Source organism: Triticum urartu, chromosome 1A (assembly GCF_056163025.1).
Source record: "Triticum urartu cultivar PI428250 chromosome 1A, HENAU_Tu73, whole genome shotgun sequence".
Lineage (NCBI taxonomy): Eukaryota > Viridiplantae > Streptophyta > Magnoliopsida > Poales > Poaceae > Triticum > Triticum urartu.
Window position 1 is genome coordinate 278,159,867 of NC_141873.1, and position 72,089 is coordinate 278,231,955.

General features: G+C 46.6%; 1 pseudogene; it reads left to right on the top strand.

The window, feature by feature from the left end:
* Positions 1 to 25,174: 25,174 nt before the first annotated feature.
* LOC147990865 (uncharacterized) lies at positions 25,175 to 57,925 on the top strand (annotated as a pseudogene).
* Positions 57,926 to 72,089: the final 14,164 nt, after the last annotated feature.

Here is a 72,089-nt window from a genome sequence, read left to right on the forward strand (position 1 = left end):
TGCTTCTTCTTTTTGGAAAATCTTCTCTTCTCTTGTAGGGAGCCGTACACTCATTGGAATAGTGTCCGGGTCTTCCACAATTGTAGCAGTTTCACTCTCGACTAGAAGATTTTTTGTCATTGTAGGACCTTGACTTGGAGCTTCTATCTTTGCTTCTACTCTTGTAGAACTTGTTGAAGTTCTTCACCATTAAGCTCAATTCTTCATTGAAGTCTTGTTTCTCACTTGATGATGTAGGGGCTTCACATGAGGCTTTATAGGCACCACTTGATTTGTTGTGAAGTTCCTCTTTATCCTTAAGTGACATCTCATGAGCAACAATTCTTCCAATCACCTCCGTTGGCTTGAGATCTTTGTAATTGGGCATCATTTGGATCAATGTGCACACGGTATCATATTTTCCATCCAAGGCTCTTAGAATCTTATTGATGATGAATCTATCGGTCATCTCTTCACTTCCTAAGCCAGCAATCTCATTTGTGATGAGAGCAAGCCTAGAGTACATTTCGGCGACACCTTCACCATCCTTCATCTTGAACTTGTCAAGTTGGCTTTGAAGCACATCCAACTTGGATTCCTTGACAGAGTCGGTACCTTCGTGCATATCAATCAAAGTGTCCCAAATTTCCTTTGCATTCTCAAGGCGGCTGATTTTGTTGAATTCTTCGGGGAACAATCTGTTGAAGAGAATATCACAAGCTTGAGCATTGTATTGCAACATCTTCAACTCATCCGCGGTAGCTTCACGGTTTGGTTCTCTCCCATCAAAGAAGTCACCTTGCAAACCAACACACACAATAGCCCAAACGGCAGGGTTATGTCCAAGAATATGCATTTTCATTTTATGCTTCCAACTAGCAAAATTAGTACCATCAAAGTAAGGACCTCTACGGTGATAATTTCCCTCGCTAGACGCCATACTCTCCTAGGTTGTGAAACCAAGGCTATGACCACCAAAAGCTATGAATATCAAGCAAATGGAGACCAAGGCTCTGATACCACTTGTAGGATCGAAAGTATGTCTAGAGGGGGGGGTGATTAGACTACTTGACCAAATAAAAACTTAACCTTTTCCCAATTTTAGTTCTTGGCAGATTTTAGCTATTTTAGGACAAGTCAAGCAATCATCACACAATTCAAGTAAGCATGCAAAGAGTATATAGGCAGCGGAAAGTAAAGCATGCAACTTGCAAGAATGTAAAGGGAAGGGTTTGGAGAATTCAAACGCAATTGGAGACACGGATGTTTTTCCCGTGGTTCGGATAGGTGGTGCTATCCTACATCCACGTTGATGGAGACTTCAACCCACGAAGGGTAACGGTTGCGCGAGTCCACACAGGGCTCCACCCAAGGGCAACGGTTGCGCGAGTCCACACAGGGCTCCACCCATGAAGGGTCCACGAAGAAGCAACCACCCACAAAGGGTCCACGAAGAAGCAACCTTGTCTATCCCACCATGGCCATCGCACACACAGGACTTGCCTCACTAGCGGTAGATCTTCACGAAGTAGGCGATCTCCTTGCCCTTACAAACTCCTTGGTTCAACTCCACAATCTTGTCGGAGGCTCCCAAGTGACACCTAGCCAATCTAGGAGACACCACTCTCCAAGAAGTAACAAATGGTGTGTAGGTAATGAACTCCTTGCTCTTGTGCTTCAAATGATAGTCTCCCCAACACTCAACTCTCTCTCATAGGATTTGGATTTGGTGGAAAGAAGATTTGAGTGGAAAGCAACTTGGGAAGGCTAGAGATCAAGATTCATATGGTAGGAATGGAATGTCTTGGTCTCAACACATGAGTAGGTGGTTCTCTCTCAGAACATATGAGTTGGAATGGTGTGTGTGTTCTGATGGCTCTCTCATCGAATGAGAAGGAGGTGGAGGGGTATATATAGCCTTCACACAAAATCCAACCGTTACACAGTTTTCCAATCTCGGTGGGACCGAATCAATAAGCTCGGTCGGACCAAAAATGTAAACCTAGTGACCGTTAGTGATTTTCGATGGGACTGACATGCAACTCGGTAGGACCGATATGGTTAGGGTTTGGGCATAACGTAATCTCGGTGAGACCGATTACACAAACTCGGTGAGACCGAATTTGGTAATTAGCTAACCAAAGAGTTGGTCAGGCAAACTCGGTGGGACTGATTTGCTCTTTCGGTGAGACCGAGTGGAACTCGGTGAGACCGAAAAGTTACAAAGGGGAAACATTGAGTTTATATTGCAATCTCGGTGGGACCGATTCGCTCTTTCGGTGGGACCGAAAAGTTACGAAAGGAAAACAGAGAGTTTGCAACCCCATCTCGGTGAGACCGAGATCCCTATCGGTAGGACCGAATTGCTAGGGTTTGGCAGTGGCTAATGACAAGTGAAACTCGGTGGCGCCGGATAGGAAGAATCGGTAGGACCGAGTTTGGCTTAGGGTTTAGGTCATATGTGGATATGGGAAAGTAGTTGAGGGTTTTGGAGCATATCACTAAGCACATGAAGCAAGAGGCTCATTAAGCAACACCTCATCCCTCCTTAATAGTATTGGCTTTTCCTAAAGACTCAATGTGATCTTGGATCACTAAAATATAAAATGAAGAGTCTTGAGCTTTTGAGCTTGAGCCAATCCTTTGTCCTTAGCATTTTAAGGGTTCCACTTTCACATCCATGCCATGCCAATCATTGAGCTTTCCTGAAATAATCATCTTGGAATAGCATTAGCTCAATGAGCTATATGTTGTTATGAATTACCAAAACCACCTAGGGATAGTTGCACTTCCAATATCGCCCACAACTAACTTGTGTTCTACTTGTGCAAATGACATCTATGCATAAAACCTGGCTCTGATACCACTGTTGGGGAACGTAGTAATTTCAAAAAAATTCCTACCCACACGCAAGATCATGGTGATGCACAACAACGAGAGGGGAGAGTGTTGTCCACGTACCCTCGTAGACCGAAAGCGGAAGCGTTAGCACAACACGGTTGATGTAGTCATACGTCTTCATGATCCGACCGATCAAGTACCGGACACACGACACCTCCGAGTTCAGCACACGTTCAGCCCGATGACGTCCCTCGAACTCTGATCTAGTCGAGTGTTGAGGGAGAGTTTCGTCAGCACGACGGCGTGGTGACGATGTTGATGTTCTACCGACACAGGGCTTCACCTAAGCACCACTACAGTATTATTGAGGTGGACTATGGTGGAGGGGGGCACCGCACACGGCTAAAAGATCAACTTGATAAATTGTTGTGTCTATGGGGTGCCCCCTTGCCCCCGTATATAAAGGAGCAAGGGGGATGTGGCCGGCCCGGGAGAGGGCGCGCCAGGAGGAGTCCTACTCCCACCGGGAGTAGGACTCCCCCCTTTTTCCTAGTTGGAATGGGATTCGGGATGTGAAAGAGGAGGGAGAGAAGGAAGGGGGGGCGCCGCCCCCTCTCCTTGTCCTACTCGGACTAAGGGAGGAGGGGCGCGCGACCCAGCCCTGGCCGCCTCTCCTCTTCTCCGTAAAGGTCCACTAAGGCCCATTTACCTCCCGGGGGGTTCCAGTAACCTCCCGGTACTCCAGTAAAATCCCGATTTCACCCGGAACACTTATGATATCCAAACATAGGCTTCCAATATATCAATCTTCATGTATCAACCATTTTGAGACTCCTCGTCATGTCCATGATCACATCCGGGACTCTGAACAACCATCGGTACATCAAAACATATAAACTCATAATATAACTGTCATCGTAACATTAAGCGTGCGGACCCTACGGGTTCGAGAACTATGTAGACATGACCGAGACACGTCTCTGGTCAATAGCCAATAGCGGAACCTGGATGCTCATATTGGCTCCTACATATTCTACGAAGATCTTTATCAGTCAAACCGCATAACAACATACGTTGTTCCCTTTGTCATAAGTATGTTACTTGCCCGAGATTCGACCGTCGGTATCTCAATACCTAGTTCAATCTCGTTACCGGCAAGTCTCTTTGCTCGTTCTGTAATACATCATCCCGCAACTAACTCATCAGTTGCAATGATTGCAAGGCTTAAATGATGTGCATTACTGAGAGGGCCGAGAGATACCTCTCCGACAATCGGAGTGACAAATCCTAATCTCGAAATACGCCAACCCAACAAGTACCTTTGGAGACACCTGTAGAGCACCTTTATAATCACCCAGTTACGTTGTGACGTTTGGTAGCACACAAAGTGTTCCTTCGATAAACGGGAGTTGCATAATCTCATAGTCATAGGAACATGTATAATTCATGAAGAAAGCAATAGCAACATACTAAACGATCGGGTGCTAAGCTAATGGAATGGGTCATGTCAATCACATCATTCTCCTAATGATGTGACACCGTTAATCAAATGACAACTCATGTCTATGGTTAGGAAACATAACCATCTTTGATCAACAAGCTAGTGAAGTAGAGGCATACTAGTGGCAATCTATTTGTCTATGTATTGACAGATGTATTATGTTTCCGGTTAATACAATTCTAGCATGAATAATAAACATTTATCATGATATAAGGAAATAAATAATAACTTTATTATTGCCTCTAGGGCATATTTCCTTCACTGTTTGCGATGGCACACACATCAAACACGATTCAGATCAGAGCTGCGTGTGCGATGCGTGGTGTGACACCCTGATTTTTGCCATTTTTATTTTTCTGGAGGTTATTGCAATTTGGTTTCAATTTGAGCTTTTGAATTGACTCATCTGGATTTAACACTTGGGAATTGTTTTTATTTTCACCCAAGTGACTCCAGTCACTCACAAAAATATCTCTTGCCCCCTGACATCTCAAAATATTGCCATTGTAATATTTTTCTCAAAAGAAAATTATTCATTTTCTCTCTGAAAATGATCTATTTTCACTTCTGCTCCAAAGCAACCCCTATTTTTATTGCTCCTAAAAATCTAAGAAAATCCCCAAATATTGTTTGGCCTATGACTCATCACGCCATGAAAAAATATCCTATAGTCATGTGGAATATTTTTGCTGTACAAAATCATTTTCATTCTGGTCAGAAATGACACTTTGTGAAGCAAGTACATTCTTGACAAATCCTCTTGAGCTGAAATTTTTATGGCATTATGACCCTCCTAGCTAACCCTTAACCACCAAGTTTCAGCTCCTAACTCTCTCTGGATCTTTCTCAAATGACCTCACAAGTTTTTGTCCAGAAACTTGCCATGAAGCTCAAGTCACTTCTTGTTGACCTGGCTTTGATCCATCAGCAGAGAGTGACTAATCACTGCAGGGACAAGCTCCCAGGCATGATCTAACCCCTCATGCGCGCCGCATTGTGCAAGTGCATGTGGTGACCACGTACGACCATGGCATCTGGCATGCACGCAGCGTGTTCGGCGCGTCGGTTTTGCCTCTGCCTCGCCCGTGCGTATGCCCCAGGCCAACACCACTTGTCTCCAACCCTCATGAGCCTTGACTCATCGCCCATGACCTCTCGCTGGAGCTCCCCGAGGGCGGCGACAGCCGCTACAGAACCGGCCATGGCGGAGCAGGGAGCACAATACACCCGTGTGATCGTGTCGTCGCCCTTCCGCGCCTTGTGTTTGGCTCCTTGCCCTCACTATGTACGCGTGAGCCCCTCAACCTCTCCCATCCACTCTAAGCCTCGCTACTCGCCGCTCGCCGCTCCAGAGACTTCTCCGGCGACTTCGAACTCCGCCTCGGCCGTGCCTATATATAGAGCCCTTCCCGAGCTCATCCAGCCACACCACCCACCACCTCTGTAATGCCCCGTTTGTAACTTGCCATATTTGTATTCCAACTCTTGCCATTTTTGGCACTAAGTTATGATATTCCTCGTTGTTGGGTTTCGTCTTTGTTGTGCATTTTGTCTTGTCATGCATCTCATATCATGTCATCATGTGCATCGCATTTGCATACGTGTTCGTCTCATGCATCCGAGCATTTTCCCCGTTGTCCGTTTTGCATTCCGGCGCTCCTATGCCCTCTGGTGTCCCCTTTTGCCTCTTTTCGTGTGCGGGTGTTAAACCTTCTTGGATTGGACCGAGACTTGCCAAGCGGCCTTGGTATACTACCGGTAGACCGCCTGTCAAGTTTCGTGCCATTTGGACTTCGTTTGATACTCCAACGGTTAACCGAGGAGCCGTAAAGGCCTCGTGTGTGTTGCAGCCCAACACCTCTCCAAAGTGGCCCAAAACCCACCTAAACCCCTCCATCATCTCGGTCGTTCGATCACGATCGCGTGGCCGAAAACCGTGCTCAATTGGAGCCTCCTAGCTCCTTCTATGTATAAATAGGTGCCTTCCCCCAAAAATTCCGGATCAAACCCTAGTCTCCCCCTTCCTCGCGCCACCGGACACGTCCACCGCGTGCCGGACATGTCCGCCACCGTCCCTCGCCCAATCGGACGCTGACACGTCACCGGGCCGAGCCCCACATCGTCGCCTCCGCCGAGCGGCCTGTCCGGCCCGTAGCTGGCCCTCGCGGCCCATCCACCCATGCGCCGCCGCCTGCCTCATCGCCGCCCGGCTCCGCCTTCCCCGCCGCCCCCGCGTGCCACCGTCAACATCGCCGCGCTGCCGCGCCGCTCGGCCGCCGCCTCGCCGCCCCTCCATCGACGCCGGCCGCCGCCACCGGACCCGACGTCCGGACCTCGCCGCCTCGCCCTCCCTCGACTCCGGCGACGTCGCCACCGCAGATCCGGCGCCCCCTCACCGGTGCACCTTCCTCTCCGGCCGTCTCCCACAGCTCCGGCGAGCTCCCCGGCCATTCTCGGTTCGCGTGCCCGCGGGATCTATATCCGGTGCTACAGTAACCCTAGGTTGACTTTGGATTTTCCCTAAGTCCCCAGTATTTTTAGCATACTTCATCGCATCATAACTTTGCATCCATGGCTCCGTTTTGCGCGTGTAACATATCAAATTGTTCGTCTGGATGTGATCTTCATTTCATTCCATTGCACCATGTTCATTTGAGTTCATCTTGATGACCTAAATGCTGTTGCAAGAGTGCTTTGTAATGTTAGTTTCTGTTTCTTAACAGATTATGGACATTTGTCATTTTTGCCATGATTAATGTGTGCCTCCTATGAACTTGAGCCCTACATGTGTTTTGGGCTATGCCATGCCATATTTACAGGGATGTATGCCATGTATTTTTGTGATCTTTGTGGTGACTAGCACAAGCATGCAAAGTAGCTCTCGTGATGTTGCTGATTTCAGGGACTTAGAATTCTTCTAAGTCATTTTCCTGATGATATTTTTATGCCATGTATTCATGTTGCTACAGAGTGATCCATGCCTCTTTTGAGCATGTTTAGTAAGGATGATTTTGAGATATTGTTATGCTCTATCCATCCATGTATTTCTTTGCAATTATGGATCACCCTAGCTTGACTCAATGTTGCTCTACTTTTGCTATAAAATGTTCCTGGCAGATTGTTTACGTGTTAATCAATTTTGCCGAGGTTGTTGTAGTTGTTCCATGCATGATATGAGGGTGCTCTTGCCATGGTTAGCTTATTGATCATGTCTTTTTGCTGGGTGTATGCTTAGTTTGTCATGCAATGCCTTTTGGTGAGTGCATCGAGCTTGCAAACATGCCTATGTAACTCTGTTTTTGCCATGTTCCAGTTTTCTGCTAAGTCTGAATCTGTTAATGAAACTTGCTATGTCTACATGATTGCCATTGTACTCCCTCCGGTCCTTTTTACTCTGCACATTGGATTTGCCGAAAGTCAAACTTTGCTAAGTTTGACCAAATTTATATTAGAAATTATTAGCATTTATAATATCTAATAAATATAATATGAAAATATATTCCAAGATAAATCTAATGATATTGGTGTTTTTATGTGAATGTCTATAATTTTTTATATAAACTTGGTCAAAGTTGGATGAGATTGACTTCGGACAAACCTAATACGCAGAGTAAAAAGGACCAGAGGGAGTATTTTCTGATCCCTTTTGGCTTATGGTCAGTAAGGGACTTTTGTTACATGCTTTGATTAGTTTCATGACATGCCTTGCTTTGCCATAATATGTTCCTGTAGCATGTTATTATCTTGCTCTAAACATTGCTTCCTGATGTTAAATCCTGACATGTTATTTTCACAAAGTCTGTAAACCTGATATCTTTTGCACTTTTGCCATGCTTGTTTCAACCTGCTATTGTGTGAATTAGACGTAGCTCAGTGTTCATATTTTGTCAAGCATCTTAAGTGGATCACTGCCATGTGCTTTGTTGTTATTTTGGAGTGCAGTAGCTTATTTTTCTTGATGCATTTAGATGGCATCGTGCTGTTAATCGCAGCTATGTGCCATTATTGTTTTGCTTGTCATTTGCAAACGGTGCATCCGATTCCGGTGATCTTTATATCGATTTCGACCGAAATCAACTCATCTTTCCAGTGGCACTCTTGGTTTGCCAAGTTGAGGCCTGGTTCAATCTTTCCTTTCCGAAGCATGCATATGCATTGCACATCACATCCCGCATATCATGCCATGTTTTGCATCATGTTGCTTGCGCATTGCACTGTGGTTGATTGTGTCTCCCTTTGCTTGTGTTCTTGATTTGGGTAGAGCCGGGAGAAGAGTACGTGATCGAGGAACCCGTTGAGTACGCTTACGAGGATCAAGCTTACGTCAAACCGGAGAACTTTGCAGGCAAGATGACCATACCCTCAAAATCACTTCTATCTTTGCTTGCTAGATGCTCGCTTTATTGCTATGCCTATGCTTCGACACCTACCACATGCTTTATCATGCCTCCCATATTGCCATGTCAAACCTCTAACCCACCTTGTCCTAGCAAACCGTTGTTTGGCTATGTTACCGCTTTGCTCAGCCCCTCTTATAGCGTTGTTAGTTGCAGGTGAAGATTGGAGTTTTGTTCCTTGTTGGAACATGTTTATTGTTGGGATATCATTATTATATCTTGTTTACTTTAATGCACCTATATACTTGGTAAAGGGTGGAAGGCTTGGCCTTATGCCTGGTGTTTTGTTCCACTCTTGTCGCCCTAGTTTCCGTCATACTGGTGTTATGTTCCTTGATTTTGCGTTCCTTACACGGTTGGGTTATAATGGGAACCCCTTGACAGTTCACCTTGAATAAAACTCCTCCAGCAAGACCCAACCTTGGTTTTACCATTTGCCACCTAGCCTTTTTCCCTTGGGTTCCGCGGACTCAAGGGTCATCTTTATTTTAAACCCCCTCCGGGCCAGTGCTTCTCTGAGTGTTGGTCAGAACTGAGTAGACTGTGGGGCCACCTCGGGGAAACTTGAGGGTTGGTTTTACTCGTAGGATGTCTCATCTGGTGTTCCCTGAGAACGAGATATGTGCAGCTCCTATCGGGATTTGTCGGCACATTCGGGTGGCTTTGCTGGTTTAGTTTTACCATGGTCGAGATGTCTTGTAACCGGGATTCCGAGTCTGATCGGGCCGTCCTAGGAGAAGGAATATCCTTCGTTAACCATGAGAGCTTGTGATGGGCTAAGTTGGGACACCCCTGCAGGGATTTGAACTTTCGAAAGCCGTGCCCGCGGTTATGGGCAGATGGGAATTTGTTAATGTCTGGTTGTAGAAAACCTAAAGCTTAACTTAATTAAAATGGATGAACAGCGTGTGTAGCCGTGATGGTCTCTTTTCCGCGGTGTCCGAGAAGAGAACATGGTCTCGTGTTATGCTTGAATGTAAGTAGTCTAGGATCACTTCTTGATCATAGTTTCTCGAACGTGCTTTGCCTTCTCTTCTCGCTCTCATTTTCATATGTTAGCCACCATATATGCTAGTGCTTGCTGCAGCTCCACCTCATACCTTTTACCTACCCATAAGCTTAAATAGTCTTGATCGCGAGGGTGTGAGATTGCTGAGTCCCTGTGACTCACAGATTACTTCCAAAACCAGATGCAGGTGCCGATGATACCATTCCAGGAGATGCGACTGAGCTCAAGTGGGAGTTCAATGAGGACTCAGGACGATACTACGTTTCCTTTCCAGACGATCAGAAGTGGAGCCTAGTTGGGGCGATCGGGGACGTTATGCATTTGGGGTTGTCTTTATTTTGGTTCCGTAGTCGGACCTTGATTGTATGTGGATGATTGTAATGCTATATTAATGTTATTGCATGAAGTGGCAATTGTAAGCCAACTGTGTACCTCTTTCTTATTCAGTACATGGGATGTGTAAAGATTACCCCTCTTGCGACATTGCCTACAATGCGGTTATGCCTCTAAGTCGTGCTCCGACATGTGGGAGATATAGCCGCATCATGGGTGTTACAAGTTGGTAATCAGAGCCTTCCCCGACTTAGGAGCCCCTGCTTGATCGAATCGTTGGCGTTGTTGAGTCTAGAAAAATGTTTTGAGTCTTTTAGGATTATATATATCGGAGAGTAGGATTATTTTTAATCCTCAGTCCCTTCGTCGCTCTGGTGAGGCATCCTGGCGTAGAGTTTTGACTCTTCTCTTCTCAAATTTCACTAATTTTTTTAGGATCACGCGGGTATCTTGGAATCATTCCGATGGTTTTGTGACGAGAACATTGTTCTTGGTGCCTCCTGACATTTAGGGGTTGTGGCAGTGTCCCAGGGAGTTGAGCTCCGAGGTGTTGTCGTCACAATTTTATCGTTGCAGTTCTGGAATACCTGAGTTTCACCGACATCGAAAATCTCTTTTATGCAGTTGTTGGTGAGATAACCTCGACGCCACCCAGTACTAGGGCGGGAGTTCGGGAGTATTGCCATAACTCGTATAACAGATGCTTTTCGAAGGTTGAGGTAAATGATTTCCGAAGGTTTCTTGGTTATGTGTTGAAGGATGGATACAGTTGGATGTAGGATTTGCTAGTTTTGGGTGAGATATTATGCTTCCCCTGTATCCCCAACACCTGATTGCATAACCGGAAAATTTCGGGAGTTTCATAGGTGGGAATTCATGTAGCTCTAGTGTTTCTTCCGCAGATATTTGGTTTGTGATTGGGTAATCCTTACCAAGTATTTGTTCATGTTCGTACCTTGTTGTTTTATTCATCTACCTCTATCTAAGTGGCTTCTTAATTTATGGAAGTGTGATCATTTAATTTGGAATTCACTTGTTCATTCTTGTTCGAATGTTAAGGCTATATGTTGCAATTTCGATCCATTTGATTCAGCTTGAATATATGTCTGTCAAGATGCTAACGGATGTCACCCTCTTTAGAATGGCTCCTCCAACACGTCTGAATTCGGATCCGCCGCCGCCACCTTCACCTCTGGAGGCATGGCAAGCTGTGATGGACGCTACCAACGCCAACACGCAGATGCTTATGCAACTCTTGCAAGAGCGTAACCAAGGAAATCAAGGCCATGGCAACAATCAGAATCAGTTTGCTACACTCAACCAGTTCCTCGCAAACCAGCCAAAGACCTTCAGTAACTGTGTCGAGGCCATAGACACTGATGATTGACTTGTGGATATCTGCAAGCATTTCGAGTGCAGCAACGTCAGGCCTGAGGACTTTGTCAAGTTTGCTTCGTTCCAACTCAAAGACCAAGCTGTAGAGTAGTATCAGCAATACAAAGATTCCAGAGGAGGTCGTGTGATTACCTGGGATGAATTCCGCCAAGACTTCAAAGCTCACCACATTCCTCAGAGTGTTGCTGAGAGCAAGCGTGAGGATTTCCGCAATCTGAAGCAAGGCAGCTTGTCTGTTTACCAATACAACATCATGTTCCAGAAGCTCGCTCGTTTCGCTAAGCAAGACGTCCCTGGCGAGAAGAGCATGATTTATCAGTTCAGAGGTGGCCTCAGAGAAGATATGCAACTAGCTCTTGTGCTTTTTGAGCCGAAAAAGTATGATGAATTCTACAATATGACGCTAAAGCAAGAGACTGCTCAGCTCAAGTGCGATGCTTCCAAGAAGAGAGTCAGGGATACAACTCCTTCCTCAACTCAAGTGGCAACTAAGCAGCAAAAGTATTGGTTGCCTCCTCCTCCTCCGTTCCGTCAGCCTTATCAGCAGAAGAGCAAAGGTGGCAATGGATCTTCCCACCCATGCAACCCAGGCTTTCAGAACAAGACTTCGTCTCATGCTCCAAGGTCAAGTGCTCCGTATCACCGTCCGCTCTCAGAGGTCACGTACAACAAGTGTCAGCAGAAGGGTCACTATGCAAACAAATGTTTCAACCAGAGGCGTCTTCCTCCTCCTCCTCCTGTGAGATCTGCCAGCACCGTAGTGGTCAAGCATAATCCCAAGTTTGCAAAGGTCAACATGATGAACGCAGCTCAGGCAGATGACTCGTCAGAAGTGATCATGGGTAACCTTCCTGTTAACGATATTCCTGCAAGAGTTCTTTTTGATACTGGTGCATCGCATTCTTTCATGTCATTCCATTTTGCATCGAAGCACAATGTTGACACAGATGTTTTGCCCAAAGTCATGCAAGTTGTTTCTCCTAGAAAGCTTATGACTTCTAGTTTGGTTGCTCCCGATGTCTCTATTCACTTTGGAGACTATAAATTTCTGTCCTCTCCAGTGGTTCTTGGTAACTCGGATATTGATCTTATTCTCGAAATGGACTGGCTTTCTAAGCACAAGGCTCAACTTGATTGTGCTGCCAGGCAGATTCAATTGACACACTCGTCTAAGGGTGTGATCGTCTTTGCCGCTCGTGATGATACCATTCGACTGTTTTCTCTTAATGAGAAGGGTGAGTTGGATGCCATCTCTCAGATTCTAGTCGTTTGTGAATATCAAGACGTCTTTCCAGAAGAGCTTCTAGGAATGCCTCCTCACCGGCCAGTTGAATTCTTCATCGATCTTGAACCTGGCATGAAACCTGTTTGCAAACGTCCTTACAAGCTTGGACCAGAAGAGTTGAAGGAGCTAAAGAAACAACTTGATATACAAGAGTGTATGGGTCTCATCCGACCAAGTTCTTCTCCATGGGGTTGTGGTGTTCTTTTCGTCAAGAAGAAGGATGGAACGGACCGACTTTGTGTCGACTACCGTCCATTGAACAAGAAGACCATAAAGAACAAGTACCCACTTCCCAACATCAATGAGCTTTTCGAACAACTCAAAGGTGCTGAAGTATTCTCCAAGCTTGACCTTCGTATGGGCTATCATCAGATTCACATTCGTGAACAAGATATCCCCAAGACAGCATTCAGGACAAGCTATGGTTCATATGAATACACTGTCATGTCTTTCGGGCTTGTCAACGCTCCTCCAACATTCTCTCGCATGATGAACTTCATCTTCAATGCCTACACAAATGACTTCGTCTTAGTCTATCTCCATGACATTTTGGTCTTTTCCAAGAACAAGGAGGATCATGCCAAGCACTTGAGATTGGTGCTGGATAAACTCAGAGAACATCAGTTCTATGCGAAGTTTTCAAAGTGCAAGTTTTGGCTCGATGAGGTTCTCTACCTTGGGCATATCATCTCCTCCAAGGGCATAGCTGTTAATTCTGTCTGCAATAGTGAATTGGGAACCGCCTCAGAATGTGAAGCAACTCCACAGCTTCCTTGGGCTCGCAAGTTATTATCGAAGGTTCGTTGAGAATTTATCAAAGATCGTGAATCCTCTTTCCAACCTCCTTCAGAAGCATGTGAAGTATGTCTAGTCGCCTGAATGTGACATCGCTTTCAATACCCTCAAAGAGAAGTTAGTCACAGCTCCAGTTCTGACTCCTCCTAATGAATCCAAACCATTCGAGGTCTTCCGTGATGCTTCCCTTCAAGGTCTCGGTGCAGTGTTAATGCAAGAGAAGAAAGTTGTGGCCTATACCTCTCGCCAGTTGAAGCCCAATGAAAAGAACTACCCCACTCATGACCTCGAGTTGGCGGCAGTTGTCCATGCTCTTTTAACATGGAGACATCTCTTATTGGGAAGGAAAGTGGACATCTTCACTGATCATAAGAGTCTCAAGTACATCTTCACTCAGCCCAACCTCAACCTCAGGCAGACTCGTTGGGTCGAAATGATTCAAGAGTATAATCCGAGTATTGAATACACTCCAGGCAAGGCCAATGTCATTGCTGACGCATTGAGTAGGAAGGCTTACTGCAACAGTTTGATTCTCAAGCCCTACCAACCAGAGCTTTGTGAAGCTTTCCGCAAACTTAATCTCCAAGTTGTTCCTCAAGGATTCCTTGCCAACCTCCAAGTCTCTCCTACTTTGGAAGATCAGATTCGTGAGGCTCAACTTCTTGATGCTATGGTGAAGAAGGTGAAGATTGGGATTGCTAAGAGCCAACCCAAGTACAAGTGCTATCGTCTTGATGACAAGGATACTCTTTTCTTCGAGGATCGAATTGTTGTTCCTAAAGGTGACCTTCGTAAAGTCATTATGAACGAGGCTCACAATTCACTCCTCTCTATTCACCCTGGAAGTACAAAGATGTACCATGACCTCAAGCAGTCGTATTGGTGGACGCGAATGAAGCGCGAGATTGCTCAGTTCGTGAATGAATGTGATGTCTGCAGAAGAGTGAAAGCAGAACACCAACGGCCAGCTGGTCTCCTCCAACCTCTTGCCATTCCAGAATGGAAGTTTGACCATATTGAGATGGACTTCATGACTGGATTTCCAAAGTCCAAGCGTGGCAATGATGCTATCTTCGTTGTCATCGACAAGCTCACTAAAGTGGCTCATTTTCTTCCTATCAAAGAATCTATGACATCAGCTCAGTTGGCAGAGCTATATAACTCCAGGATTGTCTCTCTACACGGCATTCCGTAGTTGATATCTTCAGATCGTGGAAGTATCTTTACCTCTAAGTTCTGGGACTCCTTTCAGAAGGCCATGGGCACCAACATTCGCTTCAGCACAACTTTTCATCCTCAAACTAGTGGCCAAGTCAAGCAAGTCAATCGAATTCTTGAAGATAAGCTCAGGGCATGTGTCATTTCTTTCTGTATGAAGTGGGAAGATTGTCTTCCATATGCCGAGTTCTCCTACAACAACAGCTTCCAAGCGAGTTCGGGCAAGGCCCCATTCGAGATTCTCTATGGCAGAAAGTGTCGTACTCCTCTTAACTGGTCAGAGACTGGTGAAGGCCAACTTCTTGGCAATGACTTGATCATAGAGCCTGAAGAAATGTGCAAAGTCATTCGTGAAAATCTCAAAGCCGCGCAATCGCGCTAGAAGAGTTACTATGATAGCAAGCATCGTGACTTGGCTTTCGAGATTGGAGACCATGTCTACCTCTGCGTCTCTCCAATGAAAGGTACTCGTCGCTTCGGTATCAAAGGGAAGCTTGCCCCTAGATACGTCAGTCCTTTCAAGATCATTGGCAAAAGAGGCGATCTCGCCTATCAACTTGAGCTTCCATCCAACTTTGCAAATGTGCACGACATGTTTCATGTGTCTCAGCTTCGCAAGTGTTTCAAGACTCCTGATCGCACCATCAACTTTGAAGAGATTGATCTCCAAGAAGACCTGTCTTATCATGAGCATCCCGTGGCTATTCTTGAAGAAACTGAGCGCAAGACTCGCAACAAGTCTATCAAATTCCTGAAAGTGAAGTGGTCACATCATTCCGACCGTGAAGCCACCAGGGAACGCGAGGACCACCTCCGTTCCGAATATCTGGAGTTTTTCCAGTCCTAGATCTCAGGACGAGATCCTTTCGTAGTGGTGGAGTGTTGTAACGCCCCGTTTGTAACTTGCCATATTTGTATTCCAACTCTTGCCATTTCCGGCACTAAGTTATGATATTCCTCGTTGTTGGGTTTCGTCTTTGTTGTGCATTTTGTCTTGTCATGCATCTCATATCATGTCATCATGTGCATCTCATTTGCATACGCGTTCGTCTCATGCATCCGAGCATTTTCCCCGTTGTCCGTTTTGCATTCCGGCGCTCCTATGCTCTCAGGTGTCCCCTTTTGCCTCTTTTCGTGTGCGGGTGTTAAACCTTCTTGGATTGGACCAAGACTTGCCAAGCGGCCTTGGTATACTACCGGTAGACCGCCTGTCAAGTTTCGTGCCATTTGGACTTCGTTTGATACTCCAGCGGTTAACCGAGGAGCCGTAAAGGCCTCGTGTGTGTTGCAGCCCAACACCTCTCCAAAGTGGTCCAAAACCCACCTAAAACCCCTCCATCATCTCGGTCGTTCGATCACGATCGCGTGGCCGAAAACCATGCTCAATTTGGAGCCTCCTAGCTCCTTCTATGTATAAATAGGTGCCTTCCCCCAAAAATTCTGGATCAAACCCTAGTCTCCCCCTTCCTCTCGCCGCCGGACACGTCCACCGCGTGCCGGACATGTCCGCCACCGTCCCTCGCCCAATCGGATGCTGACACGTCACCGGGACGAGCCCCACATCGCCGCCTCCGCCGCGTGGCCCGTCCGGCCCGTAGCTGGCCCTCACGGCCCATCCACCCACGCGCCGCCGCCTGCCTCATCGCCGCCTAGCTCCGCCTTCCCCGCCGCCCGCGCGCGCCGCCGCCTACATCGCCGCGCCGCTCGGTCGCCGCCTCGCGGCCCGCCATCGACGCCGGCCGCCGCCACTGGATCCGACGTCCGGACCTCGCCGCCTCGCCCTCCCTCGACTCCGGCGACGTCGCCACCACAGATCTGGCGCCCCCTCGCCGGTGCACCTTCCTCTCCGGCCGTCTCCCACAGCTCCGGCGAGCTCCCCGGCCATTCTCGGTTCGCGTGCCCGCGGGATCTAGACCCGGTGCTACAGTAACCCTAGGTTGACTTCAGATTTTCCCTAAGTCCCCCGTATTTTTGGCATACTTCATCGCATCATAACTTTGCATCCGTGGCTCCGTTTTGCGCGTGTAACATATCAAATTGTTCGTCTGGATGTGATCTTCATTTCATTCCATTGCACCATGTTCATTTGAGTTCATCTTGATGACCTAAATGCTGTTGCAAGAGTGCTATGTAATGTTAGTTTCTATTTCTTAACAGATTATGGACATTTGTCATTTTTGCCATGATTAATGTGTGCCTCCTATGAACTTGATCCCTACATGTGTTTTGGGCTATGCCATGCCATATTTACAGGGATGTATGCCATGTATTTTTGTGATCTTTGTGGTGACTAGCACAAGCATGCAAAGTAGCTCTCGTGATGTTGCTGATTTCAGGGACTTAGAATTCTTCTAAGTCATTTTCCTGATGATATTTTTATGCCATGTATTCATGTTGCTACAGAGTGATCCATGCCTCTTTTGAGCATGTTCAGTAAGGATGATTTTGAGATATTGTTATGATCTATCCATCCATGTCTTTATTTGCAATTATGGAGCACCCTAGCATGACTCAATGTTGCTCTACTTTTGCTATAAAATGTTCCTGGCAGATTGTTTACGTGTTAATCAATTTTGCCGAGGTTGTTGTAGTTGTTCCATGCATGCTATGAGGGTGCTCTTGCCATGGTTAGCTTATTGATCATATCTTTTTGCTGGGTGTATGCTTAGTTTGTCATGCAATGCCTTGTGGTGAGTGCATCGAGCTCGCAAATATGCCTATGTAACTATGTTTTTGCTATGTTCCAGTTTTCTGCTAAGTCTGAATTTGTTAACGGAACTTGCTATGTTTACATGGTTGCCATTGTATTTTCTGATCCCTTTTGGCTTATGGTCAGTAAGGGACTTTTGTTACATTCTTTGATTAATTTCATGCCATGCCTTGCTTTGCCATAATATGTTCCTGTAGCATGTTGTTATCTTGCTCTAAACATTGCTTCCTGATGTTAAATCCTGACATGTTATTTTCACCAAGTCTGTAAACCTGATATCTTTTGCACTTTTGCCATGCTTGTTTGAACCTGCTATTGTGTGAATTAGACATAGCTGAGTGTTCATCTTTTGTCAAGCATCTTGAGTGGATCACTTCCATGTGCTTTGTTGTTATGTTGGAGTGCGGTAGCTTATTTTTCTTGATGCATTTAGATGGCATCGTGCTGTTAATCGCAGCTCTGTGCCATTATTGTTTTGATTGTCATTTGCAAACCGTGCGTCCGATTCCGGTGATCTTTATATCGATTTCTACCGAAATCAACTCATCTTTCTAGCGGCACTCTTGGTTTGCCAAGTTGAGGCCTGGTTCAATCTTTCCTTTCCGAAGCATGCATATGCATTGCACATCACATCCCGCATATCATGCCATGTTTTGCATCATGTTGCTTGCGCATTGCACTGTGGTTGATTGTGTCTCCCTTTGCTTGTGTTCTTGATTTGGGTAGAGCCGGGAGAAGAGTACGTGATCGAGGAACCCGTTGAGTACGCTTACGAGGATCAAGCTTACGTCAAACCGGAGAACTTTGCAGGCAAGATGACCATACCCTCAAAATCACTTCTATCTTTGCTTGCTAGATGCTCGCTTTATTGCTATGCCTATGCTTCGACACCTACCACATGCTTTATCATGCCTCCCATATTGCCATGTCAAACCTCTAACCCACCTTGTCCTAGCAAACCGTTGTTTTGCTATGTTACCGCTTTGCTCAGCCCCTCTTACAGTGTTGTTAGTTGCAGGTGAAGATTGGAGTTTTGTTCCTTGTTGGAACATGTTTATTGTTGGGATATCATTATTATATCTTGTTTACTTTAATGCACCTATACACTTGGTAAAGGGTGGAAGGCTCGGCCTTATGCCTGGTGTTTTGTTCCACTCTTGCCGCCCTAGTTTCTGTCATACCGGTGTTATGTTCCTTGATTTTGCGTTTCTTACATGGTTGGGTTATAATGGGAACCCCTTGACAGTTCGCCTTGAATAAAACTCCCCCAGCAAGACCCAACCTTGGTTTTACTATTTGCAACCTAGCCTTTTTCCCTTGGGTCCCGCGGACTCAAGGGTCATCTTTATTTTAACCCCCCGGGCCAGTGCTCCTCTGAGTGTTGGTCCGAACCGAGTAGACTGCAGGGCCACCTCGAGGCAACTTGAGGGTTGGTTTTACTCGTAGGATGTCTCATCCGGTGTGCCCTGAGAACAAGATATGTGCAGCTCCTATCGGGATTTGTCGGCACATTCGGGCGGCTTTGCTGGTTTAGTTTTACCATGGTCGAGATGTCTTGTAACCGGGATTCCGAGTCTGATCGGGCCGTCCTAGGAGAAGGAATATCCTTCGTTAACCATGAGAGCTTGTGATGGGCTAAGTTGGGACACCCCTGCAGGGATTTGAACTTTCGAAAGCCGTGCCCGCGGTTATGGGCAGATGGGAATTTGTTAATGTCTGGTTGTAGAAAACCTAAAGGTTAACTTAATTAAAATGGATGAACAGCGTGTGTAGCCGTGATGGTCTCTTTTCCGCGGTGTCCGAGAAGAGAACATGGTCTCGTGTTATGCTTGAATGTAAGTAGTCTAGGATCACTTCTTGATCATAGTTTCTCGAACGTGCTTTGACTTCTCTTCTCGCTCTCATTTGCGTATGTTAGCCACCATATATGCTAGTGCTTGCTGCAGCTCCACCTCATACCTTTTACATACCCATAAGCTTAAATAGTCTTGATCGCGAGGGTGTGAGATTGCTGAGTCCCCGTGACTCACAGATTACTTCCAAAACCAGATGCAGGTGTCAATGATACCATTCCAGGAGATGCGACTGAGCTCAAGTGGGAGTTCGATGAGGACTCAGGACGATACTACATTTCCTTTCCAGACGATCAGAAGTGGAGCCTAGTTGGGGCGATCGGGGACGTTATGCATTTGGGGTTGTCTTCAATTTGGTTCCGTAGTCGGACCTTGATTGTATCTGCATGATTGTAATGCTATATTAATTTTATTGTGTGAAGTGGCGATTGTAAGCCAACTATGTACCTCTTTCTTATTCAGTACATGGGATGTGTAAAGATTACCCCTCTTGCGACATTGCCTACAATGCGGTTATGCCTCTAAGTCGTGCTCCGACACGTGGGAGATATAGCCGCATCGTGGGTGTTACATCCTCTACCTCCAAACCTCTCGTAGAAGGCCGCGGCCAGGCCAAGCGGGCCTCTGGCCGCCGTTCCGCACCAGAGATCGCCGTCGATCCTCTCTCGGTGCTCTACTCCCTCTGGCTCTCCTCTACGTCACCAACTCCTCCAGCATGTTCATGGTGCTCTCTTGGACGGGACGATGCTACTGGAGCTGCTGGAACGCCCCTGCCTCGCCGGAATCCTCAACTCCGACGAGTCCCCTCTATCGATGCCTCTGGAGACGACCATCATGACGCCGTTCGTCCACCTCCGACCGAGCTGCTAGTACGTGCGAGTCGTAGTGCGGTGGCACATCCATCCATCCACTCGCTGGCGGCCGTCGTGGTCTCCTCACCAGAGAACCACCAATGACATAGCCGATGCCCTCTGTTTCTCTCTCTCTCTCCTCTAACCCTGATAGTGGCTCCCACACGTCAGCCTCTCACTCACTCCCTCGAAGCGGTATAAGTGGAAGTGTATTTCTAAAATATGTGTTCGACATCACCCCCTCTGGTTATTTTCAAATTTCATTTTAATTCAGAAAATTGACCAAAATTTGACCAGCTCTAAATTTTATTCTACAAGTACAAATCAGTTGATTCTTTTTGCATTCGTTTTGTCTTGAACTCCTCTATCAGCATGCAAAAGATGAGATTTTTGCTTGCTGTAAATATTTTCTGGTACATTTAAATGTGTTATGTGACATTTTCTTTTTGTTATTTTAATTATTTTTAGAAGGAACTTGCTGCCTTGAGGAGAACTAGGAGGATTGTGACCCTCCTCTGCACTAAGGCAAGCCATCACAAAATTTGCAAGAATGACATTTCAATGATTATGATTTTCACTTGAATATGGTCCCATATAATGCATATAGAAAACTAAAATGATCTCACATGTGCTAGTTTCATATTCTTGCTATGCTGCTTATGTTTTCAGTGGTATTTAAGTTGTTTGGTTAAGGTTATTGAGTAGCTTACATAATCATGAGCATGAATAAGTTCATACTGTAGTTATGTTGAAATGGTGCATATGGATATTGTCGTATCTGCATCGCATACTATGACTCAGAAATATTTCTTTGCAAGTTGAAACCTGGAAATAATCCAACTTGAACATGTTGTTGATCGAGTCATGGTGCCACCGAATTGGGCTTCCTAGTGCAACCATATTTGCCTTTATGGGGAGGCCCTTTCTCGATCTATTGTTATGCCTCTCACCGGTGCCTCCAACTAGGGAAGGTTATGTGCTTGTGCTACCCTGGCCCGGTAGGCAGGCATAGCCTTGTGTGCTCATAGTTGATTTGGTACCATTGTCCCTGTTTGGGGCCATTTTGTTTTGCCACAACGGTGGCCTTTGGATGTCCGGAGTGGCATCGGGGCCACCCATGACTTAGCCCAAAGGGGAGTTGGTTGGAGTGGCCGGGAGAGTGTCATGGCAATGGATTGGTTCTGTTGGAACGCCGTTGGTCCACCCGAATGGGAGTTAGAGGCCATGGGTTCTGTGGTGTGGGTACAGTGTGCTAACCTCTGCAGAGTGTGTTTAATCTATCGATAGACACATCCTCGGTCATGGACACAGTTCGTAGTAGGTCACACCGTGGATCAACAGAAATATTAAACCTGCACACTAAAGTTATATTTGTGGCACTTGATATGATGATGAAGTTGTTGGAACCGTCGAGATGGTTTCTTTTGTGATCCGAAGGTGATCATTGTGGTAAGATGATGCTTGTGGTTACGAGGTAACTAAGATGGTAAGCGTGTCCGAGAGGCCCTGTTGTGAGCACTGTCACCGCATGAGTAGCACGTTAAGTTCTTGCATATAACCGGCTTAAATATCATGTTATTGTTTGCCATTTGTTGCTTTATTTCTGCGAGCTTGCAAGTACATTCAAAGTACTCACCTGGCGTGTCATGCCAGTTTCAGGAGAAGCCGTACCGGAGTTGAAGTTGCATCGTTGCATCGCAGTCTAGGCCGTATCCACATCAGTGTCCCTATGAGATGGAGTCCCTCTATGTCGTCTTTCCGCTGCCGTGTAGTTATACCGTGATGCTCGAGGCCCCCTTTCATGTTCACTAAATAATGTACACATGTGCAGCAACACCGTGTGTGGGCCTCGCTACTTGATGTACTATTGAACCTATGTATCAATAAAGCAGCATATTTCTGTACTAAGTTGTTGTGTGTTGCCAGAAGACTTGCTCTCTGGACTGGCAATGCAAGGTAAACTGATTGCTCTGAGCCGGGGTGCCACACTTGGCATACGGTAAATTCATACGAACTGTTTGCGATGATCCAGAACAATGGAAATGGTTAGCCAGATGAGGATGTGTTCGATATACTGCATACAGTTCGCTGGGATGAACTATATGTGATTAGGAAACACAATAGAAATGGTAAGCCAGATCAAGGTGTGTGCGATGGAGGGCATACGGTTCACTCGGATGAACTGTTTGCGATGAGCCAAGACAACAAAAACAGTTCAACTGAACAAGATGTGTGTGATACATGGCAAATAGGTATGTAATTTGAAATGTGTGCGAAGACCAATAACAACACAGATGATTGCTGTTAATAAGCCGTATGATTTGCTCTGTCTATAGAAGAACAACATATACATATGACAGTTCCAGGGTGAAGAATAAGTGGTCGGTCGATCGAGCTGGATAGCTGATTCCTCCATCGCACCGTGGGGTGGTGTAATTTTACCTTTTCTTTATGACAGTTCCTCCTTTTGCTTTTTTTTGCTTGGTCGTGCAGTTTGGATCACGCCCACTACCAGCCGAATCAACAACAAAAAATGATCCCAGGGACGAACGGCGGCGATGAGTGGTTTGGGGCTAGGCGAGCGGCGGCCGTCGTCCCGCAACGATATGAGTGGGCCCAGCGGGAGCTCAGACTCTGCGCTGTTCTCTCAAGCCCGGTGTGGTGGACGACGCCTCGCCAGCAACAAACACCTGGCCACAATCGGGCGCAGTCCGTGACTCAGGGGTTGGAGGCGTCCTTGTCTAGCCGATGAGCTGGTTATGGTCGGGCGGGCAGCGCGGCGTGGCTGCTGCATGAAGAGGTACTTCGTCGCTTTTCGGTAGATGCCTCCAAATGATTTTGCTTCAGGATCCAGCCATTTCAATTTGATTCTATTTTACGGGAGCTATGATTGATTCTCGCTACAACTTCACCATCGATTGCTTTATTATGCTTGACTACCTGTGTAGATCGAGATCCCACAGGCTGGCATCCATAGCTGGATATGCTTCAGTAGCCCACTTCATTGCCTCGATGTTGCCGACCGATGGCCGTAGCCTTATAAGTGTTGCCTCAGATCTTGGACTATCTCTTCAGGAGCAAACACATATAACAATAAATCAGACGCATGCAGGCAACACTTCACTGCACACAATATACTTGATCCGGCAGCTAGTTTATCCATATCGTTGATTGATGCGGAACAAACATACTACTAGTCAATTTCACAATTCAGTTGTTGTTCTGGCCCACTAATAATAATAATAAAAGCAATGAAATCCTTATCCTTCACTTGCTGCTAGTAATTCCCAAAAGAAACCAAGCAAAGGATTGGGAGTAAAAACTAATTCCTTGCCCAATACACTACTAATTACCTCCTTTAAAGTCATATCCCTCTTCCCATTATTGCCAAATAGGCTATAGATGAGTTGCTCGGGTGGCCTGAGGCAAAACAAGAACCATTTGTACTCCAATAGGTTAGGAACGCGGTTTTATTGTTCTTCAGTTTATTAGTGCGAAGTTGGTTGCATCATCTGCTTCAGGAGATAGTCATGTGCGCCACGAAATTAACTTCACCTGAAGATAGTATGAGCAGGCATACCTCCTAGTCTAGCTAGCTGGGCTATGCAGCTATCTGATTGTAATTCAGAAGTAGTGTCCTTGGTAGTTCCAACAAATCAGGGATTCAGTACGAAGCTAATTTGGAGCCAGGCGAGTCGGGATTCATATCCCTTTTCGGAGGTGAGGTAGCCCTGCCATCACTCATATGTCATTGCATATTTATAGAAATCGATCTAGCACGTCTGCTCCCTCCATACTTTATTTGAATCTGTAGCAGACTGGTTTGCTCACAACCTGCTTGATAGAATACCTACAAGAGCCAATTATCCATCTCCACAAATATCCCGGGGTCTTCCCATCAATTGCATCTTAATTTGACTCCCATTTTTGCAGATTAGTTTGTTTGCATATTTATTTTTGTACGGTATTGATCAAGCATGCTTTTTATTCCGCGAATCAGTAACATGGTGCACACATATTTGTTTCTTGCGATTGGTTATAGAAGCCTAGTTAACTATATTCACCTTTTAGCAGTAATACAACTATTTGGTTATTTCCTACTTCCTTGCAGTGATTATCACTCCGACAGGTGGATGCACACGTATAATGGGTGTGTCATGGCTGTATTTTTCCTGTGACTATCGGAAAGTAATCTCCTTTATATGACTATATTTTGGGGGGAATTTGTACTTAGATGGCTAACCAACAAAGGCAGGAGATTCCAGCGACAGATTTGAGGTTGGCGCCTCACGAAGGCATGCTCCTTGCCGGGAGAGGCAGGGGCATCCTTTCTTGGTCTGCATCTTTCACCTCTGTTGCTTCAGGTGAGCCCTGATTTCTCATCCTATCATTTCTTTTTTAACCTCCTATAACTCCAGCAATGTACTTATTTGTTTGATCTATTTGTATTTACAAAATATGATTATGATTCCACTATTTGATTAATTCCTAGAATTACTGAACTATATATTCATTTCTATTTTGTGCTCATGCCGCGCTTGTTGAATTGCTTACTTGGAGGTTTATTCGATTTATAGATAGCGGCACAAGTGGAGCAGGAGGCTGCAATGGATTTTATACTATGGTACGTGTGCACTTCAATCAGCGCAAACTACTCTTTATATTTTAGTTGCATTTATTGCACGATCTAGAAGAGAAGCTTCAATTTTGGCAATAGACGCTGGAGAAAGTTGTTGCTAGTTTTGGAGGTTTATGTGTGATAGTTATCATGTTGTGAGATTCGGTTCGTTTGAGCCAGCTTCTGCTCCTCCTAGGTTATGGAGCGATCGAGTGGAGTCTGAAGACGTGCTAGAGTGCACGCTCCCTCCCTTAGACTTTGCAGCGGCTGATGGCTCTATCGATGGGTGCATAGAGACGTCGGCTACTTTGATGACTTCGGTCGAGGGGGGAGAGGATCGTGGGCAGGTGGCCCCTCATTCCCCCTCTCCTTCCGATGTCTTGCCATAGATGAGGACTACGGTGGAGGTGTCTGTGTTGCCGATCGGCGACATGACCGTTTTGGGAGGGGGGGCCGGGCAGGAGGCCTTGGTTCCCTCCTCTCCTGCGGTGGTAGGGCGAGGGAGGCGGCAGGAGGCCTCGGCTCCATCCTCTCCTACGGTGGTCGGGGCGGCCATGCCTGCGGCGGCCGTGGGTCCCGAGGATTGGCAGTCACCTGCTCAGCTATAGGGGATGCTCCAGCTGACGCCGACCAGGGTGGTCGCATCACCCGCATGCTTGAAGGCAGGGTCGGGTGGGGAGCAGGGGCAAGCGGCCCCCGCACTCACTTCCCCTCGCTCGCCTTTGGGCGGGCCGACGACTGTGCTGGCCGCGTCAGGTGGGGAGCGTGGGCAGGTGGCCCAGTCTCTTCCCCCGCGCTCGCCGGGGTCGGTGCCTACAGTTCTTGGCGCCTCTCTGGGTGATGCAACCTGGCCGCGTGTTGGGGGTGGCGCTGGAGGCCTTACCCCTAACGGGCCCACTCGGGAGGAGGTCGTCGCTTTCGGAGGAATTCCAGATCATGTTTCTGAGGGGCGGCGGATGAGCTTCCGTTTCCAGGACCAGCCGGATGTTGATGACATGCAGCTGAGGTGCGCCAAGCGGGTGGCCAAGCTTCATGACATTGAGGTCACTATTGGTATGTCGGTCAACACTTCCAATTCCATTCTGCATTTTTCTAACGATGAGATTATTCATAATGCAAATCAGTTAGGAGTTTCACTAGTTTGCTTTGGTTATGAAACTAGTCCTACTATGATGGGCATCCAAGAGGGATATAATAAAAACTTTCATATAAGTGCATTGAATACTAAGAGAAGTTTGATACTTGATGATTGTTTTGAGATATGGAGATAGTGATATCAAAGTTGTGATAGTTGAGTAGTTGTGAATTTGAGGAATACTTGTGTTGAAGTTTGCAAGTCCCGTAGCATGCACACATGGTAAATGTTGTGTAACAAATTTGAAACATGAGGTGTTATTTGATTGTCTTCCTTATGAGTGGCGGTCGGGGACGAGCGATGGTCTTTTCCTACCAATCTATCCCCCTAGGAGCATGCGCGTAATACTTGTTTTTTGATGACTTGTAGATTTTTGCAATAAGTATGTGAGTTCCTTATGACTAATGTTGAGTCCATGGATTATACACACTCTTACCCTTCGATCATTGCTAGCCTCTTCGGTACCGTGCATTGCCCTTTCTCACATTGAGAGTTGGTGCAAACTTCGCCGGTGCATCCAAACCCCATGATATGATACGCTCTATCACACATAAACCTCCTTATATCTTCCTCAAAACAGCCACCATACCTACCTATTATGGCATTTCCATAGCCATTCCGAGATATATTGCCATGCAACTTTCCACCGTTCCGTTTATTATGACACGCATCATCATTGTCATATTGCTTTGCATGATCATGTAGTTGACATCGTATTTGTGGCAAAGCCATCATGCATAATTTATCATACATGTCACTCTTGATTCATTGCCCATCCCGGTACACCGCCGGAGGCATTCATATAGAGTCATACTTTGTTCTAGTATCGAGTTGTAATTTTTGAGTTGTAAATAAATAGAAGTGTGATGATCATCATTAATAGAGCATTGTCCCCCAAAAAAGAAGAAAGGCCAAAAAAATAGAAAGGCCAAATAAAAAAAGAAAGGCCAAATAAAAAAAGAAAGGCCAAATAAAAAATAAAAGGGACAATGCTACTATCCTTTTTCCACACTTGTGCTTCAAAGTAGCACCATGATCTTCATGATAGAGAGTCTCTTGTTTTGTCACTTTCATATACTAGTGGTAAATTTTCATTATAGAACTTGGCTTGTATATTCCAACAATGGGCCTCCTCAAGTGCCCTAGGTCTTCATGAGCAAGCAAGTTGGATGCACACCCACTTAGTTTCTTTTGTTGAGCTTTCATACATTTATACCTCTAGTGCATACGTTGCATGGCAATCCCTACTCCTTGCATTGACATCAATTGATGGGCATCTCCATAGCCCATTGATTAGCCGTGTCGATGTGAGACTTTATCCTTTTTGTCTTCTCCACATAACCCCCTCATTATATTCTATTCCACCCATAGTGCTATATCCATGGCTCACGCTCATGTATTGCGTGAAAGTTGAAAAAAGTTTGAGATTACTAAAGTATGAAACAATTGCTTGGCTTGTCATCGGGGTTGTGCATGATGAGAGCGTTCTTGTGTGATGAAAATGGAGCATGACCAAACTATATGATTTTGTAGGGATGAACTTTCTTTGGCCATGTTATTTTGAGAAGACATGATTGCTTAGTTTGTATGCTTGAAGTAATATTATTTTTATGTCAATATTAAACTTTTGTCTTGAATCTTATGGATCTGAACATTCATGCCAAAATGAAGAGAATTACTTAGAGAAATATGTTAGGTATTTTTCCACATCAAAAATTCTGTTTTTATCATTTACCTACTCGAGGACGAGCAGGAATTAAGCTTGGGGATGCTGATACGTCTCCAACGTATCTATAATTTTTGATTGTTCCATGCTATTATATTATCTGTTTTGGATGTTTATGGGCTTTATTATGCACTTTTATATTATTTTTGGGACTAACCTATTAACCCAGAGCCGAGTGCCAGTTTATGTTTTTTTCCTTATTTTAGAGTATCGCAGAAAAGGAAAATCAAACGGAGTCCAATTGACCTGAAACTTCACGGAACTTATTTTTGGACCAGAAGAAGCCCACGGAGTATCGGAGTTGGACCAGGAGAGTCCCAGGCTGCCCATGAGGGTGGGGGCGCGCCCACCCCCTGGGCGCGCCCCCTGCCTTGTGGATACCCCGGAGGTCCACCGACGTACTTCTTCCTTCCATATATACCCATATACCCTAAAAACTTCGAGGAACACAATAGACCGGGAGTTCCGCCGCCAGAAGCCTCTGTAGCCACCAAAAACCAATCTAGATCCGTTCCGGCACCCTGCCAGAGGGGGCAATCCCTCTCAAGTGGCCATCTTCATCATCCCGGTGCTCTCCATGATGAGGATGGAGTAGTTCTCCCTCGGGGCTGAGGGTATGTACCAGTAGCTACGTGTTTGATCTCTCTCTCTCTCTCTTGTGTTCTTGAGGTGATACGATCTTGATGTATCGTGAGCTTTGCTATTATAGTTGGATCTTATGATGTTTCTCCCCCTCTACTCTCTTGTAATGGATTGAGTTTTCCCTTTGAAGTTATCTTATCAGATTGAGTCTTTAAGGATTTGAGAACACTTGATGTATGTCTTGCGTGGGATACCTGTGGTGACAATGGGGTATTCTATGATCCACTTGATTTATGTTTTGGTGATCAACTTGCGGGTTCCGTGACCTTTGGAATCTATGCATAGGGGTTGGCACACGTTTTCATCTTGACTCCCCGGTAGAAACTTTGGGTCACTCTTTTAGGTTCTATGTGTTGGTTTGAATAGATGAATCTGAGATTGTGTGATGCATATCGTATAATCATACCCACGGATACTCGAGGTGACATTGGAGTATCTAGGTAACATTAGGGTTTTGGTTGATTTGTGTCTTAAGGTGTTATTCTAGTACGAACTCTAGGGCTGTTTGTGACACTTATAGGAATAGCCCAACGGATTGATTGGAAAGAATAACTTTGAGGTGGTTTCGTACCCTACCATAATCTCTTCGTTTGTTCTCCGCTATTAGTGACTTTGGAGTGACTCTTTGTTGCATGTTGAGGGATAGTTATGTGATCCAATTATGTTATTATTGTTGAGAGAACTTTACCTAGCGAAAGTATGAACCCTAGGCCTTGTTTCAGCGCATTGCAATACTGTTTACGCTCACTTTTATCATTAGTTACCTTGCTGTTTTATATTTTCAGATTACAAAAACCTTTGTCTACCATCCATATACCACTTGTATCACCATCTCTTCACCGAACTAGTGCACCTATACAATTCATCATTGTTTTGGGTGTGTTGGGGACACAAGAGACTCTTTGTTATTTGGTTGTAGGGTTGCTTGAGAGAGACCATCTTCATCATACACCTCCTACGGATTGATATACCTTAGGTCATCCAGTTGAGGGAAATTTGCTACTATCCTACAAACCTCCGCACTTGGAGGCCCAACTACATCTACAAGAAGGTTGTGTAGTAGACATCAGAGGGTAAGACAAAAGATGTCATGCAAGTTCTTTTCCATAAGCACGTATGACTATATTCGGAATACATGCCTACATTACATTGATGAAATGGAGCTAGTTCTGTGTCACCCAAGGTTATGACTGTTACATGATCGATCGCATCCGGCATAATTCTCCATCACCGATCCAATGCCTACGACCTTTCCATATATTGTTCTTCGCTTATTTGCTTTTCCGCTGCTACTGTTACAATCACTATAAAATCCAAAAATATTACTTTTGCTACCATTACCTTTTGCACTGTTACCACTACTATCATATTGCTTTGCTACTAAATACTTTGCTGGAGATATTAAGTTTCCAGGTGTGGTTGAATTGACAACTCAGCTGCTAATACTTGAGAATATTCTTTGGCTCCCCTTGTGTCGAATCAATAAATTTGGTTTGAATACTCTACCCTCAAAAACTGTTGTGATCCCCTATTCTTGTGGGTTATCAAGAACATTTTATGGCGCCGTTTCTGGGGAGCATAGCTCTATTCTTTGAGTCACTTGGGATTTATATCTGCTTATCACTATGAAGAACTTGAAAGATCCAAAAACCAAGATTTATCCCTCAACTACGAGGGGAGGTAAGGAACTGCCATCTAGCTCTACACTTGATTCACCTTCTGTTTTGAGTAAAGTTGCGACACCTACACATGCTATTAATTCTGATATGTCGCATGTTATTGATGATGCCACTTCTGCTATGCATGATACTTATGATGAAACTACTTCTATGCTTGATACTACTGTGCCACTTGGTGAATTTCTTGATGAACAACTTGCTAGGGCTAGAGAGAATGAAATTATTGAAACTGATAATATTGATGAAAGTGAGGAGGAAGATTCTCCCCCTAGATATGAATTGCCTGTTGTTCCTGAGGGTTATGTTATGGATGAAGAAACTGCTAGAGACTTTCTTGCTTGCAATGATAGAAGTGATCTTAAGAAATTATTAGCTAAGCTGAAAGAAAAACTCTGAATGCTAGACTGAAATATGACCCTGCTTATGCTACTTCACCTATCTTTATTACTGATAAGGATTATGATTTCTCGGTTGATCCTCAGTTAATTACTTTGGTTGAATCTGATCCTTTCTATGGCTATGAATCTGAAACCGTTGTGGCACATCTTACTAAATTAAATGATATAGCTACCCTGTTTACTAATGATGAGAAAACTCGTTACTATTATATCCTTAAATTATTTCCGTTCTCATTAAAGGGTGATGCTAAGATATGGTTTAATTCTCTTGATCCTGGTTGTGTGCGTAGTCCCCAGGATATGATTTACTACTTCTCTGCTAAATATTTCCCCGCTCATAAGAAACAAGATGCTTTAAGGGAAATATATAATTTTGTGCAAATTGAAGAAGAGAGTCTCCCACAAGCTTGGGGGAGGCTTCTCCGATTACTTAATGCTTTGCCTGATCATCCTCTCAAGAAAAATGAAATACTTGATATCTTTTATATTGGACTAACCGATGCTTCCAGAGATTACCTAGATAGTTGTGCTGGTTGTGTTTTCAGGAAAAGAACTGTTGATCAAGCCGAAATTTTATTGAATAATATGTTGACTAATGAAAATAATTGGACACTTCCTGAACCAACTCCCAAGCCAACTCCGAAGAAAAGGGGTATTCTATTTCTCAGTCCTGAAGATATGCAAGAGGCAAAGAAATCAATGAAAGAAAAAGGTATAAAAGCTGAAGATGTTAGGAATTTACCTCCTATTGAAGAAATACATGGTCTTAATTTGCCGCCTGTTGAAGAAACACACGGTCTCGATAACCCGACACAGGTAGTAAAGGTAAATTCTCTCTATAGATATGATAAAGCTGAAATCCCCCCTGCTAAGTTTGCTAGCCAATGTTTGGATGAATTTGATAACATTATGGTTAAGCAAGAAGATTTTAATGCTTATGTTGGTAGACAATTGAAACATAATGCTTATATGATTGAACACTTGAGTGATTATATGGATAATGTTAAAGGTGAACTTAAAATTATTAGTAAACATGCTTCTATGATTACCACTCAAGTAGAACAAGTACTTAAAGCTCAGAATGATTTGCTCAATGAATTGAATAGTAAGTGTGGGTGTCAAAACCGGCGGATCTCGGGTAGGGGGTCCCGAACTGTGCGTCCAGGCCGGATGGTAACAGGAGGCAGGGGACACGATGTTTTACCCAGGTTCGGGCCCTCTTGATGGAGGTAAAACTCTACGTCCTGCTTGATTGATATTGATGATATGGGTAGTACAAGAGTAGATCTACCACGAGATCAGAGAGGCTAAACCCTAGAAGCTAGCCTATGGTATGATTGTATGTTATGGTTGTCATCCTACAGACTAAAACCCTTCAGTGTATATAGACACCGGAGAGGGTTAGGGTTACACAAGGTCGGTTACAAAGGAGGAGATATCCATATCCGTATTGCCTAGCTTGCCTTCCACGCCAAGTAGAGTCCCATCCGGACACGAGACGAAGTCTTCAATCTTGTATCTTCATAGTCTAACAGTCCGGCCAATGGAGATAGTCTGGCTGTTCGGAGACCCCCTAATCTAGGACTCCCTTAGTAGCCCCTGAACCAGGCTTCAATGACGATGAGTCCGGTACGCAGTATTGTCTTCGGCATTGCAAGGCGGGTTCCTTCTCCGAATACATCATAGAAGAATTTGAATACGAGGATAGTGTCCGACCCTACAAAATAAGTTCCACATTCCACCATAGAGAGAATAATATTTTCACAGATCTAATTTGCTGGCTTGTTTTGGCAGTATGACGTTACGTCATGGCCCGGTGATTATTCGAACCGTTTCTTTTAACCACCCCCACACATAATGCGAGGCAGTTCTTCGACACGTCTTGTCAAAGCAGAGATCGTGTCCCCTTATGACGGGATTCTCATCAATACGGGCGTGGGTAACCCAACCACGCCATCAATTGCGGCGCTTGGGGGATAAGCGAGTTTTACCAGGCGAGTGGGGACGCTTAGTTTCGTCTGCCCATATAAAGGGATAAGGATTCACCTTTCTATCCACGCCTTCTTCCTCCTTTGCTCATCCGTTTTCGCACACTCGAGCTCTAGCGCCCAAGTCCACACTTCCACCTCAACCTTCTCCAACCATGTCCGGAGCGGGAGGCAGGCGGATGGTCTCCTCCGTCATGGAGGGAGACATCAAGAAGCTGCGCGGAGCCGGATACTTAGCCGCGAACATCGCGCATCGGCTGCCCGCTGCGGGGCACATCGTCCCTACCCCGGAACCTTACGAGAGGGTAGTTTTCCTTCACCACTTCCTCCGCGGATTAGGGTTTCCCCTCCATCCATTCATCTGTGGTCTCATGTTCTACTACAGGCTGGACTTTCATGATCTGGCCCCAAACTTCATCCTCAACATTTCGGCGTTCATTGTCGTGTGTGAGGCTTTCCTCCGCATCCGGCCCCACTTTGGCCTGTGGTTAAAGACCTTCAATATCAAGCCGAAGGTAGTACGAGGCCAACAAGCAGAATGCGGCGGAGCCATGGTGGGCAAAATGCCCAACATCATATGGCTCGAAGGCTCCTTCGTGGAGATAATAAAGGGATGGCAATCGGCGTGGTTCTACATCACCGAGTCGCGTGACGCCAAATGGGCGGCAGCCCCTGAGTTTCGATCCGGATTCCCAACACGACTCACTTCCTGGAAAGAGAAGGGCCTGTCGCGGGGTTCATCGGTGGAGCTGGATGGACTCCATAAATGTATCTGGAGCATGGAGAGCAAGAAGCTCAAGCTTGTTAACATAGTCCAAGTTATGCTCATCCGCCGGACCCTCCCGTGTCAACAACGGGATTTTACCTTGTGGGAGTTTGACCCGGCCCAACACCAGACTCTGAGCGAGCTCTTTGATACGATGCACAAGGACGTCTGGAAGGTGCTGTTCAAGAGCGCCAAGGTCCCCCCTTCTCTTGCCGAGGACCGCGGACTAAGCGCAAAGCGCCTAGCGCGTCCGGTGAGTTCAATACGTCCCGTAGGTCATTTATTTTCCCTAGCTTAATTATGCGTGGGGTCTAATCTCCCTGTCTTTGATAGGACTGGGTGGAGATGTCAGGGCAGATTAACTGTTCGGCCCCTTTGCCCGAAGATACTGTGAGCGCTCTCCTAATGGAGATGCTGGCTCCGACTCCTTACAAGGTGCCGAAGAAGACCAAGAAGGCCAAGGGAACCCGAAAGAGTTCCCGACGCCAGGTGTTATGGGACTCATCATCCGATAACTCTGCGGCACACTCTTCCCCCGAAGACGAGGAGGAAGAATAAGATGCTCCCCCTCCAGGCGGGGGAGACAAGAAAAGGAAGGCCTCCCCAACTGGGGAGGCCGAAGGCTCCAAGAAGGGGAGGACTCTCCTTCCGGACACCGCCGCCGACGAGGGCGAAGACGAGTGGTTGCCCCAGGCCAAGCCCCCGAGGAGATCGTAAGTATTCGGATACCAGAGTAACTCATAGCATTCCTTTGTCGCAATGCTTTTCCTAACGCCAAACATGATTATGCAGGCCGCCACAAACCAGCATTGATGTATCATCGGACGGCTCCCTGGGCTCGTCGGACATGGATAGCGATCCAGTCCCGACCACCACCTCCCCTCATCCTACTGACGACGCCGAGGTGCTGTCTCAAGAGGCACCGGGTCGAGGGGAGACAGTCCTGGAGGCGCCTCAAGGCGACCTTCCGGACTCTGGGAGCTGCAGGGACGGGGCCCCTGAGAGCTCCGAGTTTGGCCCTCAGCCGAACACCGCGCCGGAACCTCCAGCGGTTCTGGGCTTGGGCAGGCAGCCTCCTTGTAAGAGGGGCAAGACGCCTGTGCCGGTGACCTCTGTCCATCCAGAGGTGCCGGACAATCTGCTGGAAGCGCTTCACAGCGCTTCCATCGACGAGGAGCACCGCACTATCATGAGTGCGGTGATCCAGAAGGTTCAGTCCGCCAAGAGCGGATTGACTGAAGCCTGTGCCAGCCTTCTAACAGGCTTTGAGGCAAGTGTTTTAAAGTGTAGTAGAAATATTACTGCATAGACAGTATCCCCTGATGCTTTGTTCGGTGTTCACAAAGAAAAGCCGAACAGAGGATCAAATAATATCGCAGGAGTCTAATATAAGTGTGTCAATATGCATATGCAGGCTTCGCTGCTGCCGTCCGCCGCACTAACTGCGGAGGTCGCCGTACTGAAGCAGGACCTCGAGGGGTCCAGGATAGAGCTCGGCCTTGCCAAGAGGCAGCGCAAGGAGAACAAGGGTAAGTAATACCCTGTCTTATATATATATATATAAGAGGACGCGATTGCAAAATGACAGGATCATCGTATGTTTGCCAGGGGCCACGACCGAGGTGGCGACCCTGAAGCAAGCGCTAACCAAGGCCGAAGATACAGCAGCCAAGGAGCGCACCGAGCAAGAGAAGCATGAGGCTCGGGTGGGCGAGGTGCAGCAAGAGCTCCAGGCTCTTGTCGCGAAGCACGAGGCGTTGGAGCTTGACTCCAAGACGCGGGAGTCTGAGCTTGCCGTAGCCCTCGAGAGTGTGAAAAGTGCCAAGGCCGAAGCCCAAAAGGCCCTCCAAGAGATCGACGCGATGAAGAAGATAGCGGCGGGTAAGGCTTTCTATATGCAAAGCAAGCATGTAAAAGTAAATTACCGATTACTTACCCAGATCCGGAGCTCTTTAGGAGCATTCACAGATTTGCCCCGCAGTGTGTCCGATGCCGCACAGTTTTACCAGGCCGAGGACGGAAGCTCGACGGAGAAGCTGTTCTGGTCTCAGTATGCTGAAGCCGAACATCCGGTGCCAATGAGCGACCAGCTGAAGCAGATGGTCGAGCTACATAAAGCGGCCGATCAGGCCATGAAGAGCTTTATAGTCCGGCTGTGGCCTGGCGACGCCCTTCCAAACAGCTTCTTCGGCCTGGTGAGGTGGCTTGTGGATGCCTGCCCGCGGCTGGAGGTCGTCAAGCGATCTGTCTGGATTGAAGGTGCACGCCGGGCTTTCGCCCGTGTGAAATTGCAGTGGGTCAAGCTAGACGCCGTGAAGCTGATCAAGGAGGGGCCGCCGGAGGGCAAGGAGCACCGCCACCCCGAGATGTACTACAAGGGTGTTCTGCCGGGTGCCCGTCTCATCGCGGACGAGTGTTCAAAAGATGTAATATTTGAATGAGACTTGCTCGTTTTATCCTGTATGATGAAAACTTGTTTCATATGCGCTATGCAACGCTTGTGTGAATTTAAAATATTACCTTCTGTTTGGCCGTTTATCCAATCTGAGAGATGGCTAGTCCTCGGCTTCTGCCCCCATGCCACGAGTGCTGGGGTGTTCGGGATAAACCTGAGCACTCTTGTTCCCATATTTGGGTCCTTCGAGGGAGGTGCTCAGCACAACGAACAAGGCAACCAGACTAATAATGCTTTATCACTCTCACTTAGCCATAGAATTCTATAATTTTAAATTTCAGCAAAGCCCCTGGTATTCGGAAGGCCGAATTCAGGGCGCGATACAAGCCTGTAAGCCAGACAGGGCCGGCCCCTCGCCCTAAGTGGCATAAGTCTTTAGGGACTCGAAAAACCTCGCCGAACAGCGACCAGTCTCTCGCCTTATCATGACAGTCAGTTTTAGCTTTCTCTACTGAGGTGCTAAGCCCGGCAGAACCGGGGCACAATCGCAGTAGTTCTCCTAGCGCTACCTTAGCCGATAGAGCGGAACGTAAGGTACCAAAACATAGGAGCCGGGCAAACCCAACATTTGACCAAAGACATGATTCAGAGCTGATGCATATAATGCTATAAGTTCAGGGTGCGGCACTTGTGAAAGTGTTTGGACTTTTCACACCGTATTGTGGGGTACGTAAGCCCCTGGTGTATTGGCCGTACCATAGTGTATGGTTGCCAGGTGTCATTAATGAACACACACACACACACACATATATATATAACAAGAATGCAATAATAGTCATAATGTCATGCATTGTTTATTAAAAAATTGCGTTAAAGCAGAGTGATATAGATAGTGCGATAAGCAAAGAGTAGGACTATGTCCCTTCCAAGGGCAAGCTGAGGAATAATATTAAATTGAATATTTCACTCGTTACTGTAATCAACCTGGGAATTCCGTGGTATAACGTAGCTGTCTGCCTCCTTGGTTGCTGCATCATGTGTTCGGCGATAGTGCTGCCGAACAGTGTTTCCAGAGATTAAGGTCCTGAAAGAAAAAGAAAAATAACCGAACGGGAAGCCCCTAGTGCAGTTTAGGCCGCGTCTTGGGGCGTGCCGCAGTTGTGCCCCCCTCCCCACCTGTGCCCATGGTATTTTTAATGCGTGATTATGGACGAGCGGCACGAGTTTCGCCGCTGGGCTGGGATTGGGGTGGCCGCCGTATTGCTACGCGAGCTCAGATCGCGCCAGGTGGTCTATTTGCCGATTGCCCCAAGCGCGCTTGAAGGTGTCTGAGCTGTGAAGCACCGAACTAGTTGATTGCCTTGAGAGGCTGCTTTGCGTTTCTGCTGCGAGGGCTGCGGTGTGCTCCTCTGTTCAGAGAGAGCGCTATGTGTTTCCATTGACTGTAATAACTCCGCGAGGTCCCGGTATCTTGAGCTTGAGTTATGCATAATGCAGTACCGCATTGAATCTAGCAAATGCGGTTTGCCCGAGCAGCGCGTGATAACCACTGTGGAACGGGACTATATCGAAGATTAAATCTTCGCTTCGGAAGTTATCCAAGGATCCGAAGACCACTTCCAGTGTAATTGAGCCTGTGCAATGGGCCTCTACACCTAGAATGACGCCCTTAAAGGTCGTTTTTGTGGGTTTGATCCTTGAGGGGTCTATACCCATTTTGCGCATTGTGTCCTGATAAAGCAAGTTCAGGCTGCTGCCGCCGTCCATAAGGACTCGAGTGAGGTGAAATCCGTCGATGATTGGGTCTAGGACCAGTGCGGTGAATCCGCCATGACGGATACTAGTGGGGTGGTCCCTGCGATCGAAGGTGATCGGACAGGAGGACCAAGGGTTGAACTTTGGGGTGACTGGCTCCAACGCATATACGTCCCTAAGCGCACGCTTCCGCTCCCTCTTGGGAATGTGGGCTGCGTATATCATGTTCACTGTCCGCACTTGCGGGGGAAACCTCTTCTGTCCTCCAGTGTGCGGCTGCCGGGGCTCCTCCTCGTCATCGCTATGCGGCCCCTTGTCCTTCTTTTCGGCAATTAACTTGCCGGCCTGCTTGAACACCCAACAATCCCTGTTGGTGTGATTGGCTGGCTTGTTTGGGGTGCCGTGTATTTGACACGAGCGATCGAGTATACGATCCAAGCTGGACGGACCCGGTGTACTTTGTTTGAATGGCTTTCTCCGCTGACCGGGTTTAGAGCCTTTGAATCCGGCATTGACTGCCGTATCCTCAGTATTTTCGCTGTTAATGTGACGCTTATGCTTGTTGCGACGTGACCTGCTATTGCCGTCCTTGGTATCTGAGGTACCATGGTTCTTTGATATGTTATTACTGCGAGCCAGCCAGCTGTCTTCTCCTGCACAAAAGCGGGTCATGAGCGTCGTGAGAGCTGCCATAGATTTCGGCTTTTCCTGACCAAGGTGCCGGGCCAGCCACTCGTCTCGAATGTTGTGCTTGAAAGTCGCTAAGGCCTCCGCATCCGGACAGTCGATGATTTGATTTTTCTTTGTAAGGAACCGAGTCCAGAATTGCCTGGCCGACTCTTTTGGCTGCTGAATTATGTGGCTCAAATCATCAGCGTCTGGTGGTCGCACATAAGTGCCCTGAAAGTTGTCGAGGAATGTGGCTTCCTAATCTTCCCAATAGCTAATGGAGTCCGCTGGCAAGCTATTAAGCCAATGCCGCGCTGGTCCTTTGAGCTTTAGTGGGAGGTATTTGATGGCATGTAACTCATCGCCACGGGCCATGTGGATGTGGAGGAGGAAATCCTCAATCCATACTGCAGGATCTGTTGTGCCGTCATATGATTCAATATTTACAGGTTTGAAACCTTCTGGGAATTGATGTTCCATTACTTCGTCTGTGAAGCATAAGGGGTGTGCGACTCCTCTGTATTGGGCTATATCGCGACGCAGCTCGAATGGATCTTGCCCGCTGTGTTCGGCCTGGCCGGATTTGCTTTTACTGTATTCGGTGTGACGTTTGTCGTCTCGCAGAGTGGTGCGCCCTCGTGATCCGTAGATCGATCTTGAATGCTTTGCCTTGTCCTCCAATATGTCTCGCAGGTCTGGTGTATCTCCCCATGCCTTTTTATTTGAATGGCGTTGGGGTGGAGTCCGAGCTTTTGGCTGGAATGCCTCTCTATCGCGGCCACGAGGTGGCCGATCAACCGTATCATACGCTTCTTCCTCCAGTCGGGGTAGTAACCTGCGCCTTGGGTAACTCTTGGAGGGGTGCTTGAGTTTATATTCCTCGGCCGCGAGGACTTCAGTCGATTTGTCAGCTAGTAGATCTTGATCAGCTTGAAGCTGCTGCTGCTTTTTCTTCAGGCTATTTGCCGTGGCCATAAGCCGGCGCTTGAAGCGCTCTTGTTCGACGGGGTCCTCTGGTACGGCGAATTCATCATCGCCGAGGCTTGCCTCGTCTTCGGAGGGGGGATGTAATTGTCATCCTCCTCCTCTCTGTCTGCCGCTCTCTCGGGAGAGCTGGCTCCTCCATCCTCCTGCTTTAAATCTTGCTGGAGGGGTCTGTTGTTTTCTTCGGCACTATCCGGAGGGTTATTATCTCCTGTGCCGGTATCACCACTTTTGCTTTGGCGGGACTTAGAGCGGCGCTGCTGACGTCGGCGTTTGGGTTGCTTCTTGGAGGGGTCATCTTCCGCCATCCCGTCGCCATTGCCTTCTTTGGGTGTATCCACCATGTATATGTCATATACGAGGTGGCTTTCCAGTGCCTTATAGGTGCTGGTTCATGTTCGTCTCCTACATCGTCGTCCATATCGTCGATGTCTTCGGAGTTGAGCATGTCGGTTAAATCATCGACAGTGGCTACGAAGTGGGTGGTGGGTGGGCATCGAATTTCTTCGTTGTCCGCATCCCAATCCTGTTGGACATAATCCGGCCAGGGCTCTCCTGACAAAGAGAGAGACCTTAGTGAATTCACAATGTCACCGAAGGGCGAGTGCTGAAAGATATCCACGGCGGTGAATTCCATGATCGGCACCCAATCGGATTCGATTGGCAGGGCGCGGATGGTTCGGAGTCCGGAAAAGAATCCGACACCTTGGAGTCACGGGCTGCGCAGAGGGTTAGGCTGGTGTTCGGCTTGATCATCGTTGAGACTGCAGCCCCTGAGGCGGTGTCTAACCACCCGTCCTCGACTGGCACAGTTGGCTCCAAGCTAAGGGTTGAAGCTGATGCAGGCGCAGCCTCTGGGGTACTGTTCGGCTGCAGAGCTAGGTCATACCCATCGTGACAGTGCGGCGTGCCCGGCTGCGGCTCGAATCCGTCGAAGATCAAGTCTCCGCGGATGTCGGTCGTGTAGTTCAAACTTCCAAATCTGACCTGATGGCCAGGGGCGTAGCTTTCAACCTGCTCTAGATGGCCAAGCGAATTAGCCCGCAGTGAAAAGCCACAAAATGTGAAGATCTTCCCGGGGAGAAAAGTCTCACCTTGGACCGCATCGCTATCGATGATAGTAGGAGCCATCAAGCCTAACGGCGACGACGCAAAGGAACTCTCAATGAAAGCACCAATGTCGGTGTTAAAACCGGCGGATCTCGGGTAGGGGGTCCCGAACTGTGCGTCTAGGCCGGATGGTAACAGGAGGCAGGGGACACGATGTTTTACCCAGGTTCGGGCCCTCTTGATGGAGGTAAAACCCTACGTCCTGCTTGATTGATATTGATGATATGGGTAGTACAAGAGTAGATCTACCACGAGATCAGAGAGGCTAAACCCTAGAAGCTAGCCTATGGTATGATTGTATGTTACGGTTGTCGTCCTACAGACTAAAACCCTTCGGTTTATATAGACACGGAGAGGGTTAGGGTTACACAAGGTCGGTTACAAAGGAGGAGATATCCATATCCGTATTGCCTAGCTTGCCTTCCACGCCAAGTAGAGTCCCATCCGGACACGAGACGAAGTCTTCAATCTTGTATCTTGATAGTCTAATAGTCCGGCCAATGGAGATAGTCCGGCTGTCCGGAGACCCCCTAATCCAGGACTCCCTCGGTAAGAATAATGACTTTGCTATTAGAGTTGCAACTAGAGGAGGTAAAGTGACTCAGGAACCTTTGTATCCTAAGGGACACCCTAAGAGAATTGAGCAAGATTCTCAGAGAGCTAATGCAGATGCACCTAGTCCTTCTAAAAGGAAGAAAAAGAAAAATGATAGGACTTTGCACGCTTCTAGTGAACCTGTTGTTGACACACCTGAGAATCCCAATGATATTTCTATTTCTGATGCTGAAACACAATATGGTAATGAACATGAACCTAGTGATAATGTTAATGATGATGTTCATGTTGATGCTCAACCTAGCAATGACAATGATGTAGAGATTGAACATGCTGTTGATCTTGACAACCCACAATCAAAGAATCAACGTTATGATAAGAGATACTTTGTTGCTAGGAAGCACAGTAAGGAAAGAGAACCATGGGTTCAGAAACCCATGCCTTTTCCTCCTAAACCATCCAAGAAAAAGGATGATGAGGATTTTGAGCACTTTGCTAAAATGATTAGACCTATCTTTTTGCGTATGTGTTTGACTGATATGCTTAAAATAAATCATTATGCTAAATACATGAAAGAAATTGTAACTAATAAAAGAAAGATACCGGAGGCTGAAATTTCCACCATGCTTGCTAATTATACTTTTAAGGGTGGAATGCCAAAGAAACTTGGAGATCCAGGAGTACCAACTATACCATGCTCCATTAAAAGAAACTATGTTAAAACTGCTTTATGTGATCTTGGAGTCGGTGTTAGTGTTATGCCTCTCTCTTTATATCATAGAGTTGATTTGAATAAGTTGACACCTACTGAAATATCTTTGCAAATGGCTGATAAATCAACCGCTATACCTGTCGGCATTTGTGAGGATGTGCCTATTGTGGTTGCAAACGTTACTATTTTAACGGACTTTGTTATTCTTGATATTCCCGAGGACGATAGTATGTCTATTATTCTTGGAAGACCCTTTTTGAATACCGCAGGGGCTGTTATTGATTGCACCAAAGGCAATGTCACTTTTCATGTTAATGATTATGAGCAAACGGTACACTTTCCAAGGAAACAACCTCAAGTCCATAGTATCAATTCTATTAGAAAAATTTCAACAATTACTATTGGAGGTTTTGAATTTCCTCTTCCTACTCTCAAGAAGAAATATGATATTCTTATTGTTGGGGACATGCATATCCCCGTTGAGGTAACCTAGTGTTATTCGAAATTTCTGTGGTTCCATGTTATTCGGAATGAGTTTGTTAACAAGACTTGATCAACCTTGTTAGCGAATTCCTTCTGATGAGCATGAGATGGATGAAGTTAGAAGGCACAAATCTCTGTACCCTCTTTTTACTTTCTGGTATTTATATTAAATAAAGCAAAAATAGTATTTTTATGTCTATTTTCTAAATTATCCATGCAATAAAAAAAACCCCAAAAATAAAAGTTCTCCAAATGCCCTGAAAATTAAATATGTTTTTTCTAGAATATTTGAGAATATCTAGCACTGAGAACACAGCAGGGGGGCAAGCATCTGGCCACGAGGGTGGAGGGCGCGCCCCCTGCCTCGTGGGCCCATGGTGGCTCCCCTCCACTTATTCCAGCTACCACACACTCCTTCTTCCTCCCAAAAAAATCACTAGCCAGCTCAAACCCGAGTCCAAGCTCATCTTGCTGCCATTTTCGATCTCCTTGCTCAAAGCTCCATTCACAAAACTGCTTTGGGGGATTGTTCTTTGGTATGTGACTCCTCCAATGGTCCAATTAGTTTTTGTTCTAGTGCTTTATTCATTGTAAAATTTTGCTGCTTAGGTGACCCTGTTCTTGAGCTTGCATGTCAAATTTATATGGTCAAAAATAGTTTTAATGCATGATATATCCTCTAGGCACTTGCAGGAGTAGTTGCTATCAATTTTATTGAGTTTGGTTCACTTTTATTTTGAGTTACTAAAAATTTCAAAAAAAATCAGAGGAAGAAATATGTTTAGGAAAATGTACCAAGGTGGTTCTTCAAGGAAGCAAGGACCCAGACCCGCAATACACGATGCAGACGAGGAACCACCAAGAGAAGCTCAAGTGCGGCCGTGTGAATGGCCGTCAGAGGACTTCATGATTCGAGCAGGAATCAAGGAGGAATTTGAAGCATATGTGCGTAATGCTGATCTTGAGAGCTTCGATGCAAATAAGTGCCGCCAATACTATCACCTAACCAATTCCTTTGTGAGAAGGTTCAAATTTTCATCTTCACATAATTCTCACACTGTCCTGTTTGATCTTTATGATAAATCTTATACAATGGACTTAGATGATTTAGAGATTTCCACAGTGGGGTGATGTTAGTGAACCTCGCAAATCTGAATTTAGAGATTTTCTTGCTAGTATAACTCTGGGGAAATCTAGAGATGTAACACAAGCCACCATAGGGAGCATTCATTTTCCTGCTATACATTATTTTGCTCTCTTCATAGGAAGGTGCATAAACGGTAAAGATGAAGCATGTCACATGTGTGTACCTGATCTCAGCGTTCTCAGGAGCGTTGTTTTAGGAGATAAACAATACAACTTGGGGGCTATTGTTGCACGTAGGTTGCATAGTAATCGTATTCATGGAGATTTCTTTGGTGGAATTTATGCAACTCGTATAGCTAACTTTCTTGAGATACCCATATGTGGATATGATATTGAGTTGCCTCCTACTTATTTAGATTATGATGCTATGGTACGTCATCAGTTTGTTGAGAGGAATGATCAGTTCCTCCAGTACTGACTAATCTTTGATAGACGATACACCTATCACGTCGCTCTCCCTGCTCCTACCTTCTTTGACTTTCAGGCAAAGGGGAGATATGTTATAACCAGGGAGGAGGCGACCGAGTACGAGAGGAGGGCGGGAACAGCTCGCCTCCAAGCTGCAGCTCATTAGGCAATTGCCGCTGCATCTTAGTACGACCCCAACTACAACTTTGGATATCCGCCAGGCCAGCCGTGGCCATAGACCAACTTAGGCCAAAAGCCTAAGCTTGGGGGAGTACGTATTTCTCACCGACATTACATTCATGTTCACACACTCATGCTAGTTGTCGGTGCTCATACTTTTTCATTGTAATATACATGCTAGTTTATTTTCCTTTTTATGCTTTCTTCTTGTGTGTTTGATAAACCTTAAGAAAAACAAAAAAATAGTTGTAGCTTTTAGTTAGTTTACTTTCCATGCCTGTAGTAGTAATTAAAAAGAAAACCCAAAAAGATTTCTCATTCTTCTTTTGCTTGTTGGGTGCTTTCCTGTGTAAATAGTTTTATTTCTTTTCTTGTTCTTTGGGGGTCGAGAGGAGAAGACCATAATGAAAATGTTGAGTGGCTCTCATATGCATTATTGTTGATCTAACAAAGAGCCCATATTACCTTGTCTTCTCTCTTGAATTGAATGCTTGCAGATTCCAGCTTACTCCAATGCACGTGCACTATTATTATTATCCACACTATTCAGTCGTGCAAGTGAAAGGCAATAATGATGATTATATGATGAACTTATTGAGATGAGAAAAGCTGGTATGAACTTGACCTCTCTTGTTTTTGTAAATATGATTAGTTCATCGTTCCTGATTCAGCCTATTATGAATAAACATGTTTGTAATGAGAATTAGAGATTGTAGTTTCTTATGCCATGCTTAATTAGCTAGGAGCTTATAATGGTTTACCTTGCGTGCCAACATGCTATTAAAATGGTTGTGATGTGGTATGATAGGGTGGTATCCTCTTTTGAACGATTCGAGTGGCTTGACTTGGCACATGTTCACGCATGTAGTTGCTACAAAATCAACATAGCCTCTATGATATTTATGTTCATGGTGCATTATATCCTACTCATGCTTGCATTTGGTATTGATTAATTTTAATGCATGTTCATGACTGTTGTCGCTCTCTAGCTGGTCGCTTCCCAGTCTTTTTCTAGCCTTCACTTGTACTAAGCGGGAATACTGCTTGTGCATCCAACTCCATAAACCCCAAAGTTATTCCATATGAGTCCACCATACCTACCTATATACGGTATCTACCTGCCGTTCCAAGTAAATTTGTATGTGCCAAACTCTAAACCTTCAAATAAATATTCTGTTTTGTATGCTCGAACAACTCATGTATCAACTAGGGCTGTCTGTATCTTCCATGCTACGCGAGTTATTCTCAAGAGGAGTCGACTCCGCTCCTCACTCATGAGAAAATGGCTGGTCACCGGGATGCCCAGTCCCATGCTTTATGCAAATCAAATTAAAATAACTGCAAACAAAACTCCCCCGGGACTCTTGTTAGTTGGAGGGACCCGTTGTTTCGAGCAAGCCATGGATTGATGCTTGTTGGTGGAGGGGGAGTATAAACTTTACCATTCTATTGGGGAACCGCCTATAATATGTGTAGCATGGAAGATATCGAGATCTCTTGGTTGTTATGTTGACAATGAAAGTATACCGCTCAAAATATTATTCATATCTATTTCAAAACCGAGCTCTGGCACCTCTACAAATCCCTGCTTCCCTCTGCGAAGGGCCTATCCATTTACTTTTATGTTGAGTCATCATCGTCTTATTAAAAAGCACCAGTTGGAGAGCACCGCTGTCATTTGCATCCATTACTGTTATTTTACATTGATTATGACTTGACTGGATCTCTTTTACCATGAATTACAATGTCTAGTCAGTCGTTGATCTTTAAAGGTGCTCTGCATTTATGTTTGCGGTCTCAGAAAGGGTAGCGAGATACCATCTTCTCATATCATATCATGATTGTTTTGAGAAAGTGTTGTCATCCGAGATTTATTATTATTGCTCGCTAGTTGATTATGCCATTGATATGAGTAAACATGAGACCTAAATGTTGTTGTGAATATGGTTAGTTCATAATCTTTGCTAAAAACTTGAATGCTGGCTTTACATATTCACAACAACAAGAGCAAACAGAGTTTGCAAAAGTTTTTATTTATCACTTTCAGTTTATCAACTGAATTTCTTGAGGACAAGCAAAGGTTTAAGCTTGGGGGAGTTGATACGTCTTCGTCATATCTACTTTTCCAAACACTTTTGCCCTTGTTTTGGACTCTAACTTGCATGATTTGAATGGAACTAACACAGACTGGCGCTATCTTCACCAGAATTGCCATGGTGTTATTTTTGTGCAGAAATAAAAGTTCTCGGAATGACCTGAAAATCAATGGAGAATTATTTTAGAATATATAAAAAATATTGGAAGAAAGATCCACATCAGGGGGGCCACCACATGTCCACGAGGGTGGGGGGCGTGCCCTACCCCCCTAGGCGCGCCCCCTGCCTCGTCGGCCCCCTGACGCACCACCGACCTCAACCTTGACTCCATATATTCACTTTCGGGGAGAAAAAAAATCATAGAGAAGGATTCATCATGTTTTACGATACGGAGCCGCCGCCAAGCCCTAAACTCTATCTCGGGAGGGCTGATCTGGAGTCCGTTCAGGGCTCCGGAGAGGGGAATCCGTCGCCATCGTCATTGAGGGAGTCCTGGATTAGGGGGTATCCGGACATCCGGATTATATCCTTTGGCCGGACTGTTGGACTATGAAGATATAAGATTGAAGACTTCGTCCCGTGTCCGGATGGGACTCTCCTTGGCGTGAAAGGCAAGCTTGGCAATACAGATATGTAGATCTCCTTCCTTGTAACCGACTCTGTGTAACCCTAGCCCCCTCCGGTGTCTATATAAACCGGAGGGTTTAGTCCGTAGGAAAAACAACAATCATACCATAGGCTAGCTTCTAGGGTTTAGCCTCTCTGATCTCGTGGTAGATCAACTCTTGTACTACTCATATTATCAAGAACAATCAAGCAGGACGTAGGGTTTTACCTCCATCATGAGGGCCCGAACCTGGGTAAACATCGTGTCCCCTGCCTCCTGTTACCATCTGCCTAGACGCACAGTTCGGGACCCCCTACCCGAGATCCGCCGGTTTGACACCGACATTGGTGCTTTCATTGAGAGTTCCTCTGTGTCGTCATCGTTAGGCTTGATAGCTCCTTCGATCATCGATAGCGATGCAGTCCAGGGTAAGACTTTTCTCCCCGGACAGATCTTTGTATTCGGCGGATTCGCACTGCGGGCGAACTCGCTTGGCCATCGGGAGCAGATCGAGAGTTACGCCCCTAGCCACCAGGTCAGGTTTGGAAGCTTAAACTACACGGCCGACATCCGCGGAGACTTGATCTTCGATGGATTCGAGCCCCTGCCGATTGCGCCGTGCGGTCACAATGAGCATGGTTTAGCTCTACCATCGGACAGTGTTCAGGAGACCGCACCAGCAACCGCTCCGACCCTCAATTCGGAGCCAACTGCGCCATCCATGGATGGGTGGATAGACCCCGCCACGGAGGCTGCATTCTCAGCGGCGATCGAGCCGAGTATCGACCTTACCCTTCACGAGAGCCGTGAAGCCAAACTACCGGATTCTTCCCGGGCCACGGACTCCGAACCGCCTGCGCCCGTGCCTATCGAATCCGACTGGGCGCCGATCACGGAGTTTACCTCCGCGGATATCTTTGAGCACTCGCCCTTTGGCGACATACTGAACTCATTAAAGTCTCTCTCCTTGTCAAGAGAGTCCTGGCCGAACTATGTCCGGCAGGATTGGGATGCGGATGACGAAGAAATTCGCCGCCCACCCACCACCCACTTAGTAGCCACTGTCGACAATTTGACCGACATGCTCGACATCGAATCCGAAGACATCGACGGTATGGACGACGATGTAGGAGACGAATAAGAACCACTGCCCACAAGGCACTTGACAACCACCTCGTCATATGATATATATATATATATATATATATATGGTGGACACACCCAAAGAAGGCAATGGCGACGGGACAACGGAGTATGACCCCTCCAAGAAGCAACCCAAGCGCCGACATTAGCGGTGCCGCTCTAAGTCTCGCCAAGGCAAAAGCGGTGATACTGGCACAGGAGATAATAGCACTTCGGATAGTGCCGAAGATGACGACAATCCCCTCCAGCAAGATTTAGAGCAGGAGGATAGAGAAGCCAGCCCTCCCGAGAGAGCGGCATATGGAGAGGCGGAGGATGATAATTACACGCCTCCCTCCGAAGACGAGGCAAGCCTCGACGATGACGAATTTGTCGTGCCTGAGGATCCCGTCGAGCAAGAGCGCTTCAAGCGCCGACTTATAGACACGGCAAATAGCCTTAAGAAAAAGCAACAACAGCTTCAAGTTGATCAAGATTTGCTAGCTGACAGATGGACTGAAGTCCTTGCGGCTGAGGAATATGAACTCGAACGCCCCTCCAAGAGTTACCCAAAGCGCAGGTTGCTACCCCAATTGGAGGAGGAAGCATTAAAACCTACATCTCCAGCGTATGACGCGGCTGATCGTCCACCTCGTGGCCGCGACAGAGAGGCATTTCAGCCAAAAGCTTAGCCCGCACCCCGACACCACTCAAATAAAAATGTCAAGGCACGGGGAAACACGCTAGACCTGCGAGACGTATTGGAGGACAAAGCAAAAAACGCAAGATCGATCTACGGATCACGAGGGCGCGCCACTATGCGAGACGATAACCGTCACGCCAGATACAGTAAAAGTAAATCTGGCCGGGCCGAGCACAGCGGACAAGACTCATTTGAGCTGCGTCGTGATATAGCCCAGTACAGAGTTTCCGCACACCCCCTATGCTTCACAGACGAAGTAATGGATCACCAAATCCTAGAGGGTTTCAAACCCGTAAATATCGAATCATACGACGGCACAACAGATCCTGCAGTATGGATCGAGGACTTCCTCCTGCACATCCACATGGCCCGCGGTGATGATCTACACGCCATCAAATACCTCCCACTCAAACTCAAAGGACCAGCTCGGCATTGGCTCAACAGCCTGCCAGCAGAATCCATTAGTTGTTGGGAAGATTTGGAAGCCGCATTCCTCGACAACTTCCAGGGCACTTATGTGCGACCACCAGACGCCGATGAGTTGAGCCACATAATTCAGCAGCCAGAGGAGTCGGCCAGGCAATTCTGGACTCGGTTCCTTACAAATAAAAATCAAATCATCGACTGTCCGGATGCAGAGGCCCTAGCAGCTTGTAAGCACAACATCTGCGACGAGTGGCTCGCCCGGCACCGTGGCCAGGAAAAGCCAAAATCTATGGCAGCCCTCACGACACTCATGACCTGCTTTTGCGCGGGAGAGGACAGCTGGCTGGCTCGAAGCAATAGCATATCAAAGAACCATGGTACTTCGGATACCAAGGATAGCAATGGCAGGTCACGTCGCAACAAACACAAGCGTCGCATCAACAGTGACAATACCGAGGATACGGTAGTCAATGCCGGATTCAGAGACTCTAAACCCGGTCAGCGGAAAAAGCCATTCAAAAGAAGCACTCCGGGCCCGTCCAGTTTGGACCGTATACTCGATCGTTTGTGTCAAATACACGGCACCCCTGACAAGCCAGCCAACCACTCCAACAGGGGGTGTTGGGTGTTCAAGCAGGCCGGCAAGTTAAATGCCGAAAACAAAGATAAGGGGTTACATAGCGATGACGAGGAGGAGCCCCGGCCGCCGAACATCGGAGGACAGAAGAGGTTCCCCCCACAAGTGGGGACGGTGAACATGATATACGCAACCCACATCCCCAAGAGGGAGCGGAAGCATGCGTTAAGGGACGTATATGCGTTGGAGCCAGTCGCCCCAAAGTTCAACCCATGGTCCTCATGTCCGATCACCTTCGATCGCAGGGACCACCCCACTAGTATCCGTCATGGCGGATTCGCCGCACTGGTCCTAGACCCAATCATCGACGGATTTCACCTCACTCGAGTCCTTATGGACGGCGACAGCGGCCTGAACCTGCTTTATCAGGATACAGTGCGCAAAATGGGTATGGACCCCTCAAGGATCAAACCCACAAAAACAACCTTCAAAGGCGTCATACCAGGTGTAGAGGCCCATTGCACAGGCTCAGTCACACTGGAAGTGGTCTTCGGATCCCCGGAGAACTTCCGAAGCGAGGAGTTAATCTTCGATATAGTCCCGTTCCGCAGTGGCTATCATGCACTGCTCGGGTGAACCGCATTTGCGAGATTCAATGCGGTACCGCATTATGCATACCTCAAGCTCAAGATGCCAGGACCTCGGGGGTCATCACAGTCAATGGAAACACAGAGCACTCTCTCCGCACGGAGGAGCACACTGCGGCCCTCGCAGCAGAAGCACAAAGCAGCCTCTTCAGGTAATCCACCAGTTCGGTGATTAAACACCCGGACACCGTCAAGCGCGCCCGGAGTAATATGCAACAAGACCGCCTGACACGTTCCGAGCTCGCATAGCAATGCGGCCCCCACCCCAGTCCCAGCCAAACGGCAAAATCCGTGCCATGCGTACATAATTACGCATTGAAAATACCATGGGCATAGGGGGGCACGACTTCGGCACGCCCCAAAACGCAGCTCAACCGCACTAGGGGCTTCCCGCCTTATTATTTTTTCTCTCTTTCTGGACTTTACTCTCTGGAAACCCCGTCCAGCAGTACGATTGCCGGACACACGATACAACAACCAAGGAGGCAGAAAGCTACGTCGCATCATGGAATTCCCAGGTGGTCTCTGATAACGAGCGAAATACCGGCTTTAAATACCATTCCTCAGCTTGCCCTTGGAAGGGACATGTCAAATAGTCCTACTTTTTGCTTATCACACTACTTGTATCATTCTGCTTCGACGCACCTTTTTGAATAAACAATGCATAGCACTAGACTATTACCACATTCTCTATTCTTATATATATGTTCATTCATGACATTCAGCACCCGTACACTCTGGTACGGCTAATACGCCAGGGGCTTAAGCATACCCCATAATACGGCGTGAACTTATAGTATTATATGCATCAGCTCTGAATCATGTCTTGGGTCAATAGTTGGGTTTGCCCGACTCCCATGTTTTGGTACCTTACTTCTGCTATATCGGCTAATGTAGCACCGGGAGAACTACTGCGATTGTGCCCCGGTTCATCTGGGCAAGCACCTCAGTAGAGAAAGCTAAAACTGACTGTCATGATAAGGCGAGAGCTGGTCGCTGTTCGAGAGGTCTCGAGTCCCTAAAGACTTATGCCACTTAGGGCGAGGAGTCGGCTTTGTCCGGCTTAGGCGTGTATAGCGCCCCGAATTCGGCCTTCCGAATAGTAGGGGCTTTGCCAAAATTTAAAATTGTAGACTTCTATGGCTAAGTGAGAGTGATAAAGCATTATAGTCTGATTGCCTTGTTTGTTGCGCTGAGCACCTCCCTCGAAGGACCCAACAATGGGAAAAAGAGTGCTCAGATTTATCCCGAACACCCCTGCACTCGTGGCATGGGGGCAGAAGCCGACGACTGGCCATCTCTCAGATTTGATAAACAGCCGCACAGAAGGTAATGTTTTAAATTCAAACAAGCGTTGCATAGCGCATATGAACAAGTTTTCATAATACAGGATCACACGAGGAAGTTCATTCAAAAATTACATCCTTCGCACACTCGTCCGCCACAAGACGGGCACCCTTCAGGACACCCTCATAATACATTTCGGTGTGGAGATGCTCCTTGCCCTGTGGCAGCCCCTCCTTCACCAGCTTCTCGGCATCCATCTTGGCCCAGTGCACCTTCGCACGGGCAAAAGCCCGGCGTGCACCTTCGATGTAGATGGACCGCTTTATGACTTCTAGCCGTGGGCAGACATCCACAAGCCGCCTCACTAGGCCGAAGTAGCTGTTGGGAAGGGAGTTGCCAGGCCACATCCGGACTATAAGGCCATGAGGTGCACGCCGCCTTGTGCAGCTCGACCAGTTGCTTCAGCTGGTCGCTCACAGGCATCGGGTGTTTGGTCCCAGTATACTGAGACCAGAACAACTTCTCCGTCAAGCTTCCCTCCTCGGCCTGGTAGTACTTTGCGGCATCTGACACACTGCAGGGCAAATCTGCGAATGCTCCTGGAGAGCTCCAGACTCGGGTAAGTAACAAGTAATTTACTTTCACATGCTTGCTTTGCATAATGAATGCCTTACCCGCCGCTATCTTCCTCATCACCTCAATTTCCTGGAGGGCCTTTTGGGCTTCAGCCTTGGCATGCTTTGTGCTCTCGAGGGCCGCAGCAAGCTCGGACTCTCGCGTCTTCGAGTCAAGCTCCAAAGTCTCGTGCTTCTTCACGAGGGCCTGGAGCTCTTGCTGCACCTCGCCCACCCGTGCCTCTTGTTTCTCCCGCTTGGTGCGCTCCTTGGCCGCTTTGTTTTCGGCCTCAAACAACGCTTACTTCAGGGTCGCCACTTCGGTCGTGGCCCCTGGCACATCCATGATGATCCGACGCATGGAAGATAGCCCTTATTGGGCGCAGAAGCCAAGAAGTCCAACATTTATGGTGCCGGACACTACTTGACAAACATTCAAAATTTTGAGAAGAAACCGCCTTGCAATGCCGAAGACAATACTGCGTGTCGGACTTGACGTCATTGAAGCCTGGTTCGGGGGCTACTGAGGGAGTCCTGGATTAGGGGGTCTCCGGATAGCCGGATTATATCCTTTGGTCGAACTGTTGGACTATGAACATACAAGATTAAAGACTTTGTCTTGTGTCCGGATGGGACTTTTACTTGGCGTAGAAGGCAAGCTAGGCAATACGGATATGTATATCTCCTCCTTTGTAACCGACCTTGTGTAAACCCTAGCTTCCTCCGGTGTCTATATAAACCGGAGGGTTTTAGTCCATAGGACAACACACAATATAACCATAGGCTAGCTTCTAGGGTTTAGCCTCTCTGATCTCGTGGTAGATCAACTCTTGTACTACTCATATTATCAAGAACAATCAAGCAGGACGTAGGGTATTACCTCCATCAAGAGGGCCCGAACCTGGGTAAAACACCGTGTCCCCTACCTCCCGTTACCATCCGCCTTAGACGCACAGTTCGAGACCCCCTACCCGAGATCCTCCAGTTTTGACACCATTACCCGAAGGTTCGGGCCAGGGTAAAACCCTCCGGTAGCAGGATATGTTCGGCCGCCTTGTGCAGCTCGACCAGTTGCTTCAGCTGGTCGCTCACAGGCATCGGGTGTTTGGTCCCAGTATACTGAGACCAGAACAACTTCTCCATCGAGCTTCCCTCCTCGGCCTGGTAGTACTTTGTGGCATCCGACACACTGCGGGGCAAATCTGCGAATGCTCCTGGAGAGCTCCGGACTCGGGTAAGTAACAAGTAATTTACTTTCACATGCTTGCTTTGCATAATGAATGCCTTACCCGCCGCTATCTTCCTCATCGCCTCAATTTCCTGGAGGGCCTTTTGGGCTTCAGCCTTGGCATGCTTTGTGCTCTCGATGGCCGTGGCAAGCTCAGACTCTCGCGTCTTCGAGTCAAGCTCCAAAGTCTCGTGCTTCTTCACGAGAGCCTGGAGCTCTTGCTGCACCTCGCCCACCCGTGCCTCTTGTTTCTCCCGCTCGGTGCGCTCCTTGGCCACTTTGTTTTCGGCCTCAGACAACGCTTGCTTCAGGGTCGTCACTTCGGTCGTGGCCCCTGGCACATCCATGATGATCCTGTCATTTTGCAACCACATCTTTTTTAATTTATTTTATATATATAGACAAGGTATTACTTACCTTTGTTATCCTTGAGCTGCCTCTTGGCAAGGCCGAGCTCTTTCTCGGACCGCTCGAGGTTCTGCTTCAGTGCGGCGACCTCCGCAGTCAGTGCGGCAGAGGTCAGTAGCGAAGCCTGTATACGCATACAGACATACTTATATCAGACTCCTGCAGATATTATTTGATCCTCTTTTCGGCTTTTCTTTGTGAACACCAAACAGAGCATCAGGGGCTACTGTCTATGCGGTAATATTTTCCTATATTTTAAATACTTACCTCAAAGCCTATTAGAAGGCTGGCACAGGCTTCAGTCAGTCCGCTCTTGGCGGACTAAACCTTCTTGATCATCGCACTCATAATAGTGAGGTGCTCTTCGTCGATGGAAGCGCCGCGAAGCGCTCCCAGCAGGTTGTCCGGTGCCTCTGGATGGACAGAGGTCACTGGCATGGGCGGCTTGCCCCCCTTGGAAGGGGGCCGCCTGCCGGAGTCCGGAACCACTGGAGGTTCTGGCGCGGTGTTCGGCTGAGGGCCGAACTTGGAGCCCTTGGGAGTCTTGCTCCCTTTGCGCCTGGAGTCTGGAAGGTCGCCTTGAGGCGCCTCCGGGACTATCTCCCCCCGGCTTGGTGCCTCTTGAGACAATACCTCGACATTGTCCGTAGGGTGAGGAGAAGAGGCGGTTGGAAGTGTATCACTATTCATATCCGACGAGTCCAAGGAACCGTCCGACGAGGATACGTCGATACGGGCTCGGGACGGACTGCATGCTCATATTCGACGTTAGGAGAAGCAGTGCAATAAAAGTATGCTATGAGTTACTCTGGTATCCGAATACTTACGACTTCGCCAGGGGCTTGGCCCCGAGTAACCACTCGTCTTCGCTGTCGGCGACGGTGGTGGAACAGTCCGGAAGGAGAGTCCTTCCCTTCTTGGACCCTTCGGCCTCCCCGGTTGGGGCGGCCTTCCTTTTCTTGTCTCCCCCGGCTGGAGGGGGAGAATCTTCATCTTCCTCCTCCTCGTTTTTATGGGAGGAGTGCATCTCGGAGTTATCAGACGATGAGTCCGATACCACCTGGTGCCGGGAACTCTTTCGGGTTCCCGTGGCCTTCTTCTTGATCTTCTTCTCCGGCACTTCATAAGGAGCCGGAGTCCGCATCTCCATCAAGAGAGCGTCAGCAGGGTCTTCGGGCAGAGGGGCCGGACAGTTAATCTACTCCGATGTCTCCACCCAGTCCTGTCGAAGGCATGGGAGCTCAGACCCCGCACATGGTTAAGCTATGGGAAATAAATACCCTACCAGATGTACAGAACTTACTGGATTCGCGGAGTGCTTCGCGCTTAGCCCGCGGTCCTCGATGAGGGAAGGGGGAACCTCGGCGCCCTTGAACAACACCTTCCAGACGTCCTCATGCTTCGTGTCGAAGAGCTCGCGTAGAGTCTGGTGCTGGGCCGGGTCGAACTCCCATAAGTTGAAAGCCCGTTGTTGACACGGGAGGATCCGGCGGAAGAGCATGACCTGGACTATGTTGACAAGCTTGAGTTTCTTGCCTATCATGTACCGGATACACTTCTGGAGTCTGTCCAGCTCCACCGATGAGCCCCAGGACAGGCCCTTCTCCTTCCAGGAAGTGAGCCGAGTGGGGACTCCGGATCGAAACTCGGGGGGCTGCCGCCCAGTTGGTGCCGCGCGGCTTGGTGATGTAGAACCACCCCGATTGCCACCCCTTTATGGTCTCCACGAAGGAGCCCTCGAGCCATGTAACGTTGGGCATTTTTCCCACCATGGCCCCGCCGCATTCCGCTTGTTGGCCGCCTACTACCTTCGGCTTGACATTGAAGGTCTTCAACCACAGGCCGAAGTGGGGCCATATGCGGAGGAAAGCCTGGCACATGACGATGAACGCCGAGATGTTGAGGATGAAATTCGGGGCCAGATCATGAAAGTCCATCCCATAGTAGAACATAAGGCCGCGAATGAATGGATGGAGGGGAAACCCCAGTCCGCGGACGAAGTGGGGGAGGAAAACCACCCTTTCGTAAGGTTCTGGGTTAGGGACGATCTGCCCTGTGGCTGGCAGCCGGTGCGCGATATCTGCGGCTAAGTATCCAGCCCCACGTAGTTTTTGATGTGTCCCTCCATGAAGGAGGAGACCATCCACTTGCCTCCCGCTCCGGACATGTTTGGAGAGAGTTGAGGAGAAGGATGTGGACTTGGGCGCTGGAGCTCGAGTGTGCGAGAATGGATGAGCAAGGAGGAAGAAGGCATGGGTAGAAAAAGGTGAAACCTTACCTCTTTATAAGGGCGGACGAAACTATGCGCCCCCACCAGCCTGGTAAAACTCGCTTATCCCCCAAGCGCCGTAATTGATGGCGCGGTTGGGTTACCCACGTCCGTATTGATGGGAATCCCGTAATAAGGGGACACGATCTCTGCTTCGACAAGACGTGCCAAGGAAACCGCCTCATGAAACACGCTGAGATAGGTTATGAAAAACGATTCGAATAAAGACCTGGCTGTGGTGTGATGTCACACTATAGGGTATGTCAACAGATTAGATTTGTGGAAATGTTATTCTCTCTACGGTGGTATGTGGAACTTGTTTTGCAGAGCCGGACACGATCCTCGTGTTCAAAATCTTCTATGAAGTATTCGGAGGAGGAACCCGCCTTGCAATGCCGAAGACAATCTGCGCGCCGGACTCATCGTCATTGAAGCCTGGTTCAGGGGCTACTGAGGGAGTCCTGGATTAGGGGGTATCCGGATAGCCGGATTATATCCTTTGGTCGGACTGTTGGACTATGAAGATATAAGATTGAAGACTTCGTCCCGTGTCTGGATGGGACTCTCCTTGCCGTCGAAGGCAAGCTTGGAAATACGGATATGTAGATCTCCTTCCTTGTAACCGACTCTGTGTAACCCTAGCCTCCTCCGGTGTCTATATAAACCGGAGGGTTTAGTCTGTAGGAAAAACAACAATCATACCATAGGCTAGCTTCTAGGGTTTAGCCTCTCTGATCTCGTGGTAGATCAACTCTTGTACTACTCATATTATCAAGAACAATCCAGCATGACGTAGGGTTTTACCTCCATCAAGAGGGCCCGAACCTGGGTAAACATCGTGTCCCCTGCCTCCTGTTACCATCCGCCTAGACGCACAGTTCGGGACCCCCTACCCGAGATCCGCCGGTTTTGACACCGACAGTCATCATCGACCTTCCTCCATCACCAATTTCATGATGCTCACCACCGTGTGTGAGTAATTCCATCGTAGGCTTGCTGGACGGTGATGGGTTGGATGAGATTTATCATGTAATCTAGTCAGTTTTGTTAGGGTTTGATCCCTAGTATCCAGTATGTTCTGAGATTGATGTTGCTATGACTTTGCTATGCTTAATGCTTGTCACTAGGGCCCGAGTGCCATGATTTCAGATCTGAACCTATTATGTTTTCATCAATATATGAGAGTTCTTGATCCTATTCTACAAGTCTATAGTCACCTATTATGTGTTATGATCCGTTAACCCCGAAGTGACAATAATCGGGATACTTACTGGTGACGACTGTAGTTTGAGGAGTTCATGTATTCACTATGTGTTAATGCTTTGGTCCGGTACTCCATTAAAAGGAGGCCTTAATATCCCTTAATTTCCAATAGGACCACGCTTGCTCGGGAGGGTAGGACAAAAGATGTCATGCAAGTTCTTTTCCATAAGCACATATGACTATATTCAGAATACATGCCTACATTACATTGATGAACTGGAGCTAGTTCTGTGTCACCCTAGGTTATGACTGTTACATGATCGATCGCATCCGGCATAATTTTCCATCACCGACCCAATGCCTATGAGCTTTCCATATATTGTTCTTCGCTTATTTACTTCTCCGCTGCTACTGTTACAATCACTATAAAATCCAAAAATATTACTTTTGCTACCATTACCTTTTGCCACCGTTACCACTACTATCATAGTGCTTTGCTACCAAATACTTTGCTGTAGATATTAAGTTTCCAGGTGTGGTTCAATTGACAACCTAACTGCTAATACTTGAGAATATTCTTTGGCTCCCCTTGTGTCGAATCAAAAAATTTGGGTTGAATACTCTACCCTCAAAAACTATTGCGACCCCTTATACTTGTGGGTTATCAAAGAACACTACACCCTCATGGGTACGGTGATTGAAAGGGTTCAGTCTGTTAAGAGCGGACTGACCGAAGCCTGTACCCAACTTATGACAGGCTTTGAGGTAAGCAACGTAATTATGTAAAAAGAAAGTCACAGTATAGACTGTAGCCCCTGAGACTCTGTCCGGTGTTCGGAAAGAATAGCTGAACAGAGGATCAAATAGTTTTCCGCAGGAGACTAACCATATATGTCTATGTGAATAAGCAGGCGTCACTGCTAGCTGCGACCTCTCATGCTGCTGAAGTCTCCGGACTGAAGTAGAGGCTGGGGCGGGCCGAGGAGGAGCTCGGCCAAGTAAGGAAACAGCTGGAGGAGAAGCAAGGTATGTAATGACCTACTATATATCAGAAAGGATTGATGGTTTATATGACTATAATGTCATGGTAATTGTAGGAGCTGCAACTGAGGTGGAAACCCTCAAGAAGGCACTGGCCGAGGCCGAGGAGAGAGTGGCGAAGGAACACGCCGCTCGTGGAAAACACGAGGGCAGGGTTGGCGAGGTCCAGCAGGAGCTCTAGGACATTGTGCAGAAATGCGAGTCCTTGGAGCGCCACGTTGTGGATCAAGATTCCGAACTTGCCAAGGCCCGCCAAAGTGCACAAGATGCCCGGGCCGAAGCCCAAGGTGCCCTCCAGGAGATCCAGGCCAGAAAAATCGCGGCTGGTAAGGCCTTTATTATGCATAGCAGGTATGTGAAGAAAAGGTTCCTCTTACTGACCCGGATTTGGAGTTCTCCACGGGCGTTTGCGGATCTGCTGCGCAGTGTTGCCGACGCTGCGGAGTTCTTCCGAGCCGAAGAGGGAGCTCGACGGAGAAGCTGTTTTGGTCGCAATACCTTGCGCCAAAACATTCGGTGCCCTTTAGCAATCAGCTAAAACAACTGGTCAAACTGCATAGGGTGGCTGAACTAGCCATGAAGGATTTGATAATCCGGTTATGGCCTGCAGAAGTCATACACAGCAGCTACTCTGGGCTCATGAAGCTGCTGGTCAATGCCTGCCCCCGTCTGGACGTCATCAAGCGGTCAGTCTGCATCAAGGGTGTGCAGATGGCCTTCGCCCGTGTCCGGATATAGTGGGCAAAGATGGACGCCGTCAAACTCGCGACCGAGGGACCGCCCGTTGGCAAGAAGCACCGCATGCCGGAGTGCTATTTTGATGATTTCCTCAAGGGATCCCGCATTGTAGAGGGCCAGTGCTCAAAATACATTATCTTTTAATGAGTACCTTCATGTTATCCCGCCCTGTATGATGAAAACAAGACTAATGTGTAATATAATGCTTGCTGTTTATTATTTAAAATTTTACCTCCTGTGCGGCCGTTTTATTAAGTCTGAGAGTTGGCCAGTCGTCGGCTTCAGCCCCCACGTAGGTAATACGGGGGTGTTCGGGATGAATCTAAAACACTCTTTATCCAAAAGTTTGGTCCTTGAAGGAGGTGTTTAGTGCAACGAACCAGGCAATCGGATGATGTCTACTACACAACCTTCTTCTTGTAGACGTTGTTGGGCCTCCAAGTGCAGAGGTTTGTAGGACAGTAGAAAATTTCCCTCAAGTGGATGACCTAAGGTTTATCAATTCGTAGGAGGCGTAGGATGAAGATGGTCTCTCTCAAGCAACCCTGCAACCAAATAACAAAGAGTCTCTTGTGTCCCCAACACACCCAATACAATGGTAAATTGTATAGGTGCACTAGTTCGGCGAAGAGATGGTGATACAAGTGGTATATGGATGGTAGATAAAGGTTTTTGTAATCTGAAAATATAAAAACAGCAAGGTAACTAATGATAAAAGTGAGCGTAAACGATATTGCAATGCTAGGAAACAAGGCCTAGGGTTCATACTTTCACTAGTGCAAGTTCTATCAACAATAATAACATAATTGGATCACATAACTATCCCTCAACATGCAACAAAGAGTCACTCAAAAGTCACTAATAGCGGAGAACAAATGAAGAGATTATGGTAGGGTACGAAACCACCTCAAAGTTATTCTTTCCAATCAATCCGTTGGGCTATTCCTATAAGTGTCACAAACAACCCTAGAGTCCGTACTAGAATAACACCTTAAGACACAAATCAACCAAAACCCTAATGTCACCTAGATACTCCAATGTCACCTCAAGTATCCGTGGGTATGATTATACGATATGCATCACACAATCTCAGATTCATCTATTCAACCAACACATAGGACTTCGAAGAGTGCCCCAAAGTTTCTACCGGAGAATCACGATGAAAACGTGTGCCAACCCCTATGCATAAGTTCATGGGCGAAACCCGCAAGTTGGTCACCAAAACATACATCAAGTGAATCACGTGATATCCCATTGTCACCACAGATACGCACGACAAGACATACATCAAGTGTTCTCAAATCTTTAAAGACTCAATCCGATAAGATAACTTCAAAGGGAAAACTCAATCCATTACAAGAGAGTAGAGGGGGGAAGAAACATCATAGGATCCAAATATAATAGCAAAGCCCGTGATACATCAAGATTGTATCGCCTCAAGAACACGAGAGAGAGAGAGAGATAAAACACATAGCTACTGGTACATACCCTCAGCCCCGAGGGAGAACTACTCCCTCCTCGTCACGGAGAGCACCCGGATGATGAAGATGGCCACCGGAGAGGGATTCCCCCTTCGATAGGGTGCCGTAACGGGTCTAGATTGGCTTTCGGTGGCTACGGAGGCTTCTGGCGGCGGAACTCCCGATCTATTGTGCTCCCCGATCATTTTAGGGTATATGGAGATATATATGCGGAAGAAATACATCAGGGGAGCCACGAGGGGGCCACGAGGGTGGAGGGCGCACCCAGGGGGGTTGGCGCGCCCCCTACCTCGTGGCTTCCTCGAAGCTTCCTTGACGTGGACTCCAAGTCTCCCGGGTTGCTTTCCTTCCAAAAATAAGTTCCGTGAAGTTTCAGGTCAATTGGACTCCGTTTGATTTTCCTTTTCTGCGATACTCTAAAACTAGGGAAAAAAACAGAAACTGGCACTGGGCTCTGGGTTAATAGGTTAGTCCCAAAAAATAATATAAAAGTGTATAATAAAGCCCATAAACATACAAAATAGAAGATAATATATCATGGAGCAATCAAAAATTATAGATACGTTGGAGACGTATCAGCATCCCCAAGCTTAATTCCTGCTTGTCCTCGAGTAGGTAAATGATAAAAACAGAATTTTTGATGCGGAGTGCTACTTGGCATAATTTCAATGTAATTCTTCGTAATTGTGGTATGAATATTTAGATCCGAAAGATTCAAGATAAAAGTTCATATTGACATAAAAATAATAATACTTCAAGCATACTAACTAAGCAATCATGTCTTCTCAAAATAACATGGCCAAAGAAAGTTCATCCCTAAAAAATCATATAGTTTAGTCATGCTCCATTTTTGTCACACAAGAATGCTCTCATCATGCACAACTCCGATGACAAGCCAAGCATTTGTTTCATACTTTAGTAATCTCAAACCTATAAACTTTCACGCAATATATGAGCGCGAGCCATGGACATAGCACTATGGGTGGAATAGAATATGATGATGGGGGTTATGTGGAGAAGAAAAAAAGGAGAAAGTCTCACATCAATGAGGCTAATCAATGGGCTATGGAGATGCCCATCGATTGATTTTAATGCAAGGAGTAGGGATTGCCATGCAACGGATGCACTAGAGCTATAAATGTATGAAAGCTCAACAAAAGAAACTAAGTGGGTGTGCATCCAACTTGCTTGCTCACGAAGACCTAGGGCACTTGAGGAGGCCCATTGTTGGAATATACAAGCCAAGTTCTATAATGAAAAATTCCCACTAGTATATGAAAGTGACAAAACAAGAGACTCTCTATCATGAAGATTATGGTTCTACTTTGAAGCACAAGTGTGGCAAAGGATAGTAGCATTGTCCATTCTCTCTTTTTTTGGGCCTTCTCTTTTTTATGGCCTTTTTCTTTTTTTTGGGCCTTCTCTTTTTTATGGCCTTTCTCTTTTCTTTTGTTTTTTTATATTCCTCACTTGGGACAATGCTCTAGAAAATGATGATCATCACACTTTTATTTATTTACAACTCGGTACTAGAACAAAGATGACTCTATATGAATGCCTCCGGCGGTGTACCGGGATATGCAATGAACCAAGGGTGACATGTATGAAATAATTATGAACGGTGGCTTTGCCACAAATACTATGTCAACTACATGATCATGCTAAGTAATATGACAATGATGAATGTGTCATGATAGACGGAATGGTGGAAAGTTGCATGGCAATATATCTTGGAATGGCTATGGAAATGCCATAATAGGTAGGTATGGTGGCTGTTTTGAGGAAGATATAAGGAGGTTTATGTGTGAAAGAGCGTATCATATCTCAGGGTTTGGATGCACCGGCGAAGTTTGCACCAACTCTCAATGTGACAAAGGGCAATGCACGGTACCGAAGAGGCTAGCAATGATGGAAGGGTGAGAGTGCGTATAATCCATGGACTCAACATTAGTCATAAAGAACTCACATACTTATTGCAAAAATCTAAAAGTCATCAAAAACCTCGGCATTATGCGCATGCTCCTAGGGGGATAGATTGGTAGGAAAAGACCATCGCTCATCCCCGACCGCCACTCATAAGAAAGACAATCAAATAACACCTCATGTTTCAAATTTGTTACATAACGTTTACCATACGTGCATGGTACGGGACTTGCAAACTTCAACACAAGCACTTCTCAAATTCACAACTACTCAACTAGCACGACTTTGATATTATTACCTCCATATCTCAAAACAATCATCAAGCACCAAACACCTCTTAGTATTCAAAACACTCATAAGATAGTTTTTACTAATCTTGAATACCTAGCATATTAGGATTATTTAAGCAAATTACCATGCTATTTAAGACTCTCAAAATAATCTAAGTGAAGCATGAGATTTCATCTATTTCTTCAAAATAAAACTACCACCGTGCTCTAAAAGGATATAAGTGAAGCACTAGAGCAACAACAAACTACTCCGAAAGATATAAGTGAAGATCAATGAGTAGTCGAATAATTATGCAACTATGTGAAGACTCTCTAACATTTAAGAATTGATCTTGGTACTTTATTCAAAAAGAAATCTAAACAAAATAAAATAAAATGACGCTCCAAGCAAAACACATATCATGTGGTGAATAAAAATATAGCCCCAAGTAAAGTTACCGATGGAAGTAGACGAAAGAGGGGATGCCTTCTGGGGCATCCCCAAGCTTAGGCTTTTGGTTGTCCTTGAATATTACCTTGGGGTGCCTTGGTAATCCCCAAGCTTAGGCTCTTGCCACTCCTTATTCCATAGTCCATCGAATCTTTACCCAAAACTTGAAAACTTCACAACACAAAACTTAACAGAGAACTCGTAAGCTCCGTTAGTATAAGAAAATAAATCACCACTTATGTACTGTTGTGAACTCATTCTAAATTCATATTGGTGTAATATCTACTGTATTTCAACTTATCTATGGTTCATACCCTCCTATACTACTCATAGATTCATCAAAATAAGCAAACAGCACATAGAAAACAGAATCTATCAAAAACAGAACAGTCTGTAGTAATCTGGATCAAACGTATACTTCTGGAACTCATAAAATTCTAAAATAAATTGGTGGACCTGAGTAATTTATCTATTAATCATCTGAAAAAAGAATTAACTAAATATCACTCTCCAATAAAAAATGGCAACAATTATCGTGAGGGCTAAAGTCTCTGTTTTTTACAGCATGATCAACAAGACTTTCCCCAAGTCTTCTCAACGGTTCTACTTGGCACAAACACTAATTAAAAGCATAAAACCACATATAAACTGAGGCTATATGAATTATTTATTACTAAACAGTAACAAAAAGCATGGAGCTAAATTAAAATTGGGTTGCCTCCCAACAAGCGCTATCGTTTAATGCCCCTAGCTAGGCATGATGATTTCAATGATGCTCACATAAAAGATAAGAATTGAAATATAAAGAGAGCATCATGAAGAATATGACTATCACATTTAAGTCTAACCCACTTCCTATGCATAGGAATTTTGTGAGCAAACAACTTGTGGGAACAAGAATCAACTTGCATAGGAAGGTAAAACAAGCATAACTTCAAAACTTTAAGCACATAGAGAGGAAACTTGATATTATTGCAATTCCTACAAGCATAAGTTCCTCCCTCATAATAATTTTCAGTAGCATCATGAATGAATTCAACAATATAAACAGCACCTAAAGCATTCTTTTCATGAACCACAAGCGTAGAAATTTTATTACTCTCCACACAAGCAAAATTCTTCTCATGAATAATAGTGGGAGCAAACTCAATAAAATAATTATCATGTGAGGCATAATCCAATTGAAAACTAAAATCATGATGACAAGTTTCATGGATATCATTATTCTTTATAGCATACAAGTCATCACAATAATCATAATAGATAGCAACTTTGTTCTCATAATCAATTGGAACCTCTTCCAAACTAGTGGAATCATTACTAAATAAAGTCATGACCTCTCCAAATACACTTTCGTCAATATAATAATCATAAATAGGAGGCATGCTATCATCATACTAAATTTGCTCATCAAAACTTGGGGGACAAAAAATATCATCTTCATCAAACATAGCTTCCCCAAGCTTGTGGCTTTGCATATCATTAGCATCATGGATATTCAAGGAATTCATACAAACAACATTGCAATCATGCTCATCATTCACATATTTTATGCCAAGCATTCTATGTAATTCTTCTTCCAGCATTTGAGCACAATTTTCCTTTCCATCATACTTACGAAAGATATTAAAAAGGTGAAACGTATGAGACAAACTCAATTCCATTTTTTATAGTTTTCTTTTATAAACTAAACTAGTGCTAAAACAAGAAACAAAAAGATTCGATTGCAAGATCTAAAGATATACCTTCAAGCACTCACCTCCCCGGCAACTATGCCAGAAAAGAGCTTGATGTCTACTACACAACCTTCTTCTTGTAGACGTTGTTGGGCCTCCAAGTGCAGAGGTTTGTAGGACAGTAGCAAATTTCCCTCAAGTGGATGACCTAAGGTTTATCAATCCGTAGGAGGCGTAGGATGAAGATGGTCTCTCTCAAGCAACCCTACAACCAAATAACAAAGAGTCTCTTGTGTCCCCAACACACCCAATACAATGGTAAATTGTATAGATGCACTAGTTCGGCGAAGAGATGGTGATACAAGTGGTATATGGATGGTAGATAAAGGTTTTTGTAATCTGAAAATATAAAAACAGCAAGGTAACTAATGATAAAAGTGAGCGTAAACGGTATTGCAATGCTAGGAAACAAGGCCTAGGGTTCATAATTTCACTAGTGCAAGTTCTCTCAACAATAATAACATAATTGGATCACATAACTATCCCTCAACATGCAACAAAGAGTCAATCCAAAGTCACTATTAGCGGAGAACAAACGAAGAGATTATGGTAGGGTACGAAACCACCTCAAAGTTATTCTTTCCTATCAATCCGTTGGGCTATTCCAATAAGTGTCACAAACAACCCTAGAGTTTGTACTAGAATAACACCTTAAGACACAAATCAACCCAAACCCTAATGTCACCTAGATGCTCCAATGTCACCTCAAGTATCCGTGGGTATGATTATACGATATGCATCACATAATCTCAGATTCATCTATTCAACCAACACATAGGACTTCGAAGAGTGCCCCAAAGTTTCTACCAGAGAATCACGAGGAAAACATGTGCCAACCCCTATGCATAAGTTCATGGGCGAAACCCACAAGTTGGTCGCCAAAACATACATCAAGTGAATCACGTGATATCCCATTGTCACCACAGATATGCATGGCAAGACATACATCAAGTGTTCTCAAATCTTTAAAGACTCGATCCGATAAGATAACTTCAAAGGGAAAACTCAATCCATTACAAGAGAGTAGAGGGGGGAAGAAACATCATAGCATCCAAATATAATAGCAAAGCTCATGATACATCAAGATCGTATCGCCTCAAGAACACGAGAGAGAGAGAGATGAAACACATAGCTACTGGTACATACCCTTAGCCCCGAGGGAGAACTACTCCCTCCTCGTCATGGAGAGCACCGAGATGATGAAGATGGCCACCGGGGAGGGATTTCCCCTCCGGCAGGGTGCCGGAATGGGTCTAGATTGGCTTTCGGTGGCTATGGAGGCTTCTGGCGCGGAACTCCCGATATATTGTGCTCCACGATCGTTTTAGGGTATATGGAGATATATATATGCGGAAGAAATACATCAGGGGAGCCACAAGGGGCCCACGAGGGTGGAGGGCGCGCCCAAGGGGTTGGGTGCACCCCCTACCTCGTGGCTTCCTCGAAGCTTCCTTGACGTGGACTCCAAGTCTCCCGGGTTGCTTTCCTTCCAAAAATAAGTTCCGTGAAGTTTCAGGTCAATTGGACTTCGTTTGATTTTCCTTTTCTGTGATACTCTAAAACAAGGGAAAAACAGAAACTGGCACTGGGATCTGGGTTAATAGGTTAGTCCCAAAAACAATATAAAAGTGTATAATAAAGCCCATAAACATCCAAAATAGAAGATAATATAGCATGGAGCAATCAAAAATTATAGATACGTTGGAGACGTATCATCGGACTATGTGGCTTTATCACCCTCACTTAGCTATAGGAGTTTGACAATAGAATTTTAGGCGCAGCCCCTAATATTTGTGATACCGAACTAGGGTGTTGTAAACACCTAATCGGGTAAAGACCGATTCGTCGCATAATACGGAAAAAATCGCAAAAGATTTCTAACCTCCAAATAGCTGACCAGCTCACACCGCATCATGACAGTCAGTTTTCGGCTTTCTCTACTGAGGTGATCATCCAGATAAACCAGGACACAGTCACATTAGTTCTCCCTTTACTACCCTAGCCGATAGAGCGGAACGTAAGGTAGTAAGCACAGGAGCCGGGCAACCCAACTATTGACCAAAGACATGATTCGGAGCCAATGCATATAATGCTGAATTTCGGGGTGCCAAACTGTATTGTAAAAGTGTTCAGACTTTGTTGCCATAGAATGGAGAGGAGTAAAGCTCCTAGCGATTTAAGGTGTACCAAAGTGTACGAGTGCAATTGATAAGATATCAAGAAAAAAATGAAGTAGCAAGCTAGTGCCGCAAAAGTTGGGCCGCAAACTGTTTCCATTATAGTTTGATTAATACGTCAAAGCGTATTTTGTACAAATAGTGTGATAAGCAACAGTGGCTATTTAACGTGCCAAGACTAAGGAGGAGTTGCGTACCAGTCCTGAAAGCAGGTAGAATGATCGTTGAGAAGAACATCTAGAGATTCCCCCACACGTCTGTGCTACTTGCTACCTTGGTATATCCGTTCTTTGAAAGGACAGATTATGAGGCTGTCGAGAGGGGCCTGCGGAAAAGAAACCTGAAAAGGATAAAAAGTAAAGTAAAAGTATGAGTGTCCAAGGAAGGTCGAGCCATATTGTGGACCACAGTCTGGTTATGTCTCCATCTCTGCCCATTGTATTTTTAGTGCGTATTTATGTATGCGCGGTACGTATGCCACCACTTGGTCGGGACTGAGACAGAGGTCGAATTGCTAATTGAGCTCCTGACGAGCTGGATTGTCCTGCCGCAGAGTAGTCCGGACTCGTTTGACAGTGTCCGGGAGTATGACCGCCGAATTAAGGTTCTGCTTGTGAAGGCCGCTCTATACCTTTGCTGCCAGTGCAACGGTGTGCTCCTCAGTATGGAGGGAGCGCTCCGTGTTTCCATTGACTGTTATGACACCTCTTGGTCTGGGCATCTTGAGCTTGAGATAAGCATAGTGCGGCACCGCATTGAATCGAGCAAACACGGTTCGTCTGAGCAGTGCATGATAGCCACTACGGAAGGGGGTGATATCGAAGATTAACTCTTCGCTTCGGAAGTTGTCCGGAGATCTGAAGACGACCTCCAATGTCATTGAGCCCGAGTAGTGGGCCTCTACACCTGGTTTAACTCCTTTAAAGGTAGTTTTGGTGGGCTTGATCCTTGATGGATCGATGCCCATTTTGCGCACTGTATCCTGATAGAGCAGGTTGAGGTTGCTGCCACCGTCCATGAGGACTCGTGTGAGGTGGAATCCATCAATTATTGGGTTGAGGATCAGTGCGGCTGAACCGCCATGACGGATACTGGTCGGGTGGTCCCTGCGATCAAAGGTGATCAGGTATGACGACCATGCGTTGAATTTTGGGGCGACTGGCTCTATCGCATAGACGTCCCTAAGCACGCGCTTGCGCTCCCTCTTGGGGATATGGGTAGCGTATATCATGTTCACCATTTTGATTTGAGGGGGAAACTTCTTCTGCCCCCCTATGTTCGGTGGACGGGGCTTCTCATCACCATTCTTGCTTTGCGACCCCTTCTCCTTGTCTTTGGTATTTAACTTGCCGGCCTATTTGAAGACCCAACAACTCCGGTGAGTATGATTGGCTAGTTTATCAGGGGTGCCATGGATCTGACATGGACGATCGAGTATGCGGTCCAGGCTAGAAGGGCCTTGATTATTTCTTTTATATGGCTTCTTCCACTGACCGGACTTGGAGCCACTGAATCCGGCGTTGACTGTCGTGTCTTCGGTATTGTCACCATTGTTTCGACGCTTGTTCCTGTTGCGTTGGGGCTTGCCGTTGCTATTTCTAGCTTCTGAAGTGCCAGGTTCGCTTGCATTGTTATTGCTACGGGCTAACCAGCTATCTTCGCCCGCGCAAAAGCAGGTCATAAGTGCTGTGAGGGCTGCCATGGACTTTGGCTTTTCATGGCCGAGGTGTCGGGTGAGCTATCTGGACAGTCGACGATCTGGTTCTTTTTGGTTAAGAACCTAGTCCAGAATTTCCTGGCTGACTCTCCGGACTGTTGAATTATGTGACTTAAGTCGTCGGCATCCGGAGGTCGAACATATGTACCTTGGAAGTTGTCAAGGAAGGCTTCTTCCAAGTCCTCTCAGCTGCCATTGGAGTTTTCAGGCAGGTTGTTTAGCCAGTGTCGGGCTGGCCCCTTGAGTTTTAGGGGGAGGTATTTGATGGCATGAAGATCATCGCCGCGGGCCATATGAATATGGAGAATAAAGTCTTCAATCCATACCGCGGGATCTGTAGTTCCATAATATGATTCGATATTCAAGGGTTTGAACCCTTCTGGGAATTCATGTTCCATTACTTCATCAGTGAAGCGGAGGGGGTGTGCGGCGCCTCTATATCGGGCCAGATCGTGACGTAGTTCGGATGGAGTCCGTCTGTGATTTTTGGCTCGGACGCAATTGTGCTTGCCATGTTCGGCTTGATAGCCATCGTCGCGCGTCGGGGCACACCCCCGCGATCCGTAGATCGATCTTGCCGGACCTGCTTTATTCTCCAGGTTCTGCCGCAGGTCATACGTGTATCCCTGAGCAGTTTTGTCTCTGCCTTTACGGCGAGGTAGGACGGGCCGGTGTTCGGCTTGAGTTGCCGTTTTGTCCCGGCCACGTGGTGGTCGATAAGTCGCATTACGCGCTGATGGTATTAGCTCAGGTGCCTCGTCATCGAATTGAGGTAGCAGTTTACGCTTCGGGTAACTTTTGGTTGGGCGCTCGAGGCTGTATTCTTCTGCTGCCAGGACATCAGTCCATCTTTCGTTGAGCAGATCTTGGTCAGCTTGAAGCTGTTGCTACTTCTTTTTAGGCTCCTTGCAGTGGCTATTAGCCGTTGCTTAAAGCGTTCCTGCTCGAGAGGTTCCTCAGGCACGATAAAGTCTTCGTCGCCAAGGCTCACCTCATCCTCGGAGGGTGGAAGATAATTACTGTCCTCCGAGTGTTCGTTTGCAGCCTGTTCATCAAGTCTAACTCGCCCATCCTCCTGACCGTCTTGTCCGGAGTATTGCTCGACGGGATTTTCTTGGTCTTCGGCATCATCTGGAGTGTTGTTGTCTGTCGTTCCGGTATTGCTATCTTTGATGCAGCATGATTTAGAGCGGCGGCATCGATGCTATTGTTGTATCTCGGGAGGTTTATCCTCTACTGGATTTTTCTCTTTATCGACGTCACCCTCCTTGGGTGCATCCACCATGTACACGTCATACGAAGAGGCGGCCGTCCAGCGTCTAGTAAACGGTTGGTTTTTGGCTTGCTCCTCTCCGGCATCATCGTCCATACTGTCGATGTCTTCGGAGTCGTAATCGAGCATGTCAGTTAAGTCCTCTACTGTGACGATGAAGTGGGTGGTGGGTGGGACATAAAATTCCCCGCTCTCAGCCCCTAGTCCGGGTTGGGCGTAGTTCGTACGTTGCTCCTCCGTAATCACGAGGGATCGCATCAAGTCCAGAGCCTCTCTTAAAGGCGAGGTTTGTTGAGGGAGAAAAGAATTCGTGCATTATGGCAGGAAAGGAATTCCTTGGCCGAGCTCACATGATGCTGACTCCGAGAGTTCGGAGCCGGCGTCCGGGGAAGAGCCCGGCTCTCCCGTACTGGGCCTAGTGGCCACATATAGTCCGGCGGGTTTAAAAATCTCGTCTTCGGTATTGGCGAGGCGCTCCAGCTCTAAGGCTAGAGCGGAGGTTGGGGTCATGAATCCTTGGAAGATCAAGTCTCCTCGGATATCAGCGACATAATCTAGGTTTCCAAAACTAATCTGGTGACCTGGGGCGTAGTTGTCGATCTGCTCCAGATGACCAAGCGAGTTGGCCCGCAGTGCGAAGCCGCCGAATACGAAGATCTGGCCTGGGAGAAAAACCTCCCCTAGGGCAGCATCGTTGCAGATGATGGATGAAGCCATCGAACCTTCTGACGGTGACACAGTGGAACTCTCAATGAAAGCACCAGTGTCGGTGTCAAAACCGGCGGATCTCGGGTAGGGGGTCCCGAACCGTGCGTCTGAGGTTGATGGTAATAGGAGACAAGGGACACGAAGTTTTACCTAGGTTTGGGCCCTCTCAATGGAGGTAATACCCTATGTCCTGCTTGATTAATATTGATGAGTATGGGGGTTACAAGAGTTGATCTACCACGAGATCGTAAGGGCTAAAACCCTAGAAGCCTAGCCTATATGATTACGATTGTCTCTACGGACTAAACCCTCCGGTTTATATAGACACCTGAGGGGACTAGGGTTGTACAAAGTCGGTTACATAGAAAGGACATAGTACATCCGACCACCTAGCTTGCCTTCCACGCAAAGGAGAGTCATATCCAGACACGGGAGAAAGTCTTTTATCTTGCATCTTCATGGCCCAATAGTCTGACCCATGTCCAACAGGCCGGCCTCTAGGGCTATTCGCCGGGCGCCGGCCTCCACGTAGTCAGCCCAGTCGCGGGCGCTCTGCTAGCGACATAGAGCGGCGGTGCGATGCTGTTCCATGCCCCGCTGGCGGCGCAAATCGGCTATACGCTAATCCTCCACCAGGCGGTCGCGCTCCAACAAGTCCTCGTACTCCGCATTGCCATCTAAAAGACCGATAAAATGCCTCCTCCCTCCGTCTTCCTTCTGGTGAATAACCAAACACTAGCTCCGGCGGTGAGCGCCTCTAGCATCGCCTATTGTGGACGGTCGGGGGCATGACGTACGTGGTGAGAGCGAGGGCAAGTGGCAAGCGACGTCGGGCCGGTGGGGGTTGTGAGGGGAGCCGATAGGGCGAGTTGGCTGACGGTGCTACCGGAGAACGCCGGGAACCAGTAATTATAGGCGGAAGGTAGTTGAAGCAGTGTGTCGCGGGAAATGTGACGGTCATTGGAATTCAATGCATAAGCATGCATGGCTTAGCGCGCGAGCTTACCATGGAAAACTGGAAAAACTGATGTGTTGTTTCGTCCCGTCCATGTTGGGTCGCACATCAGCATGATGGTCAAACGAGTGCACTTGAATCATCCAGATGAGGTACTCCCTCCATGTCAAAAATGATTCCACCAATCATCATCTACCTTTGTTGGTGATATTTTTGAATTGAGCCCTGCAACCCGGAATGGAGGTAGTACATGCGTGATCCGCTATTTATTCGTGTAGGATCGAGTAGGCCTGATAGTGTACATTTAGGATCGAGTAGGTCGGATAGTGGACGTGTAGGATCGCATTAGCTGATGAACGTTCGCTGGGAGATAAGGCATTTGTGAATGTTTTTGCTGGCAGTATCTTCAGATTCGCATGGCATTTTCTTCAGAGGAGCTTCTCAGTTTCTTTAGAGGTAGGCATTTTTATTCAAAAAACTGCCACCTTTGGATCTTGCGTCGCAACTAAAACTGCCAGGAGCGTATTAGTAGGCTAGCTAGTGATCGATAAGTAACTTGTAAACACTGAGCGAACAGAAATAAGGAACTACTAGTAACTTGTAAACACCGAGAACACAGAAATAAGGATCATGTTGTGCACAGTAGTAAGAGAGCCGATCCGTTCAAAATGTTCACACGAGACTCACAGGCCTGGCATTGTAATATGTTCACATTAGTAGCCCAAATTCACAACCAACTAGTAACATGTTAATGCATCTCAATGATTCACAGATCATATACAAATATGTAGCTCCAAAAGCAAAGATCTAGAAAAAACATATGTTCTTACTACTAACATGGATGCTTCTCTGGGCCAACATTCAGTACAGAGTGAAAGACAAATTTTGTTTGTGAAGTCTATAATTCCTCTTGCACG